We start from the raw sequence: 70,059 nt of genomic DNA, 5'->3' as shown, positions 1-70,059 counted from the left end.
CAAGAGGATATTTTCCCCGGTGCCCAGCGGGAGAGGACACTGCTTGCGATGTTGATGAGGTCCTGTGGCCAGACCCCAACAGACGGCGGGATCCATGAGCCCACTTATGCACAATTGTCATGGTTTTTTGTGTTTACAGTATAGTGTTTTTTCTATTGCAGTATTATTGTGTTGTGGTTTTTTTTTTTTTTTGCTTTATCTGAATTCATGGTACTGCGATGTACACTATTGAGTAGGTCTATTTGCGTTTTTGGTTGTTTGGAAATGTGTCTCCTGTAAATGTGCCTTCTGAATACACAATGGAAATCAAGGACTGCAGTGTTTTATGTAAAGAAGACTAGTGTGCTCCCCCTGATCTGTAAGTGTTTGCATATGATGCAAGTATGTGTCATTTTGTCAACAGAGTTACATTTTGACAGAGGAATGTTAGGTTTTGACAGCAGAGTTTAGGTTTTGGGAGTGGAGTTTCATTTTGGCACAGATGTGTATGGTATATTTCCCAGTGTTGTGTCGTGTTTACTTGTGTTTAGAGTTTTGGCACAATGAGCGACGTTTTGCCAAATGTGTTCAAGCAACGGGCAAAAACTGTAATGTTTCTTCTAAGCTTTCAGACTTAACTAAATTAAACCACATCCCACTTCTAAAGAAAGTAGAAGGCGATCTGACTAGATGGAAATCTTTACCCATATCACTCATGGGAAGGGTCGCCACTATAAAAATGATGATCTTGCCAAAAATAAATTACTTATTTTTGATGATCCCTAACAAACCATCACAAGATTGGTTCAGATCTCTGGATTCATATATTTCCAAATTCCTTTGGAAAGATAAACCCCTGCGTATCAGCTTAAAAACGCTACAAAGAACCAAGGATAGAGGAGGATTAGATCTGCCTAATTTTCATCAATACTTCTTAGCCAACAGGCTTCAGTTCATCTCAGAATGGTTAAAACATACCTTCTTAGTTGAGCCTTGGCTAGATGTTGAACAGGCACTATGCAAGGATCTAGAGATTTCAGACCTACCATTTATTAGCTCAAACATCAAAAGACATGAATGCTTTAAAAGTATCAACATCAGCTTTTCTCTGACAGCATGGTGGGAGTTTCTAAAAATAACGGAGTCTTCATTAATCCCATGCAAACGTACACCTATCTGGAATAACCCTGACATATTACAAAACAATAATATGATTAATTTCCCAGAATGGAGTTGTAAAGGAATTAAATACTTAGAACATATATTAGAGGGAACAGAATTTATTCCATTTGACAGACTAGTTGAACAATATGGGATCAACAAGACAAGATTTTTAGAATATCAACAAATTAAATCCATAGTAAAAAAAAAATTTAACCTCAGTCAAGTTGAATTACAAACACCACTAAGTGCGGCACATTTTCTTACTCTTAAATCCCCCAAATTATTATCTAAAATATACAGAACACTTTCTAAATTAGATGAATCAATATCCCTTCCTATTGCAAAGTGGGAAGCAGATTTATCAGTCAGCTTAGACCAAAACTTCTGGTCTCAGATTTGCTCAAAAACCTTTAAATTAATTAAAAATCCCAGTCTGCAATTAATACAATACAAAATACTACATAGAGTGCACTATACAGGTCATCGGATGTTCAAGATGGGCTTTACATCTTCCAACAACTGCTCACACTGTCAAGGCAATACACCAGACAATTACATCCACGCTCTTTGGTTCTGTCCACCAGTGCAAAAGTTTTGGCGCGAGATATGTGAAGACTTATCAAAGTGTCTGAAATGTAACATTCCAACTTCCCCCTTAGTGTGTTTACTGGGCAGCTTAGATAATGTCACTTCAGAAAAGAATATAGCCCATATGATTTTCACTGCCCTATGCATAGCCAAGAAAACAGTCCTCATGAACTGGAAAAATAAAAATAATCTTAATTCTAACCAATATAGAAATTATCTATTAGATTACATTAGTCTTGATACAGCCTCTGCCACCACATCAGATCAATTGCTCTGGGCTCCTTTTATCAGCTCCATCACCTAGTGGGGGTGGGGGGTCATAGTTTGGTCCCGCCTTCACTGTTGTGATCGGTGTGGGGGTAGGGACAGGCTTGGGGCGTCGGGGGGTTCCCCGGAGGCAACTTCCTTGGGGGGCTCAACCCGGGGTAGCGGTCATGTCCGGTTGGGGGCTCTGTTGGCTCTCAGGTGACTGTTTCCTTGCGGCTGCGTGCAGCGGGGCTAGGGGAGGGTCTGTGCTGATGGACGTGGGTTACTGACCTGGTAGCCTGGCTGGCCCTGGGTGGGTCCGGGATGGGCGTGAGGTTCTAGGGGTGCTCTGTCTCTGGGCTGGGGCCCGGGCCGGGCCTTGGGGGCTTGGGTCCTGGTTGGTGTGTTGCCGGGGTTGTGGGCGGGTGGGTGCATGGGGGCCCGGCCCTGGAGCAGGGTGCCGCCGGTGCGTCGAGCCACCTGGGGGGCTCTTCAACTGGTGGGGGAGATGGTCACATCTTGCAGGAGCTCTCCTCTCTTCAGGAACTCTCTCTGCAGGAGGGGGAGATACAGGAGAGGTGGAGGAAGATCTCAGCCTGGGTGTTTATTGTCTTATGTAGTCTGGAAGATGAGTGGATGGTGGGGTGGGTGCAGTTTTCTCTGTGGTGGGGTTGGGTGGACTGTCCCGGGCTCTGTGGGGCCGGGGGGCGCTGCTGCACTGGGCCCCGGTCTGGTTGGGCCTGGGCCCCCTTTCCCTGGCGGGTCGCGGAGTATGGGAGTGCCTACTGGGGTCAGCGGGGGAGCTGGCCCCAGGGAGGGGTTACCTGCCCCTCCCTTCCTTCCCTCCCCATCTCCAGCTGCCTCCCTCTTCCCGCTCCACCACAACCACCCACACATGCAGGCCTTGGAGTAGGGGTATGTCACCAGGGTGCGGAGGAGGCTACCCCCCCCCCCCCCCCCCCCGTCCCCTTCTGGCTGCCTCTGCCTCAATTTTATCCCACAACTTAGACATTCACATTATTCACACTCTCATTACACATACATTTAGGATCTTGGGGGTGGGCACAATCACGGAGTCCAAATTACCATCAGGGTGTACACCTCACCCCTGGCGTCGTTGCCCACCTCTCAATTTTAAATACACTTAGACATTGAGGGCTAGCAGGAGGGACCATGCGCTTACCTGCTGCTCCTTGGCAGGTAGCTCCATGCCCTCCTGGGTTTTAATTGCACCTTAGAACACATGCATCAACACTACAATGAGCGGGTGGAGGGAGGTTTGGAATCTTCTCCCACCCCCGTTCTCTGCGGCCTGCTGGAGCGGGAGGGCTAGGAGGAGTTGGCCGTCCGACTGCGGTCTGGGGTGTGGGGCCTCCCTGCTGCTACGGAGTCGGGGTGGTCTGCCTCTCCCCACCGCAGGGAAAAGGGTAACACCACCTGGGTCTGGGTGCAGTTCCCCCCTCCAGGGGCAAGGGTACCTAGACCCGGTTTGTAGAGTACGCTTGGGGAGTGTGATCGTGTGTACAGCGTCTCTTTATGTCTGTCTCCACGTTGGTTGAGTGTGGAGTAAGTGCACATGAGAGCATGAGGGTGGGAATGGATGTTTGTGTCTGTGTGTGCCTGTATGTCTGGGTCTATATGTCAGGTTGGGTATCAGACGCCACCTCTCTGGGGACACCTCAGGCCCTCCAAGGTTTGGAGGCCTATCTCCCCCCACCACTTCCCCTGCCGGTGGCGGACTCCCTCAGGTGTCGGTGCGTTGGTGGTTCTTTGTGTCTGGGGGTGGGCGTCCAGGTACACACCGGCTCACTCCTTGGTGGCTGCTTATCGGGGCCTGGAGCCTGGGGCTCGCTCGGGCCCCTTCGGAGGTGGGGTGCCCCCGGCCTCTCGGCCTGGGGCTCGGTCACTCAGGCGCAGCTGGGGGCCGGCGGAGCTCATGGGCGCGTCACTGCAACTCCCCCTGGCTTCTGCTCCGCGGCTGCCCCTCTGTTGGTCTTCCATGGTCTCTTGTGTTCTGGGGGCCTCTGGATGTCGAGAGTTTGACCTCCTCCATACCCGCTTCACACCCTGGAGGACGGGGCTGTGGCCCCCCCACACTCCCTAGCAGATCGTTACATGGAGAAACCTTTGGAATACAAGCATGCTGATCCACACAGGTGTACACACGGGTGTTCACTGCTCGTAGACCCAAATTACACCTTTCTTGGCCGCTACTTCGAAGCACATCTGTCCTGCGTGCTGCACAACAACATTGAATATTTAGTATTTACTGCTGTTTACACTTAGCTAGATTAATGCGATGGTGTTGTGTTTAGTATGTTGCTTTGTTTTTTTTGCTTGTTTTCTATTTTTCTCTCAACAGGTGATCCAGGAGATTTTTATTTTTTTTCTCCCCCCCTTTCTCACTGTCCCTCTCCCCTTCTGTTTTTCCTTTCCTTCCTCTTTCTTTCTTCCTTTCCTATCCCTCACTCATGTCTGTCCCGTCTGTAACATCTGAAAATAAAATATAATAAATAATAAAAACAAAGATCGACCAAATGGACCAATACGGCAATGCCACGATGATCCATTTGGCAAAGTAAATCCATTGGGTATCCTTGTTGGTCTTCAGACAACAATTCTGATGGCTAAAGAACCAAATGGGACAGGCAGAAAAAAAAACAAAAAAAAAAACATCTGCAGGAAGCTCCTGAGGATGTTTTACCAGTCGGTGGTTGCTGGAGTACTTTTCTATGCTGTGGTGTGCTGGGGGAGCAGCACAGCAAAGAAGGACTCATCCAGGCTGGAGAAACTGATCAGGAGGGCTGGCTCTGTGGTCGGCATGAAGCTGGACACTCTGGTGACAGTGGCAGAGAAAAGGACATTAAAGAAACTGCTGGACATTATGAACAATGCTGGGCATCCTCTGCACACGGCCATAAACAATCAGAAGAGTCTGTTCAGTGACAGGTTGCTTCTCCCCAAGACAAGAACTAACAGACTTAAAAACTCCTTTGTCCCACACGCCATCAGACTGTTTAACTCCTCTCTGGAGGGGAGAGGGAGGGGAAACAGGAGGACAAAGGAGGGGGGAACAACTAAGCTGTAGTGCCTCTTCACCTCACTGTGCAATACCTTTTGTGCAATACTTTTGTAAATAGTCAACGGTGCAATAGACTCAATACTTGAAATGTGCAATTCACTTGTATTTTTATGACCACAACCATACCCAAGTATATTACTTTAACCAGGACTAATGAACTTTCCCTGAACCTGCAAACGTTTTTGGACCTTAGGTGTTTTTTTAACCACAAGGGTGTATAGACAAAATACAACAATAGGAAACCCAAAAACAGTGTTTTCAGTTTGGAATTATATTGGATATTATATTATTTAGATTTATATATTATATTTTCTATTATATTTTCTGTTCTGTCTTTTTTGGATTGTTCTCTTTTATTTACAGTTTTATTTTTGTTGCCTGCACTTTCTAATAAATTTCACTTCCTTTGTATTTGCCTCCTTGATTAGTCGCAGCAGTGTTTGTTTTCCCATCTAGTTTACCTTCCTTCATTACCTGTTGTGTATTTAAACACACGTTGCTGCTGGAGTGTATACTTGCTTAATCGATTAGTTGCGGCAGTGTTTGTTTCCCTTTCATTTCCTGTGGGTGTAACCACTCATTCTGTTTGATGCTTACTGTCTGTCTGCTTATGAGATTTCCTGTTGTATATTCAGCTTTGTTTGATGGATATTGTTATCTGGTCCCTGTTGGTTTTTTCCTTGCCCCAATAAAAGTTTGGCTTTTGTTTTGGATACACACTTTTCAATCAACATCACTGTTTTGTTATTAGTTTTATGTCTACTGGAGTGTATAATGGAAGATGTTAGGCTGAAGTTCCCCATGTAACAACCAGCTTCATTTATTTTTGTAACAATTACTGTTGTCCAGAAGGGGGTGCTGTATAATAATTGCAAGAAACTAAGCTACCAAATAGACACATACACTAACTGGTTTAAAAAAACAATACAATAGAAAATGAAGAACTTTTTTTTCATATTTTATTTTTTCATAAATGAGTGTTCTTTATGTAAATAAGATGCCAGTGATGTTTCTTTAAGCAAAGCAAATTAAAATAGTTGCAGTCCAAAAGATGAAAAAATAAACATCCAAATTCAAACTCTCTCTGCTTAAGTATGTCATTAATCTGCACTCTGAAAAGTAATGGTGACATTTCTACTTCTCTGGCATATTCTTAGTAGATCTTTCTCTTTCCTTTACTGTCAGAGACGGAGATAAGGTCACTTTGGAGTAAAGGAAAACAAAGGAACAAAGGAAGCAAAACCCAAGACAATGCACACATGGAACATGTTGTGGAGGTTTTCCATTTAAATAAAGCCTGCAGACGAGCGGTGAGCGGTAGCTAACATTCTTTAATCCAAACACACAAAGAACAGAAAACCAAGCTTGTGGAGAGCCTACATGACCGCGGGGCAGGTCAGCAGAGTCTCACTGAGCCTAGCATGGCTCTCAGTTAAATACCTTCTTCAGGAACAAAAGGCAGTACACAGCTGTTTCACACATTAAGGTTCACACTCCCTTCGAGGTTCAAGGTTCAAGGTTCTTTATTTGTCACATGCATAGTTATACAAGTATAACACACAGTGAAATGTAGCCTGACACGCTCCTCGACATGTGCAAAAATTGGGGGGGGGGTGTAGAGGAAGAACATTATATATATATATATACATTGGGTGAATGTGCAGTAGTAGCAGCAAGCAGGTGAATTCTGTACATTAATATGAATAGACATCTGACTATTTTACAGGATAGACAATATAAACATATTTAAAATTAAAGGAATTGAAATGTACATTGTGCCTTGGTTTAGTGTCTGGAAGAGTCCTGTCTCAGTCAATTATAGATGATGTGAGAGGGCGGGTGTGTGTGTTTAGGGCACGGATGGCTTGGGGATAGAAGCTCCTCTTGAGTCTCTCTGTCCTTGCCCGGAAGATGCGGAACCTTCTACCAGATTGCAGAAGTTGGAACAGTTTGTTGCCAGGATGGGATGGGTCCTTCAGTATCTGCGCTGCTCTAGTCCGGCATCTCCTGGTGTAGGTGTCCTGAAGCGGGGGGAGAGCAATCCTGCAGCAGCGTTCTGCTGTACGGATCACTCTCTGGAGAGCTTTTTGGTCCTTCACACAGCTGTTCCCAAACCACGATGTCATGTTCTGTGTGAGGATGCTCTCCACAGCGCCTGTATAGAAAATCCTGAGGATCTTTGGAGAGACCCTGAACTTCCACAGTTGTCGTAGGTGATACAGGCGCTGCCTAGCCTTTTTGGTCTGGACCTGAATGTGGGCAGCCCATGTCAGGTCTGAGGAGATGTGGACACCAAGATACTTCACACTTCCTTACAACACCTCCACCATTTGTCTTACAGTATGGGTGTCAGACATGTTAAAATCCAGTGGCACCAAGGCATTATACAATAAAATAATGTGATTAATACACAAGTAAAAGAAATTCCTATACAAACACATGCTCAACAAAATAAGACAGGAAATGAGAAAGCTAAACAGGGGTGCTAGTTTCAGTCATTATGCAAATCCAGTGTTATAAGGATGGGGAAAGGATGAGACTAAAGCAGTCACTTGAATGAGTGGCACTGAAAATGTGAAAACCTGCCACTGCATCCACATGAACAGAACTAGCTTTTACACTAAGGGAGGAATAAAGCCAAAGCAACTAGGACCTGAGAACTAAATACATTTTTTTAGGTTGCAAGAAAGTAAAGCAATCTAAAATACAAAATATTCCCACTTATGTTTATTCTGGTCATTTGTGGATAACACCTCCCCCGCTCTGCTGCTGCTCATTAAAAATGAATTAAACAAGCTAAATCATTAAGAGCAAAGTCTTGCTTACCATCACCAACATGGATTCTGTTAAACACTGAACAAGCAATATGAGTTTGCACAAGACAATTGGTACAAATACATACTTTGATATATGGCAGTGGACAGGAAGTGTGCTGTGGCTTTAGTGGAGATAAAACTCTACAACACATTATTTAATATCCTATAAAATTACTCTTATTTACCTCCACCAAAATTAGTAAGACTGCAGTGTCAGTTTGGTTGAGAAGGGGTCTACACATTTGAAAAACTGAGGGAATTCATATGATCTACATTAAAAAATAAATACAAGAAATAACCATAACATTGAAAATGACCACAGCCTGAATGAGGAGGAGACAGGAAGTAAACTAGATAGGCATGTGTCTTTGACAAGTACAACAGAGTTTGTCAGTTATAGATGTGACAAAATGAGAAGGAAAACCAGAACAAAACGTGATGATTGAACACAAATTCTTCAACATTTCTCTGTTTCTGTTGCTTCTTTTTTCAGGTAAGGAAACCTTTATTTACAACTAAAACCTTTTTGCTATTTTACTTAATCTCAACAACAAATTTCAAACACACATTTTCAGATATAAAAATTAATTAGCTTTGAAAACCTCTTCCTACTGTAACACTTTATCAGCATCTAACTTACTGAATAGATTATTGTTAAGATTAACAGATGCATGAAGTAGTTTTGAATAATTCACTGTCTTAATGATAGACGTCTGATATTGATAAGTATGTTCAGTTACAATAGTCACCAAACTCTTGTTTTGTCTCAATTATTAGGTGTAATTTCTACATCAATTTTCTTTTACCTACTTTAGCTTTTATGCTGTGATACTTTCTGTTTGCTTTCTGCATTTATTTTTATATTCCTCCTTTGGAGTCTTTGTGGAGCAAATCAGCTGAACTTGTTTTGAACTGGTTGTTAAGAGTAAGCTGAAAGTCTTTATGAGGACATCATGATTCACTAATTAAAGGAAGCTCTCCGTGTATCTAGATGTATTACAAGGTCTGTGTTTTTTTTATATTTGTGCTTCAGTTTGAAGGTAAGGATACATGTAACACGTAAGAGATTTTTTTTCTTCTTTTGAGTTTTACTTTATTTTGAAATCCAAGAGAGCTGTGCTTTTGCTTGACAATCCAAATCAAGTTTTTTGTTAGTTCTTTTGTAATAAGAATGTAAATCGTCTCCGTTCAGACAACTATTGGTTTTTTTTTCTGTTATATTCTCAGGAGATCTAAGTGGAGATCTTTCACTCTCCTTCACTGTCAGAGATGGAGATAAAGTCACTTTGCCTTGTGAAAACATGATCAAAAACCATCACAGCTGTGACACTACCACCTGGCTCTTCACTGATTCAAGAGGAAAAGCAGCAGTAGAGCTGGTTAATCTTGGACAAATCAAAGAAACAGTCAAATCAGACAGACTGAGTGTTACAGCAGAATGTTCACTGGTTATAAAGAAGGTCACAGCTGAGGATGTTGGTCGTTACACCTGCAGACAGTTTAGAGGCAATCCAGGGAAACAGCAAGGTCCAGATGCTGTGGTTTATCTGTCTGATGTCATCAGTGAGTATTTACACCACAATATGTTGAAGTTCAAACTGTGTTGTTAGAGCAACATCATAAAACATTACATTTAGTGAAAAGAAATGTATTCATACTTTTTAATTCTTGTTGCGTTTATCTTCACCAGTGACTGAACAGAAGAGCAGGGATCAGGTGACTTTAAACTGCTCTGTGCAGGTACATGGACATTGTGAACACAAACTGAAGTGGATTCATTACAGTGAAGGTCTGAATAGAGATTACTCAAACATAAAAACATTACAGTCGTCCTGCTCTGCTACTGTGACTTTTGTAAATTCTTTATACAGTCACATATCTAACTCTGACTTTAAGTGTAACGTAACAACAGAAGATGGCAAAGAGCAGCTTTTTACCTTCAGCCCTCATTCATCAGGTAAGAAAGGAGGAGAGATTTTAATGATTATGATAAAATTTTGAAAGTAACTTCACATTATTTGCTTATTTTAACAACTTAAAGTTTTAACTGACAGACAATTTATACAGACAATTTATTAGTGAAAGGGCCACTGAATCTTCTTTTTTCATTTAGGTGAACAAACAAACAAACATAATCACAAGGTCTAAAATCACCTTAAAAGTTGTAAATGCCAGCATTGAATGTAGATGTATGTATTGATGTGTTTCTTTGGCATCAACAGCAATAAAGCAGAGGTACGAGATGCTTTACAAAATGTACAAAATAGTTTAAATAGCAACATTCAAATAACTTGTGTAACACTTTCTATCCTAACTCTTTCATACAACTTTATCACAAACAAATTACAAAAAAAAAAATGATAACAATAATGAAACTTTATCGCAGGAACCAGCTGCTCATCATCTGTTCCACATCCACGTTTTTCATGACCTTAATAAACTCATTGAAGGAAATGTAGCCATCTCCGTTTGTGTCAGCCTCCTGGATGGTACTATCAGCAATGCTGCCGAGTTCTTCATCTGAAACGTTGACTCCAACAATCATCCGCAAGACCTGCAGGAGCTCATCTCGGGAGATCTTGCCATCTCTGTCCAGGTCATATAGACGGAAAGCAAAAAGCAGCTTGTTTGTTCTGCTGTTCAGGGGCTCTGTAGCTGAGGGGTTCTTGTTCTTCTCGTTGTCTTGGTCGATTGGTCTGAAGTGAGCCAGGGTCCGCACGAAGCCCCGGAAATTTACCTGGTCCTCTCCCTCAGGAAAGAATCCGTTGGTGATTATATCTCCCAGAGGGTTGATGGCCAACTCGGGGATTCTATGGAAATCATCTCGACTGAGGGTGCCGTTTCCCCCTTTATCCAGGCTGGTGAAACGTCTGTACAGGTGAGTGATCTTCCTGTGGGAAAAGCCAGTTTCCTTCTTAATTTCTTCAATGTCCTCAATTTCCTCTTCTCTGAGTAATCTGCTGAGTAATCTGGACACTATGGATCCCATGGTGAGATGTTAACGGAACTTTACAATTGAGATGATTCGCTAAGGCGTCTTGCGCAAGCTCTCCAAGTGTCTCTATTAAAGTTAGCAAAAAAGCTAACTAACTGAAGGAAACGGTTTCCAGGGCCTAATCCGTGGATCGACTTCCTTCGAGGCGTGGACGTCTATCAGCAGAGAATGTACCTTCACCTATCAGCAGAGAATGTCCCTTAGTCTGTAACACAGTCAAATATATTCTCAAGTAATATTCAAGCATGCCATTCAGCGTGTTAGTACGAGCTCGGGAGCAGCTTGGGAGAACAAGAAAACAGAGACTGCTTCAGGTTGTCTTCCCAAAGTGACTCAACTTTATTCACAAGTACAACAGTTTATATAGAGGGTAAAATTCATGAGACAGCAGATTATCAGTTTAAACCAGTACAGACCAAGATAAGGGAGCGTCTTCCTGCCCTTGGGTGAAGAAGCATCCTTTGTGTAGTTTATTAGTTCAGCTACAATTGTGATTATCTCAGCGACATATTTTCAAGGCACAAAACAAAGAGTTCTTTCATTAGTGAAAACTGAAACAAACCATTTGGCCTTCAACAGGCGTCTAAAAGATTAAGAAACTAATGTAGCTGAGGGAGTGATCTCTGTGGTATTTCAACCTTGTACCAGCCTGTGATTCTCACACATCAATTCTTGGGTCAAAGAGAAAAATAACTAAAACAAAGGGGCCTTATTGAATGACAGAGTTTTCCTGCATAATGTCACTATAAAACAATATCCAGTAAATGCTACCATGGTACTAAAATACCTAACAGTTCCCCTCTTTTATTGTTTTTAAAAATAATAACTCAAATAGAAAGGAAAAATCACAAATGTAATAACATAATATAAAAAGCAAATCATAAAATGTAATAGTTCACAACCTAATGTTCAATATACACATCAGGAACATCATTGGTAACATCTGGCACATCCTCAGGATCAATTTGTGCTAATTGCAAATACATTGAAGTAGCTGTACTAGTAGCTATATGGGTTATCATTGAGAATGTGGCTTGCAGAAATGTGAACAGGGTTGCACTTTACAATACGAAATAGTAAATAAAAATCCTAAGGTTAATGCAGTAGATATGATTAATAACCTAAATATATAAAAAAGACAGTTCTTTAGTCGTCTCCTGGCCTGGTCCCAGGTTCGAGAGACACCGTATAAGCGTCGTGTGATGACAATGGGCATTTCATTTTCTCCATTATCAGGATGAAACGAGTCTATCTTTATCAGGTTAGACATTGTGTGGTACTCTAGGCTTTCTGTTCCTGCTGGATGTTCGAGTACCTTGTTGTTGTTCTTTCAGGCGTTGTGTGTTAATCAGTGATTGTGTGTGTGTAGGTGGATTGGATCCGGGCGTTGGCTCGCCTGAGTCGTCATCTACTTGATCCGACGCCTTAGGTGGTTTGGTGGGGCTGGTCTTAACCCTGCTGGCATGAATCCACTGAGGTTGTCCGTCTGTTAGGATGCTGGTTCTCGTCACTGCAAGTACAGTCTGGGGGCTGGAACACGCGGCCTCCCCGAGTGCCCTTGGTTTTAGCGACTTTACCAACACCGCATCTCCTGGTTTCCACGGATGGGTTGGATCTATGGAAGGGAGAGGCTGAGAGAGACAAACTTTCTGATAGTTATTATTCAGTGTTTCTACCAGGTTATGAACATAGTCAGACAATGCAGTGTCTATGTCCCCTTCCAATAGCAGTGCCCCTCTGGAGGCTGACCATGGTGTTGGAAACGGTCTTCCCATGATTATTTCAAATGGAGATAATTTGGTTGCTGCGGATGGAGTCATTCTAATCTCGCAGAGGATTTGAGGAAGTAGTTTGATCCAGGTCATTCCTGTTTCTATCATTGCTTTAGTCAGGCGATTTTTTATGGTCCTATTCATTCTTTCTACAACTCCTGAACTCTGAGGATGGTATGGTACATGATATTTCCAGTCTATTGCTAGAGTTTTAGCACACTTTTGAATTACTTCTGATGTAAATGAAGGTCCTCTATCACTGTTAATTTGGTGAGGTATTCCAAATCTGGGTATTATTTCATTGCACAACTTTTGACAGACTACTTCTGCAGTTTCTTTTGATGTTGGATAAGCTTCTACCCATTTACTAAATTGGTCCACTATTACCAGTAAGTACTTGATGCTTCCTTGTGCTGGCATGTGTGTAAAATCAATTTGTAATGTATGAAATGGGAAATCTGGTTGTGGTAAATGCTGATGTTTTGCTTTTGGTTTTCCTACATTAGTTCGTGCACATGTTAGACAGGTTGCTAATATGCGTTTTACTGCGTGTGATGTTTTCTCGATTACAAATCTTGATTTTATTGCTCCTATTACCCCTCTTTGTCCGACATGACTCACACCGTGAAAATGGCGGACAAGGATTGGCAGTAGTGAAGATGGGAGGGCAATCAAACCCTCAAGGTTTTTGTATAAGCCGTCTCTGTTATCTAAGGTACAATCATTACTTTCCCAGTAAGTGTAATCTAAGGCAGAGGCCTGCTCTTGTATGAATTTTAGGTCAACATTTGTTTCTAAATAGTCTGGGAGCGTGACAAGTGGCAGCTGTAAAGGCAAAGATAATACTTCCTTTCTGGGTGGTTGCTGTGAGGCAGCAGCTGCTTTCGCGGTTACGTCTGCAAGAGCATTTCCCACTGCTTCGTCTGTGTCAGCCGTGCTGTGCCCCTTCGTTTTAACAACTGCAATTGCCGATGGCAGCTGTATAGCCTGCAAAAGTCTTTGAACAAGGTCAGAATTAGCGATCGATTTTCCATCAGCAGATCTAAATCCTCTTTGTCTCCACAATGTGCCAAAGTCATGCACCACACCGAATGCATAACGGCTATCAGTGTAAATTGTTACCCGCTTATCCACATGGAGCTCACAGGCGCGTATTAAAGCCATGAGCTCTGCTTTTTGTGCTGAGTGAAATGGTAATGAGTGAGCCTCTAGTATGATGTCAGGCAATGTCACCACCGAATAGCCACAAAGAAATGAGTTGTCATTTGGTTTTGAACAGGACCCGTCCACATAAACAATGACTGAGTCTGGGATTGGTGTCTGCTCTAAGTCTGGGCGTGGTGCTGTGGATTCCTGTATACGTGTCATACAATCATGATCGTCAGGGTCGTCTGAACCATCCTGTCGGTCAGAGGAACACAGCATACGAATGAGTAAGTGTGCTGGCGAATTGGGTGTGCTGTTTGCTTTTATAGTGAGATTTGCTGTTGAAGTCAGTGTAGCTTCATAACCTGAGCGACGTTGTGCGGTCATGTGTTGTGTAGTTATGTTTGCTAGAATGGTCGTGACCTGGTGATTGGTGTGTAGAATAGTGTCATGTGAGAGTGTGAGCTTCTCGCAGTCCCTTATCATGATAGAGCAAGCTGCTACTGCTCTCAGGCAGGCCGGCATCCCCTGAACTACTGCTGGCAGCACCTTTGAGTAGAAGGCTACTGGACGGTAGCCACAGCCATGCTCTTGGGCCAATACACCTGCACAGGTTGTGCCGTTCTCTGTGACGTACAGGTGGAACGGTAAGTGGTAGTCAGGCAGACCCAAACAAGGGGCGGAGGTCAGCGCTCCCTGTAATGCATTGAAAGAGGCAGTCATTTCTGTGGACCACAGTATTCGAGGAGGCTTGTCTTTTTTGCAGCATTCACGCAGAATGTGGTCATGAAAAGAACAGTCTGGTATCCACTGTCTGCAATAGTTCACCATGCCTAGGAAAGACAGCATTTCCTTCTGTGTAGTGGGCTTAGGGACAGAGGTCACAGCTTTGACCCTGTCTGTAGTCATGGAACGTTGTCCGTGAGACAGTGTAAATCCCAAATATTGAACAGAAGTCTGACAGTACTGCATTTTCTTTGCTGATGCTTTGTGGCCAGTCTGTTGGAGGTGCTAGAGTAGCATGTGTGTGGCAGTTTGACATAGTTTTTCACTTTCAGCACAGAGGAGGAGATCATCTACATACTGGATCAGAGTACAGCCCTCTGGAGGAATGAAGCCGTCCAGGGTAGCACGTACCACCATTGAGAAAGCCGCAGGGCTGTCTACCATGCCTTGGGGTAAGCGAGTCCATGTGTACTGCTTATCTCTATGTGTAAAAGCAAATATCGGCTGTGTGTCCTCATGCACAGGTACTGAGAAAAAGGCGGAGCACAAATCCACCACAGTAAAATGTGTGGCTGTTGCTGGAATAGATGTCAGTATGCTGGGAACATCTGGGACAAGAGGAGGTAGAGGCATAATGACTGCATTAATTTGCCTTAAGTCTTGTGTGAAACGCCATACGCCAGGTTTGTTAGGCTTTGGCACAGGATTGACAGGAGTGTTATATGGAGATACTGTGGGCTTTATTACTCCAGCTGTCAATAAATCTCCTATGATGATGTCTAAGGCTGCGGCTTTTTCAGTGGAAATGGGATATTGCTTGACATATACCGGCTTGTTGTTTTTCAGCTGAGCATGATAAGGTGTACAGTCAATAAATCCTACATCATTCTCACCTCTTGACCATAATGTCATGTTTTGATATTCAGCTGGCAATGTGACAGCAGAGATAGTACAGTGTATGGGGTAGGTTAGATCTGTGTGTCGACATGGTGCAGTAATGTCATAGCCTATGTCTGAGTTATGTGACAAAACCACTGTTCGGCCTTCACTGGTGTGTGCAGTTATCATGTTGTTGAACAGTGTGAGAGAAACAAATATGTGGCTTCCAGGCATGGGGCTACCTGGTAACGGTGTTTGCACATGTTTTTGACACAGAGTGTGACGTGGGATACCAGTCAGATGGATATTGAGTTCATTCTCCGCTGAGGCGTCCAGCTGACACAGAGGCTGTTCCTTCTCCATGGTGTCGGTGCATAGGGCAGAGAAAACATAGCTGTTATCAGTATCTGCAAACATTTCACCCTTTGTGTTAAATGAAATACACAAGTTCATTTTTGCCATTAAATCTCTGCCTAATAGATTCACAGGCGAGTTTGGAATAATTATGAATGGATGATATGTAATTTCGTCTGGTTTTGGGCCCCAGCGTGTCTTTAGAGAATGAGTTTTGGGGCATTGCACTAGAGTTCCGTTTATTCCCATGGTGTTGATGCACACAGAGGAAACAGGCCCACTATAGAATTTTCCAGACAGTGAACTTTTAGTGGCTCCACTGTCAACTAAAAAGGAATAAATCTTTTCACCTATTTCTATATCTAACATGGGCAAGCTTTCTGTGTTACGGGACAATTGCAAATGCAGCATCGTGTGTAGTGCTTCACACTGTCCCTCATCTTCACCTGGGCCTCCCTATGGTTGGTCCAGTCTTTCGTTATCATATGGATGGGGATTAAAATGTGGATTATAAGGTTGCTCCCTAAGTGCAAAGGGGCCATTATTTTGATGTGATTCCTGTCTGCGTTGCCAGTTACCTTGTCTGTAAGAGCTCTGCTGACGCCTAGTGGCAGGAGCTGGTCCTGTGTTTTGTGGTTGAGACCTATGTGCTGCTGATTTGCATTCCCTCCTCCAGTGTCCTATTTTTCCACAGTAAAAACATACGTCTCCACTCCTATCTCTCCTTCTGAAATCTCCCTGCTGCGCTTGTTGAGGGGGCGGGGCCCCTGCATACATCATTTTCTCACTTTCCTCTGAGCCTTCAACATCAAAATTCAACATAATCTTAACACTTTTAGCCTTCGTGCTGTTGGGGAAAAGATCTGCACCAGCTTTTGTTTTGACAAGTGTGATAAAGTTCTTTATTTTCATGTCATAGAGATTATCAGTGGCAGTCAGCTTCAATAGTTGTGAACATTCTGGATGAATATTGTTTAAGAATGTTGTTATGAAAATCTGATCATTTCCTCCTTCAGGCATGCATGCCTCATTAGTCCAGCAGTGTGTGAAACGTTTCATAAAAACTAGAATGGATTCATCTGGCTTTTGCTTACACATGGTTACTGCATTTAAATCAATTTTATCTCTAGACATTGTGAGCAGAAATTTCTTTAGATTTTGAAAAAAGGCTGTGATTTTGTCATCGTTTATCCACAAAAACGAGGTGGTGTTGGCTGCTTGGTCATTTTTAGGGTCTAGTTCCTCTACTTCTTCAATAAGCTGAGATTCAGTCACACCTGGAATTCGTTGACATAATATATATCTATAATCAGGCCCACCCAAGTGGTGGTATCTGGTACTTCTCTGTAATGCAGAAACAAAGGCTGTAGGATTTTGTAGAGGATCGGGAAGTTCTTTAATGGTTGCTGCTAACTCTGAAATTTTAGGGGGTTGAATGCAACACATGTCCCCTATTATCATGAACGGAAGGGAGGGGCTGACGTCATTAAATTGTGATCCCTGCTTTTCTTTATAACGGGTGTTTTTGTGGGGGCCCTCTTGAGTTTTTTCCTCTTTTTTCTGCTTTAAGTAGTTCCTTATTAAATTTCTGGTGTTAGTTATTGCTTTTGGCACAGTTAAACCATTTGCTACTCTAGTGTGGCGCTGAACATGATTATCTATGACGGAAACTGCTTGCTGCAGTTCAGCTTCCGTACACTGTAAAAACTGTGATTGGGGTTAATTAGAATCTAATAGGAGAGTAATAGTAATTATTACTCAGTAAAAACGTGTATGAGTAGTTTTAATCAAATCTAAGCAAAATTCAACAATTTTGAGATGTTCAGTTATTTAAATTTACACAGTTTTGTTTGGGGTAAATTCAGCAATGGTTTGTTGAGTAGATTTAAAAAAAAATGTTTGAGTACTAAAAAAATTTAAGAAATCTAATAGATTTAACTGATGAAAGCATTTTCATTTTAATCATTGTACACTTCCGCCCATAATCCTTTGTGCCACGTGCAGGACACACGCGCTTCATGAGTGGACGTCTCCATTTTGTCAGAGGTAAGACTTCTTAATTTGTTCAAATATAAGACACGGTTTAAACAATAACGTATATCGGTTTTGAGTAAAGGTTTTAAACAGTATGATACGTCGAAATTTTATTAATAATCATCACTGTAATGATAGTATCGTATTTTTACACAAATGGCAGTTAGTGGACTGCTAGCACAAGGTCACTTTCCAAGCCTTCACGACTGTGTTACTGAACAGCTTTAACTAACCACATGTTTTACCGTATTAAAAAATATCAACGGTATATTCCGATGAGTTTTAACGTCTTTCATCCACGTTTAAAAGTTCATGAAAAGGTTTTGCGGTCAGTTGTGAGTGATTTTGTCAGCCACAGTCAGTTTTTCGAACTCCAGTTTCCAATAATGGCGGCCGCTACTAAGTTTTAAAATTACTCTTAGTAATCTTTCTGGGTCACAAAATAAACTTTTAACATATTTTCAGGCGCGAAAGTAGCTGTGTAAACATCAAATATCTGCTCGGTTTATCAAGATATCGCATGTTTGCAAAAGTGCTTCGACGTTTTCGGAGCATCTGCTACCCACCAGCTCGATAGCAAGCCGGGAGCTCGAGGGTCACTGAAGCCGCTGAGAACGGCACAACTCCCGGCACATCATTTTCAGATCACCGCGGGGTTTCGCTACTCAGTTTAAACGTAATGTATAAGTCACTTAGACAACCTAAAAATGTTATTGTTTGGTTTTTTTCAGTGTTTTATTTGTTCGTGAGTAAATCGGTTTGGCTGAGATTAAAGTTATTAGATTAGATTAGATAAAATAAAACTTTATTAATCCCCCGGGTGGGTTCCTCCTTGGTTTTTACACAGCTGACTAAACGTCAAAAATGATAATGTTGCTTTCCTTTCAGGTAATGGAAGATCCCTCAACTTAAATTCACCTGATCAGCATGGGATTGAAGTTGCAGGCTATCATAGCCAAGGTATTTTCCACAGACATTTCAGCTTGGAATTTTATTTAAAGAATTTTTTTGTCAAATTTCATTTGCATGGTGCACAGCTCCACTAATTTGTTTGCATGTTTTTGTCAGTGCAAGAGGACGCCAGGACGTCACTGATATAATTAACAACACAATTATGGGTTTCATGTTTTAATTGTATTTTAAATACATGTCTATTCTTAGTAAAAAAAACAAACAAAAAACAAACAAAAAAACACAAGTACAGGTATTGCTGGGTTTTTGTTTTGTCCCAAGAAGGAAAAACCCTTTCTGACGAACATAAACTAAATTAGATAAAAAAAAACTAAATGACTAAATTAATGTAATTTACTAAAACGACACATTTAAAGATTGAACCTGTCAAGCATGTTGACAATACCTTTGTGTTGACTGTCAGCACCCAGGCATGTGCATTAACATCAGCTAATTATCGCACATAATGCTCCATGTGATGATAATTTGATATTTAACAGTTTTTTTTAATACTGCCAATTCTCACAGTTTTGTCTTAATAAATGGTCACTTATCTGATGGTAATTTTTGGAATTCTTGCTCATTTTCAGTCACCAAGCAATCCTAGCAATAACATAACCAGAAATCTGGTTATTCAGTGCTTGATGGTGTACCTTGGGGAGTCCATTGATCAACTGATCAAAGAGTACAGTGTAAGTGTTGAAGTAGAAACATTATTCTGTTTTTGTTATTCATATGTGTTTGTCAAGTTTCAAATAATTTGAGGCATTATCATGTTTTATTTGTCATTCAGCTACAGGATGTGTCCAGGAAATATTTCATGTGTGCAACTACAGTCAGAAAACCCATGTGTTTGTTGTTTCAGGATGCTGATGAGGATGGTGTGTCACAAGATCTTTCTGAACAGAGGATGAAAATCTACAAAATCAAGGCTGTTGGATCTGAGGAGGATGACATTGGCATTGTGCTGGAGGGTGTGAGAGTTATGCCTGCTCTGGGCAATTTTCCAAGAGCATGCGCAATGCTGGTTGGATTGACATATGCAGTCGATCTTGCCTATCCCAAAGAGCTAAAATACACCTTGGAAGTATTCCAGAAACTTTTCCTTGAACTGGATTGTGCTAAGCTCTCACCAAAAGTGAACAGCCTCAAGAACAAGTTATTGGCTTAAACGAGGACTCTGAAAGAATGAAAGGGAAGTAAGCTCACTGAAAACCTTTGGTTTGTCTTTGTTAGATGCAGCTATCTTTTCAGTTTTTAAGTTAATTTCATCTTATTCATATCTTACCCAAATGACCTGCAATGTGTCAGGCTGTATTTGTGCTCTTCATTTTAATTTTGTTTTTTATTACCTACAAGTTTCTTAGGAATATTCTGTTTGAAAGGCAGCAAATTGGAGGAATCACTAGTGAAGCTTTTCTTTGTTTATAGTGTATGTTACTATAAAACATTGGTTTAAAACAACTTTAAAATTTAACAGAAGTGCAGTCCTGTAGCTGTAGAAATGTTACTTCCTCTTACATGTGTCTTAGATTTTCTCAGGTTAAACATCCAAATTGGGATAAAAGGTTGATTTACATTATTGATATTCCATGTACATGAGTGAAAAACCTTTGTTCTACAGTTATATTGAGTGATTCAATTTAACAAAAGATTGACAAACTAAAGTTTTTGTTTGTCAATCATAAATAAGTAACAGAGATAAAGGAAACGGTAAAGGATATTCAAATTTCAGGTTCATGTTGATATTACAGTCTAAAGATTAATTTCTTTTTTACAAAACTGGTTTACATTCATGCAGTTTATGTTGCTGTTGCTCTGTACACAAAGCTGTGTGATAAACTGTTTATGACACTAAAACAAATTTACAGCAGAGGAATGTATTTAGGAGATCAGGAGATTGTTGATGAGAATTCAGTGTATACGAGCAGAAAAATGTTATATTATAAATTACTGTGTTTTATTTTCCACAATAAAACAAATTACTGTTTTGATGTTTTCTTTGTGAAATTGATTCATTTTACTCAGAAAATAAGTAAAATTCATTTCATTTTCTCTTATTATTCAGTCATTATTTTTAAGGTTTATTTGGAAAATTATTGAATCCAATTTGAGTTTTACTGAAAAAACAAGAAGATTTCATTTCTTTGTAATGGATATTTTAGGAAGTTTTTACTAAACCTTTGCCAGATAGTTAGTAAATTCAAAGTAATTTTTCTCAGAGACTTATTTCATATCAATTATTTTTTTTGGTAAAGTTGGGCAATTTCAACCTTCAGTTTGAGATTTTGACCCTAAATCCAACACATATTTACAGTTTAATTCTATTAATATCTACTTTTGTTTTCTATTTGAATTTAATTAACATTTTCTCTACATTTTACATAAATCTTTTGAAATTAAAATCTACTTAATTATTTCAAGTGTCACTTTGTTGCCATAACTTTTTTAAGTAACCTCTAGTCACAGTTTTTACAGTGTACGTTCAGTTAAAGGATCTTTCATGATTTCCTCACACTCTGTCATTAACTGTTTTGTTTGCTTTTTATGTTCCTGTAACTCTCTTTCTCGTTCAGTGTATTCTCGTTCCTGTCTTTGATCTAGGTTAAACCAGTCATCTTCTTCTGATTTAGGTGTCATTTCAGTGCCTTCCTCACTCTTTTGGGATTCTGCTGTTATATCAGGATATACGCGCTGATGACGTGCAGCCGCCGCAGCAGCTATTAATTCTGTCTTTTCATCATAAGGCGGCGGAGCCGTAGGTTGAACGGATGGGCATATAAGGCTAGTTTTTTCTGCAGTGGATTTACTAGAGCCTACACTGGCTTGATTTAAAGCATTTACGTCTGGCTCGGGTCCTTTTTTCCATAGTGGTAGCATGCGATTGGTCACATCACGACATTCTATCATATATTTTTTACAGGACTTTTTAATCAGCCTACTTTCCTTATCACAAATAGTATTTAACATTTCTACTGACCTGTTTTCTGGCGGTAATCGTTCGGGATAGGGCTCCGGAAATACATTAGGATGCATTAAACTTACAGTTCTTAAGTTCGAGACGAAATCAGTCACGTAAGCACTTCCGCATGTTCTGGATACGTAATCATGGAAGTCTTCATTGATTCGCGAGCGTGGGTTAAACGTAACCGGAAGTGGGAGTCGTACTGAGCTGCTATTTGTGATTTTATATTTTATTTTTTTTCGGTTTTACAGTTAATTTTGAGTTTTTATCGGACCCGTCTAAGGTCTTTGAATTATTCTGACCCATGGTCAGTGATTTCCAGAGGGGTTTAGACGCTTTGAAGGATTTAAGTTAGTTTTTATTTTTGCTGTGGCACACCTGAGGTTACTTGATTTTTTTGCTAGCAATTTTATCTTTTTAGTGAGCAACTTCTCACTTTTTAACGAGCAACTTCTCGTTTTATGACCCCAGGCAACTTCCTGTGTCCTTTCTGCTGGTGAGCAACTTCTTAGTTTATGACAGCAGGCAACTTCCTGTGTCCTTTCTGCTTTTATTTACAAAACAACAGGCAACTTCCTGTGTTTCTATGTGGGCCACTAACGAAGGCTCCTCAGCGTATCCCACTTGTTACTATGTGGGCCACTGAAGAAGGCCTCGTCAGCGTATCCCGTTTCTATGTGGATCACTGAGAAAGGCATAACACAGTCTTATAAAATAAAAGACGAGTGCCTACCTTCGTCAGGATCCCACTTCTGACACCAAAATTGAAGGAAACGGTTTCCAGGGCCTAATCCGTGGATCGACTTCCTTCGAGGCGTGGACGTCTATCAGCAGAGAATGTACCTTCACCTATCAGCAGAGAATGTCCCTTCACCTATCAGCAGAGAATGTCCCTTAGTCTGTAACACAGTCAAATATCAAATCAAATCAAATCACTTTTTATTGTCACATCACATGTGCAGGCACACTGGCACAGCACATGCGAGTGAAATTCTTGTGTGCGAGCCCCACAAGCAACAGAGATGTGCAAACACAACAACACAAACGAGCAAAATACAAGAATGGCCAACCTGAAACTAATAAATATATGTACAATATATAATAGTGTATGCATTTCTGGATGTGTATACTAAATATTTTCCTACGTGTGTGTGTGTGTGTGTGTGTGTGTGTGTGTATACACATTTTTACAAATTAAATAGTAAAAAAATAAAATAAAATAATAATAATAATAATAAAATATATAAAATATACAGAGTTGAATATGTGCAAAACAAGTGGCATTTATATACAGTGTGGAGTGCATAATGTTGAAATATATTCTCAAGTAATATTCAAGCATGCCATTCAGCGTGTTAGTACGAGCTCGGGAGCAGCTTGGGAGAACAAGAAAACAGAGACTGCTTTAGATTGTCTTCCCAAAGTGACTCAACTTTATTCACAAGTACAACAGTTTATATAGAGGGTAAAATTCATGAGACAGCAGATTATCAGTTTAAACCAGTACAGACCAAGATAAGGGAGCGTCTTCCTGCCCTTGGGTGAAGAAGCATCCTTTGTGTAGTTTATTAGTTCAGCTACAATTGTGATTATCTCAGCGACATATTTTCAAGGCACAAAACAAAGAGTTCTTTCATTAGTGAAATCTGAAACAAACCATTTGGCCTTCAACAGGCGTCTAAAAGATTAAGAAACTAATGTAGCTGAGGGAGTGATCTCTGTGGTATTTCAACCTTGTACCAGCCTGTGATTCTCACACATCAATTCTTGGGTCAAAGAGAAAAATAACTAAAACAAAGGGGCCTTATTGAATGACAGAGTTTTCCTGCATAATGTCACTATAAAACAATATCCAGTAAATGCTACCATGGTACTAAAATACCTAACACTAACCGAGCTAAAACGGCTGCTATGTTCGGTTAAAAGTAGTGATGTGTCCTGTGTGTCGAAGCTTCGAATCGCGCGTCGGGTAATCGCGGGGGCGTTTTTCTGGAGCGCGAATCGAGGCTTGCGTTGATTACGTATGCAGTGACGTTCGAGGCCTCGCGGGCAGTCCGTACCACGTGACTGATTCGGGAACTGGTTCACCGGTTCGCGCCAGATTCGAAATAAAATGGGCAGCAAAACACAGCTGATTCCCCCATCACATCGTGTTGTGGAATTGGATTACGTACGTGTTACATATGGAACTCCAAAGTGTTCAAAATTAAATAAATAAATAAGTCATGATGAAATAAATAACTATGTGAATAAATAAGACACAGATATGTAATGTGAGAATGATATTGTGAAATAATTGAACACATTTTGAAAAAAAGGTCATTATTGTGAAATATATTGCATTCTGCTATATAAATTTACTTATTATTGTGAAATATTATTTCATGATCATTATTTTTCACAATAACAGAGATTATTCCTGAGGCGTTTTATTTATTCCCAGCCGTTTTTAATCCAAAAAGTCCTTTTTTCAAAGTCAGTCTTTATTTCAAAATCCCGTTTTTCCCAATGGCCTATTTATTTCATAATGTGACTTTTCAGCAGAATGACTTTGTCTGTCAATCAGTGTGAGTGGGCTTGACCTTTGCGCCTATTGGCTGATCGTTTACTATCGACTAGTTTTCCTGGATACCTGCTCCGCGGACGGCTGCTACAGGTAGCAAAAACGTGCTAGGTCAAAAGTCACGGAGGATGGCGGACTGGTGTGAACTTCAGTCAATTCTGCTCATTTTAGCAGATCAGATAGAGAGGGATCATTTACCTGTAGATACTGTTTTGAGTCGTTTAGATGATGTTTCTGAAATGCTTGGGATGATAATTGCTCTTCAAGATGTTAGCATCGATGACAGCATTGTTTAAGAATCGAAAGTTTAAGATCGATTCAGCACCGTGTTCGTTTGGAATACGCCGAGGAAGAACAGTCTTCAAATGTTGGTCGTCCACGTCTTGAAATCCCGGCTGCAGCACTCGGGACTTTCGTGCTGTCCGGGATAACCATCGGGGTAATTGCCGATATGTTTTCTGTGTCTCCGAGCACAATTAGGAGGAGAATGACGGAGGAAGGTCTAAGGTAAGTTTATGCTGTAATTTAACACCTGTGTGAGTCTGTACACAGCATTATTTAGATGTTGACCTTAATTATGACGTTTGATATTGAAATATTATCGCTTCCTTTTTTATTGTGAATGTCTAAAATAAGCGGGGCAGCTACGGCTAAAGCTATCGGCGCCATCTCGTTGTTGAGACACGTTTAGCCGGCGCAGTGTTAGCTGTTAGAGTGTGTTAACTCGGAGACTGGGGGCAGTGGAGCCTGTAGGAACCTTTTACACAGAGTAGACCCACCAGCTTTCCACAGTCTACTTACTTATCACATCTTGGTAGACAGCAGGGTCATTAGTGCTTTAAATAGTACATAGTTGAATGTTTCATTGCTGTTTGCAGCTAATTGTTCTCTGATAACACATAACAAAGTTGATGTTAAATAGCAAGTTTATTGAAATGGTTTTGTCTATTTCAGCAGCGTTTTAAATATCATACTTTCTCTGGTGTCTTCGGTAAAGCAAAAACAAGAATACATTTACGTCCTTGGTTCTTTCAGGAAAACGTTTTGTTGAGACTTGCTGTTATACTAAAAAAAAAAAATTATGTGCAGAAAATCTGATAGGTATTCTTCTATTGGGAATGAGGACTTGGATGCAAAAGTGCTGGACATTCAGCGTCATCACCCAAATGCCGGCTGCAGAATGATGATGGGACATCTACGATCCAGAGGCATACACATTCAAAGTAAGCTGATATTGTTTGAATATACAAACACCAGTTTCTGGCCCAGAAAGCATGTGTCAGTGTAGCCATGATGTGATATTATAATGTAGGCATCAAAAATGACTAGGCATGTTCGCATCACTGTTATGCAGTTATGTTCCTGTTTGAACCAGTTTGTACATGATTCTCTCTCCCTAGTAAATCTGTACAGCACCTGGATACTTACCTGAAGCAATGAAGATCTGTCTCATAAGCATTACAGTGTTTACAATACAGTCTTTTTGTAGTTGGTAGTACTAAGACATGATCTGTTTGTTAATCAGGATTTCGACTGATTAACGAGTCAATGAGACGAGTCAATCCAGAAGGGGTCATGATGCGACGGTTATCTATTCAGACTGCAAGGCGTCGTCAGTACAGTGTACCAGCACCAAATCACCTTTGGCATATCGATGGAAATCATAAACTAATTCGGTCAGTACTTGCATCACCTTTTCCCTATTCCATTGAAGTAACAGAATGTATGTATAAAATTGTAAAATGAAGCCTTGAGTTTGTAAATGTCATCTTAAATGCTGTCATATAAGGCCATTTACAGGATTTGCTATAGTCATGTCTGAGGCTTTACATTATGCATGTGATTCCTTGCACTACAGATCTTTCTGTAAAGTGTTTAAGTTTCCCTTCTATTATTTCTTTTACATTCCTGTTATAACATGTTGTCACTTTATATGGAACTGAAATATTGGTCTTGCTTGTATGTAACTGGGGACATGACAATGTTTTTTCTTGTTTTGTTTTTTTTTTAATTCTGCCTTGTCAGATGGAGATTTGTTGTCCATGGTGGGATAGATGGTTTTTCTAGGTTAATTGTCTACCTTAAAGCTGCCACCAACAACAAAGCTACAACAGTTTTTGATGGTTTCTTGTCAGCAATCAGACAATATGGCATACCATCAAGAGTCCGGTAAGAGGTGTTTAACAAATACAGTATGTCAAAAAACTCTGTATTGGACAGTAGTTATATTCAGATTGTTACTCTCACTGACTCGGATCAAAACTTCTCTACTTTTTTTCCAGGTCAGACAAAGGAGGGGAAAATGTGAAGGTTGCACATTTCATGGTGCAGACAATGGGGGAGAACAGGAACTCTCACATTACAGGCAGAAGTGTTCACAACCAGCGGTATGGACAAGTAAATTGATTGTCTGTCTTACTTTTTTTTTTTTTTTACACATGCAATTGTAATAAAACAAATGGTTTCTGAGCATAATTGACTGGTTTTCACTGTGTCTTATAGCATTGAGCGCCTGTGGAGCGCCTTTTTAATATAAACTGACAAAAAGCAATAAATGCTCACCTGTACTGTGTATTTTACACTGTCAAGTGTATTAAAGGAACTAGAACTCACTAGATTGTCCGTTTCTTTGAACACTGAATACAGTAAAGTGATGCAAGAAAGAAAAATGGTCTAATCTTACCATGTGGTTATGGAATCAATCCTAAATCAGACCAAAACCTGAGTCAGTAGAGTTGAGACACACCTGAATGTCCATTAGAAATGACTCATAGGTACAGTAGTGTGCAGGAAGACGTAGTACTTCAAAACAGGTGGAAGACTGCTGTTGACCACTTCCACAGTCATTTCTCTCGGCAAGACTTCCCATCCTGTCAAACTTGATGAGGGCTTTTCGTTGTGCACAAGACGCTGCAATGGAACATTGTTTTGAGCTATAATGACATCCTATATTCATTATTTTGAGTCTTTTATGGAGAAATACCTTAAAAGATGAACAATTACATAAAGAGCACAAGACATTTTTGCCCCACTCAAATTGCTGTTGTAGCTGTCATAGATATTTTTATGGTAACAAAGCTAAAAGTAGTTGCATACAATTATAATGCAACTGATAATGCCACCACTCTGTTTTTTATGTATTGCATGGAGGCAGTATGGAGCAAATAAGAAAACAAAATTATACTATAGTGTACTTTGTTAATGACCCGAGATCACTGGACTGTATGTAATTTACCAAAGTATAATCAGAGAAAACCAATAGCAAAATACCTATCGCAGCAGACTTACCATTTTCAATGAAGGACCGAAGGTAGCCTGCCACTCTGCATTTATCCTCAAGAGAGCATTCCTCTTCCTCCTCATCTTCATCTTCTGTGGCATGTCTGATCTTGCTGTCAGAAGCGGCCATACCATGGTCTCCTTAAGCCCTTTCCTCAGCTGCTTGACTTGACGGCTTGTTCGTGTTATGACCTACAACAGTGAGACCAAACCAAAACTGAAGTGTGAGTCCGTAAAGTAAAACACACTTTAAATGTTAAATACTTAAAGAACATCCACTGTACTGATAAAGCATTTCAAATGGCCTCCAAAGAGATTTTTTTAATGTATATGAAAAATGTACTTATTCACATCCAAAGGTTTGATTTGCTTTTCTATTTAAAATTTACATTTATTGGGGAGAGTAAGTCCGTACTCACAGCGTGGAATAGCAGACGTTCATACAGCCACTTTCTATTGGTTTGTGTGACACCTGGCAGGTCCCAAGCCAGGGCTAGCTCGAGAACATTTCTTCGTTCCAGTTCTGTTAATTCAGCAGTGCCATCAAGCTAGGACAGAGGGGGAAAAAAATTAGTCAGTAGTAGGTACTGATGGCTATTCAATCTTGTCTCTAAATTTAATATTTAGTGAAATAGTAATTCTTTAAAATAATGGTACAAAAATGCAAACCAGCTGAATAGTGCTGCGGATATCAATATCAGGGCAATCCTCAATCTGAACTGTAGCTGTTTCAGGTGAGCCACCAAAAAGGACATGGATGATTGCAGGACTTATACCAGACACACACGGTCCACCATGAATGAATGAATGTCCCATTATTCTTCCTAATAATAAATAATAAAAATAAAACATAATAAATTCACTTAGCCTAACATTGCATGGGGGTAAAGACAAACAGTTTTGTAACTGTATTCAATCTAGTTTTCATCTTTACGGTTACAGTTAGGATAATGTAACACAAGTAATGCTTTTTCCTTTAGTGCTGCACATGTATTATTTTAAATTACTATTCCTCTTATTTCTGTACATAACTTTCTTACCTGCCACCAAAAACATGTCACTCTCAAGCAAGGTCTGAGAAGTGGACGGAGTCAAGTGTTTTGGCTCACCGTCAAACAGTCTTGTAAGATCTGTGTTCCCTGAAAAGAGTACAGCTAGGTTATGGTGAGTATGAGAAATCCAGGCAGTAATTTTAACACAATTAACTCATTTACATAACAAATACATTTTCTTTACATGATGAAATATTCTCTTATTTAATCCACTATACATGTGCCCAGTCTAGTTTCATACATACCAAAATTCAAATGCAAACCAGACTGTACTAGAGAAACTGCCTTTGAGAAGAAGAATCTCTTCACCCCTTCTCCAACAGCAACATCCCCTAAAAGGAAGAAGAAGAAAAGAACTTGTGAAGTTTCGGATTAGTCAGTCACTGGATTTCTAATGTTTTCACAATACAGAAAAAATACCTTCCAGTTTGCAGCTGACAGGGCCCGCCCACTCTACCTTTGGAGCTTTGTAGAGGGAGATAAGTGATCTCTGTTGATCCACAATACTTTCCCGCAAGTCCATTTGCAGGACTACTGCCTTTCTGGTCTCATACTTTGAAAGTAACTCGGACTTGTAGAGCCAGGCTGCTCTGGTTGCATCTTGTTCACATTTCCACTCTGAAAGGTACACATTTGTATGGATCACATGAATCAAAAGAAATAAAATATATGTATTTTTTGCCATTTGTCTGGTATCTTCCTAACTTAATTCCTGTCACTACCTGGTTTTTCCCCTAGAAGTGACTTTTCCTCATCTTGATGAGATGCATCTTCCTGCACTACCACCATATCACTTGATGATTGCTCTGCTCTTGCTGAGGTTATGGTGGATTCCAAGATGATACTATCTGGTTCCTCTACCCCGCAGGACAGATTCCAGGCATCACTGTTGCTACAGGATGGGACCTCTGACCTTGCTGTTGTACTACGAGTCTGCCTAGCCTGACTTTCAGTAACAGACTGAGGTTCAGCACCACTCAATGAACTGTGAGAGGGATTGGCAGAGATTTCAGCATCCATCACCAATATATATAAAGTGGACTTACTTAGTTTCCACACTATATACTAAAATATATAGAAAATCAAAGATGTTCTTTACCTTGTGCATTTAGTGATGTGGTTTTTCATTTTATTTAAAGGAATGTTAATGTCACAATTCAGGCATTTTGTGGGGGGTCCTTGTTGCTGGAGGGTTGTCAGGCTCTACAGAGAATATGGAGATAAAAAATATATTTAATATACATTTGGTGCATACTGTGATAAAAAATATTTTGACAGTTCTGCAATCGCATTTGCCAACATGAGAAGCAGAAACAAATTGTAAACACAAAATGACATATCTCCTTCTAAACCTTTTCTAACAATTGCTTACATACACATTCAGAACCATTATTACTCATATGCAGTCATGTTTCTAACCAGCTGACAGCTAAAGTGATTTGACACATAGTTGAGCTTAGCTAGCCATTTGAACTAGTTTATTAATACATGCAAATAACATATTGTGACCCTAGTCATTACTCATGTCTTCCAAATCAATACTTTTCTGCAGTGGCCTTATATAGATCAAAGCTTGTCCAATTCCACTCAACGGACTGCGGAGATATCGCACTGTATATCCAGTGTCTGGGCTTGGGATTGTGCACAGGTTACGGCTTCGTGTTGTACCCGAGATTCTCAGCAGTTCAAACCCTCCTGTGTCTTTCAGCTGAGGGAAGGTATCCTCAATCATTGCCTTGACCACTTCTGGGTCATCATCCCTTCCTGTAAAACACATTACTTGCTGTACATTACTACAAAAATGGTACATATAAGAGTAAAAATGTAGTTAAACTGAATCTTGAAATATTAACAAATGACATGTAGCATCACCTTGGAATGAAATCCGTTTCTCTCCAAGTCCAGCTGCTGCTAGGTCAAATTTGACTGCTTTAGCTGGCACTGTGTCTGACATATGATCATGTAAACAGAAGAGAGCGCACAGGATAAATACAAGGCTACCCTACCGCCTACTGGTGTTGGCCAGAGGGGCCGATGGCGCGATATGGCAGCCTGGCTTCTGTCAGTCTGCCCCAGGGCAGCTGTGGCTACAACCGTAGCTGCCTCCACCAGTGTGTGAATGTGAGAGTGACTGAATAGTGGCATTGTCATGCGCTTTGGGTGCCTTGGAAAGCGCTATATAAATCCACTCCATTATTATTGTTATTATTAAATTACTTACGTGTTTAATTTGTCAGCAACTTTCTGCCAGCCCTCTCTCCTTGCTTTTGCAGCCTTTGCAGTGTTCCCTTGCGTTTTAAATAAACTCTGAAACTCCTGAAATCCCTCACTCAAGAGTTCTTGCTCTGCTGCCGAAAAATACCGAGCGCTCTCCTTCGACATTTTCGCCGACCTATCAGAGGGTTGCCGATCAATGTTTCTACTATCGATGTGTAGCCCCTTTTACGACACCCAGTGATGGAGAGACCCCCAAGATGGCGCTCTGAGCAGTCACGTATCGCTGAGCTCTGCGAACCTGGCCTTTTTAAAATATATATTACACACAGTGAACAGAGACTTTATTTACGCCTACGCAATAGTCATCCTTTACTTCTCATTTTGGTATCTATTTGTGAACCAAAATGAGCAAACCGAGAAAGACCGATTCTAAGAAGTTGCATGCTAACAGCGGCTCCGTTAGCAAGCTTGCTAATGTTAGCCAAGCTGCTCAGTCTTCTCTCGCCACTGAGATGCCCGCCGACACTAAAAATACTCTCATCGACTCCATGCACGACTATTTGGAGGCAGTTTCCGAACCGCTTCAGTATTCACGGATGGAAGAAGAGTTTCCCCCTCTCCCTATCACTCCATGCGCCTCTCCCGCTGGTAAGCTAAGAAAAATTGCGGATACGGAGACATCTACGGTTCTCTCCCAGCTCTCATCACTTACCATGTTGATTAACTCGAGGTCGGATACTCTTGAAAAAATGGTGAGTGACAACTCCATAGCCATCTCCGAGATGAAAAAAGCTGTCCAAGAGAACACTGAACATATCACAGCTGTTAAGGAGTCATTTGATGCTGTCTGTGCTGAGTTAAATGATATGAAGAGCAGAGTTGTCAGTGTTGAGGCACAGCTCGAAAAATATAAAGCAATCGCTGAAGCACAGGAAAAGCGCATCTCTCACCTGGAGAGCTATTCACGCCGTTGGAATCTGAAGCTCTACGGTCTGACCGAGAGGGACAAGCAGGACGTGCGGCAGGAGGTACTCAAAGTCTGTAGATCAGTCCTGCCGGAGATGCAAGATAAATTCCCCGACGTCGTTGACACCGTCCACCGCATCGGTCCCAAGAAGTCCAACAACGACCAACCCAGGGGAATCATCATTCAGTTTACATCCAGGATCTACCGCGATGCTGTCTGGCGCGCTGCTAAGAAGTCCACCTACCTGAAAGGTAACAACCTAAAGCTGGCTGAGGATCTGTCTCCTGACGACCGCGCCCGAAGAAACAGACTCTGGCCGTCTGTGGAAGCTGCGCGCAAAGAAAACAAGCTGGCGTTCTTCGTAGGAGGTCGTGCATTCGTGGAGGGAAAAGAGATTTTTCCACCCCTATAACTTGATCCAAGGTATTTTGAGGTGAAAACTGAAGTATCTTAAGATTAACTTGGTTTCACTGCCGTTCTTTTTTTGTTTGTTTTTGTTGTTGGACTGATAAATCGATCAGAGTTAAACTGATGCAGTTTATTTGTTATAAGTTTATTGGTCTTCAGTTTGGCTGCAATATTTTTGCTGAAAATGTTATGAGCAAGCTGGATAAGCTTCTTTTTATTTTATTTTGTTTGTTTGTTTGTTTTTTATTCTTTTTTTGAATAATTAGTTATTTAAATGGAGCAAGAAAATTTCTATTAAGCTCCCTTTCAATGCTCATATGTGAAGCATTTATTTATTTTATTTATTTATTTTTTACCACATTGGTTTTATTGTTTTAGGCTATTGTATTCCTATTATTATTCAAGTTCACAATTTCCTTACTCAGGGGTTGCAGTTCTCATCTTATATAGGACTCTCTTAAGTGACCAGGTTCCCAATTCAACTGTTCTTCATTTACTTGGTCTAAGCTTTTTCTTATTTGTCACTTTTAATTTTTGTTACTATCATTATGTCTTTGTCTGTTATTTCTTTAAATGCAAGAGGTTTAAGAAACAATGTTAAACGTAAGGCTATTTTTTTGTTTTGCAAGCAGTTCAATTCAGATTTCTGTTTTATACAAGAGTCTCACTCAACAGAACAAGAAAAAACATTTTGGAGATCGCAATGGGGAGATGATCTGTGGATGTCCCATGGTACAGAGCATGCTGCTGGTGTCTGCATACTTAAAGGAAGATTTAATGGTAAAATCTTGAATTCTGACATAGATAAAGATGGTCATTACATTTTTCTAATAGTTGAGGCTGCACACTCTATCTATGTTTTAGTCAATGTGTATGGTTTTAACTGTCAGAGGGAGAATAAACTATATTTTGATAGGTTGGAGGAGCGCCTACTGCGCTGGTTATCTAAATATCCATCCATCCATCCATTCGCTTCCGCTTATCCTTTTCAGGGTCGCGGGGGGCGCTGGAGCCTATCCCAGCTGTCATAGGGCGAGAGGCGGGGTACACCCTGGACAGGTCGCCAGTCTGTCGCAGGGCCAACACACAGGGACAGACAACCATTCGCACTCACATTCACTCGCACATTCACACCTAGTGGCAATTTGGATTTTCCAATTAACCTATCCCCACAAGCTGGATGTCTTTGGACGGTGGGAGGAAGCCGGAGTACCCGGAGGGAACCCACGCAAACACGGGGAGAACATGCAAACTCCACACAGAAAGACCCCGGCCTGATCGTGGAATTGAACTCAGGACCTTCTTGCTGTGCGGCAACAGTGCTAACCACCGTGCCATCGTGCTGCCTATCTAAATATCCCAATTCTTTTATTATTTTTGGTGGAGACTTTAATACAGTGTTTAACAGCTATTTAGACAGATGGCCTTCTAGAAGTTCAGACTCTAACTCATTCATAAGACTGTTTGCACAAAGATTCAACTTAGTCGATTCTTGGAGGGATTCTCATTCGTCTCAGATAGCTTATACATGGTGCAATAAGTCTCAAACCAGACACTCGTGTATCATGCTTACCTCTGAATAAAAGAGGTAAGCGTGATAAAAAGCAAAAAACAAAACAGTAGCCTTACAAAAAGAACAGAGTAGCAGAACATTTAATCTTGATCATTTAATGCATTATAATAATTTACAAATCAGTGTTCATCGATATAATTTACAAACAGACAATATACATGTCTGATAAGTAAGCTAGAAGTTTAGACAAAAACATGCCAGTCCTTTTTCTTGCTGGCAGTCAAAACAACAAAACAAAATAGGTCCCAAAGTGGAATCCTGCAGGATGCCACATTTCCCTATCGAATCTGAAAAATCATTATTTAAAATTTCAGAAATCTAAAATACTGCTGGAACAAGTGAAACTACTGTGGGTGATGTTCAGGTTGCTTGTGTTTTTTACAGGACCTTCTCCAGTCTGGGTCAAAGTTGTCCCAGCTGTCCTGATTCCCCTGGTTCTCTTGGCTGCTGCTGTTGCTGTCTTCATGAGCCTTGTATATAAAAGGATGAAGAAAACTGCAGGTAGTGTGTGTGTTTGTGTGTTGCAGACCTGGCCAGCTCCTGTGGGGATGTTGAGAGTTTCAGTTTAAAATCTGATGACACGTACTGGTACTGACTTTCAGGAACAATGGAAATGTGCAGAGCTTCAGTAACTACAGAGCGATACTATGAAGATATGGGAAATAGTTGTTGATGCTAGGCTAAGAAGAAGAGTGTTGATCAGTGAGCAGCAGTAGGACTTCATGCCAAGAGAGAGTGCTATAGATGTGGTGTTTGCTGTAAGAGGCAGATGATCCATTTTGAGACCCCTAAAGGAAGAAGACTAATTTATACCCAAAAGCTCAGCCTTCAGTTCCTCACTGATGTTGTTTCTCAAGTTATGAATGTTGTCCGTGCAGTTGCCTTCAAAAGAACAAAAGCTGCCCTTGATAAGAAGCAAACATATTCATGGAGGAATGCTATACTGATAAAAATCTCCTACAAGAGGTCAAAGACATGTAGAATGAAGTGGGAAAAAAAATAAATTTCAAACTAAAAAAAAAAAAGACATCTTTAAGCTTGAATGGAGAAGACAGACATTTTCTGTCAGATATCAATAAATCCAGCACCAGTCAGGCATTATATGTATCCTATACTTTTATCTTCACACATAAAACCTGAATATATGATAGGATGAATTAACACATTGGTTATGGTTCTTTCGTTTTTTTTTTTTTTTACATATCTGATTAACAGATTTTTGGCACGCCTTTCCTGAAACAGTCTTCCCACAGATCTCTATCCCCTCCCAGTCTTCCGTGCAATAGGTGATTATGTGAGCTCCACTAAGCCACACAGCCTGCTGTTATCCACATTATAGAAAGACGTTTTTTTTTTTTTTAAAAAAAGTGATTTACTGCTGCTGTTTGCTACAGTTGATGTTCTTCTCTGCTCTCTCAGTTTGCCAGCTCAAAGCAGTGGACGTGACAGAGGGTGCAGAAAGTGTCCTGCTGCCCTTTGAATCCAAAAAATGTAAGAGAGAGGACATCATAGTGGAGTGGAAACGTATCCAAGATAAAGAAGTCAAGGCAATCGTATATGAGCAGGGTCGGACACAGCATCATAAAAACAACAAATTGTTCCGACGCCACACAGAGATGAAGAAAGACCCACGGACTTCAGGAAATGCCAGTCTGACTCTGAGAAATATTAGCTGTGAAGATGGAGGTGTTTACATCTGCACCGTCTGCGACAATGAGGGAAAGACCCTGGAGCAGCAAGTGGTGGTGCTCTTGGTTCATGGTCAGTATAAGAGAATATGACCTAAAAGCTCCTGCTGAACACATTCATGTCCATTAGTAATATTGACAGTTATATTTCTGTGAAGGTTAGTGACCTCACATGAAAATGCTGTTAGTGTGATAAAAACACAAGAACTGATGTATACTTTGACAGAAAATAAACAGAGCAGTCACCTTAATCGGAGTCATGTGACTTCATGCATTTACCAGGACTCTGTGATCTGACTCACTGTTGTGTTTCTCCTCTGCAGAGGGATGGCTGAAAACCATCAGAGCTTTGTTCCACATTGGCACAGAAAACAATGAAGACTCCGCCACTCCACTTTCTCTTCTTCCAAACTAACTCTGTTTACTGCAGTCAGTATGAGTTATCTGAAGCTTTTGGTTGATTGTTGCTTTGATTATCAGAGAAACTACTGTTTGATTTCTTCATTCAACCATTTCTATTTACACTCTGTAGACAGAAAGTGTTACAGGAAAAAATGATTCTATGTTTCTTTACCTTCTTTTAAATGTACAAAGATGCCTTTTGTCTGCCCTTTGCCTATGGTTAGATTAGTTTAGAATTATCTTTTTAGACTTTCCCAGCAAAGACATCTTGTTTCTGGGACACATTGTTTTAGATTGTTTTATCTTCCCTAGCTCTCTGCTGACGAGACTAGCACCATATATGGAGTTGTTTTATTTTATCTGTTTATTATTTGTTATCCTGTTCTCACTGTCTCTGTGCTCTGTGCCTATAAAAATTACCAAGCCACTGTGCATGGTGTGAGTTGTTCTTAGCAGCTCACCCGTGTACACGTTTGATAAAGAAAGTAACTTTGTCTCATTGTGTCTTTATTTCTCCTGGGTTTTTTACAGAGTTTTCCCCCAACAGAAATTGTCTTCTGTGGTCTGTGCACTACATTTTGGACTGGCTGTATTCTCTTGACAAGAACAACTTGTTACTTTAACTTATCCAAAACATTAATTTGCCTTTATAGGCTATAGTGTGAGTGTGTGTGTGAACAGATAAAAATGCTCAGATTAGAGCACTGCAGAAATGTGTGTGACTGGTAGAATAATGACTTGTAGTAGAAAGCTATTTAATGCTCAACTTGAATATAGGAAGGTTCTGTATAAGTACCAGTTCACTATGCATAAATGCACAGGAAAGCTCAGATGTCCAAGTTTTCCAACAGCACTTGAACAAAGCTTGCACAGTCAGAGTCTTAAAAGAGGATTTTTAAAAGAAAGAAAAGTCAGTAGATAATAATTGATACTAAAAAGACCAACAGCGCCTCCTTCAACTGACACATCACCACAGACAGGCACACAGCCCCGCCCCTCACTAGCAGCTAAACAGTGAGGTTTCAGCAGTGAGTAAAGCTCCTGTTTTAATAGTGTTGAAATATTGAAGAGTTAACATAAATGTTAACCTGGCTGCTCATTAGCAATTACCTGATAGCCACTTTACCTGTCTGTTTTGTTAAGGTAGTGGCTATGGCTACTAAATTAGATAATTTTTAATAACAATATACTATATAATGTTAAAACTGCACACAAATATAATGTAACCTGTGTGTGTCTGGTAACCCGTGCACACATTTTTTACCAATCTGTAAGTGAAAGAAAAGAATGTCACAAATATTTGTAGACATTTGTATCCACAGAAAACCTTTTAGCAGTTAGTCATCACATCTGTGTAAAATCTGTTTGAGTCATTCATGTTTAATTAGTTGGTGATGTGTCAATTTTTAATAATAGTTACACAAAAATCACTGCACATGAGTTGTATGGGTCATTTTTGCACATTTGTTACTAGCCTAATTCCTCTCTGTATGGCTCTTCATCCCCAAAGCAGCCTAAAGTTTTGTGTTTAAATGTAAGAAATATTCTATAAGATTGAGAAAACAAAAACTGATTGAAAGACTAAAGTGCTTCATGTTAGGGTTAAAAGACAAACGGGATAATTAACAAAGACACTAACAACACAAACTGTGCACATTAATTTATAAAATTTATATAAAAAACTGCGAATGGGGAAAAAATGGCAATGAATTGAACCATTAAATGTTGGACAAGGGGCATATAATTGGCTATTCATTCGAGGCTATGCTCCTTTTTAATCAGTGGAGTAGATATGGACATTGTTTAAAAAAAAAAAAAAAAGGTCAATGACTCTAACTGAAGTACTATGTAGCTGTCACGGTTCTGGGTCCGTTGGACCCAGTATTTTGAGTTTATTATGTTTTGGATTAATTTTGCATCATGGATTGTTTTCTTGTTTTCTTGTTCTCTTGTTGTGCTTGTGATGATTATTATTTGAGTTTCATGTTTCTGTTATCCATGTTTTAGGAATTGTGGTTTCATGCATAGTTCAGTTCATTTTTCAGTTAGAAAAAGCATGAAACTTGTTATCAGAGGTAGAGATTCCTAACAAAGAGTTTTGCACTTTCATTTGATAACACATACTGTTTATGTATATTTAACATCACATGCTGACACAAAGGATTATGGTATAACTATAATTAACACAGCTTGTGTAGTCTTTAAATAGATGAGTGTTTTTAAGAGCACATTATTTTTTCTAATTCAGCAGTTAATATAAGCACTGTATGTTTATTTCAAAGATAATAATTAAAAACACTCCTTGTAATTCATTAAAATCAGATCAACTTTTATTTTCAAAGGTAAATAAAGTATATCAGCCAACATACTGGACAATGTTCTGCTGAACAACACACATATTACCAATATTGTAGCTGGTGTTATCTGGTAAGAATGTGTTGAGTTTTTTGGTCTAAATAACCCAAAATGTGATGTCCACATATGTGGACGTCAGGTCCAAGGAGGTTAAGGATGGTTTGTTTGTCCGTCTAGGCATTACTGCTTGAATTACTGTCATGAATTTAGGTCAGGGGTCCCCAACTCCAGGCCTCGAGGGCCAGTGTCCTGCAGGTTTTAGATCTCACTCTGGGTCTACACACCTGAATCAAATGATTAGTTCATTACCAGGCCTCTGGAGAACTGCAAAACATGTTGAGGAGGTAATTTAGCCATTCGAATTAGCTGTGTTCAATCAAGGACACATTTAAAAACTGCAGGACACTGGCCCTCGAGGCTTGGAGTTGGGGACCCCTGATTTAGGTGATCCAAATACAATTGCCTGAAGAAAGTGTTTAACATTGTCCAAACTTCCCTCAAGTACAGTGGCTATCGATGTGGGTTGGAGATGCAATGACCTTGAACCTGCAGGTGACCACACCATCTGTGACGAAGGGCTCATCTCTTCTTTTTGCTATAGATTTCCTGCATGGAAACAATTGCATGCTTTACAAACTAAACTTGCTCTACCCATTTCATTTATCTGCGACCGGGTCGCGGGGACAGCAGTCTAAGCAGAAAACTTCAGACCTCCCTCTCCAGCTTATCCATGGTAACTCCTTCAGGTCCTGGGTCTGATCGAGGGCCTCCTCCCGGTGGTACACGGCCAGTACACCTCACCAGGGAGACGCCCAGAAGGAATCCTTGTCAGATGCCAGAACCACCTTAGCCAGGTCAGGAATCAGGATGAGGAGGAAATTAGGTCAGATCAGTGCAGGTTTTCGCACTGCTCAATATTTCCAAAATACATTTGTAACCAAATAACTTTGAAAACATATGTTTTTTTTGTTTGATTTTTTTTAAGAAAAGAAAAATCAGAGAGTGGGGCTGGAAAGACAGCTTTGCTCAACAGGTTACAGTAGATCAGATGCCACCTACTTTTCATGACAATCTTTTTTTTATGGCATTGTAACAGGGCGGCCATTTGCCATTCTTTACAGGCATAAATCTTTCCTTTGGTAATTGATCAGTAAATCTCACTGCATATAAATTCAGCTTACTGTTATAATTTCATGAGTAAAGCTGCTCAGGTGATTTAATTGCGTAAATGAAGTAAATGTTGAACTTTGTTGCAATTTCTGTTTTAAATCAATAGTCCATGTTTTGATTTAGTTTTGCAAGTTGCTGATTCAACACAGATCCTCTGCTATGGGTGAAACCTGCCTCTGAGTTTTTCATCACTTCACCAGAACAGTGTCAGGCAATCATTGAGAAACTGGGATTAGCGTATGTGACGGTACAGAAATGCAAGCGCCAGGCACAGAATGAATAAGAGGCTTTGATGTATCTAAATCCAGACTTTAGTCTGAATTTTTGCTAACTATAATCAAAATATCTACTCTCTTATTAACCGCTGGATGTAAAATAATATATACAAAAGAAAAAATTCTGAATCACATTTAGTGATTTGATTACCACAATGAGTGATCCACAATTTAGGATTCAGGCATTTGTTTTAGTTCAATATCGCAATCATTCTATGATTAGTTTACAGAACCAGCAGTTAGCAGCAATAACTTCAGCTGCTTAAATTAATTGACATTTGCAAGCATTCCTTTAAACACAGCATTTCAGTCAGGTTAAGGACTGGACTACCATGCTATAGATTTGCTGCGGTGCTTGGGGTCATTATCATGTTGCATGGTGTAATTTAGGAGAAGCTTTAGCTGTCAGAAAGACAGCCTCACTTTGGACTCTAGAAAACTTTGGCATACAGAGGAGTTCATCGACTGCAAGGTGCCCATCTCTTGTGGCTGCAGGACGAGCTCACATCACCATCCTTGAACCAGCATGCTTGACAGTTGGTTTGAGGTGTTTGTCCTGTGTTTGGGTCCTCTTGGAGGAGCTCCTTACACTCCATCTTATGTCATGCAGAGACACATCTTCTATAATTATAACTGAGAAGATGGAAGACGATGTCATTAACTAAGAATTGATTTCTAAAATGTCATCAACTAGCTTGCTGACTGTTGCATAAGTAGCAAATAATCCTGCTCATCTTTATTACTATTAGTGCTATGAGTCGGTTTTCTTAAAAGCTTAGTTTTCTTTCACATAGCATGTGAAACCAATTTCTTGCCATTTTATGCAGGTAAACTGCACGTTACAGGTTAAAGCTGCATGATGAGTTTGGTGTCACTGCAACATTGCCCCTGTTTAACATATTTTATTGGGTGTGAGAGATTATAAACAGGTGGAGTAACACCCGACTCACTTTTGGTGTCAATGGACCACAGCTTATTTTAAGTTTCGACCACAGTACGGTGTTTTCTTGCTCACATTAGTTCCTTGATTCTGATGCTTTTCCACAGAGTCACAATACGTACTTTCAAATAATATAGGATCTCTAAAACATTTTTACATTAACAGAGCTGTCCAAAACAAAATATGTTGTGTTTTATAGGAACAATATTTATGTGCAATGTACTGTGGTATGTTGTATAATTTATGTACACCTTCTCCATCCCATTTCATCTGTCTGTTTTCTGTGCCAAGTTTTTTTCTGTTTAAATGGAAACACAAAGACGTACTTTTGTTTATATTTAGTGTATAAAGTGTATATCTATTTTCTTACTTTTCTTATATCTATTTGTTTTTTTTGCACTGATGTAATTGGAGCCTCGTAGTCTCATCTCTCTATATACTATACTGTATATAGCGGAAATGACAGATGTTTACTTTGACTTTTTTTTTTAATCTTTTGTACAGAGCAGCATCCCTTTTGTCACAGATATGTTTATTAATATACATTGGATGTCCCTGGGCACACAAATTAGGCTTAACTAGGAAAAACAGCAGCTTAAAAAGGATTTTTGACTGAGGATAATGGTGTCAGACTTTCCCATTTTAATGCAGACATTTAAAGCTATTGCAAAGCTTGTTGACTTTGGGAATGATGCTGTTCAGCGGTGGCTGCAGTTCTCTGGGAGAGAGGGCTCTGTTCCTGATGGAGGAGATGAAGGAACAAGCTGTTAGTCCATCAAATGTGTGTACACTCAGAGAGTGACGTCAGAACACGTCATACTATAACCTCCCGGGAGCGGACGGAGGGGGTCAGTCGTTGGGATGCGCATGCGCACACAGAGTGCGCGAGCGGCGGGCCTTGACCTTTCGGGGGGGAAAAACTCACGGACGGTGACAGCGAGGCGGATAACAGTCTTCAGTACCTGCTGGACTTTGAAGCTGTGGATTCTGGGACTGTTAGAAAAGGTAAAACATTTTCATTAAAACCTTATTACTGTTTTGTTTTTGTTACTCGTCATTGTAGCTTGCTGTTAATGTTATGCTAACAGTAGCGATTAGCTAGATACGTTAGCCGTTGAGGTCAGCGCAATTTAGTATCCAACTGTTTTCCTAACAAAACCACTGTTATAATTAAGTGAAGGTGCTCCCAGCTAATTTGAACCTTTGGCTTCTAAAATATGTGGTTCAATTGCGTGCTGCGTACATAACCTAATGTCAGCTAGACCGAAATTAAAATGTAATATATTGTTAAAGTCACTAAAATGGCGCCTGAAGCCTGTTGTGACGTGAGCTCTGTGTCTGCCCTAGAAACTCTTGAAATTCTGTAGATCTGAGCCGTACATTAAATACTCACATGAACCTGTACTTTGAATTCTGTATGAGCTGTATAAAATACAGCTATGCATAAGTGTTTTGAATGAATAATTAGATTAGATAACTCTTTATTGTCTAATCGAATTATATAGAAATGAATAGAAATGTGACATGAGGAGGTGTGTCTTTGACTGTTCCTGCATAACTTAGTTTCGGACTAGTTGACAAGTTATGCTCCGGTCAGTTGATGTTTCCAAGATAGATGTTCTTTTGTAATATAGTTAATTTTTTTGTATATTTCATTTATCCACCATCATACATACAAGCTAAGAAGAGGTCGTTATACTAACAAGAGGTATCAACGCCGGGCCAAAGTTCAGCACATGGTTAAAGTTTGTAATCCAGCCAGGGTGTAAATGTCACTCAGCAGCCAGAGCTGAAGCAGGTAGCATCAACACATAAATCTACTCTACCCGGCTTAAATCACAAGAGCACCTCTGACCAAAAAGCTGTAGATTTTTCTTGTTTGCACAAATTAATCCAGATTCACATTAATTGTGTTCACAGCTCCAACAAAATGAGGAAGAGGAGGGGGAGAAACACAATTAGGTTGAATTACAATTGGATGGAAGGCGAGGACAAGGAGAAGGAAGCTTAGGATGAGGAGGAAGAGAAGCAGCAGGAGCATCTTTAGGGATCCCTATGATGTCATTGAGGTTTGTTTCATTAATATGGTCCTCTCACAAAGAAAGATGACTTGTTTTAGTTCACCTACTTCCTGTATTTAATAGTGGTGTGCAAAATGTTGTGAAAAACCATGGAGCAGGTACGTATAGTGCATCTGCAGGTAAATGAACATCAAATCTCTAAGACAGACTGAAATCTGTATATTTATCACCCTTATGATAAAACCCATGTCAGCCATTGGTTTATGGACTTTGTATTTTGAAGCCTCAACATTTGCTTTCTTGCTGTTGCTATGTTGGGACCATATTAGGATGAGAGATCAGAATCTGGAGTCATGCACACTATTGTTTCATTTAGTGTGTATCCATAAGATTCGTACAGCAGATCCAAGTTGTGCCTTGAAAACAGGAAAGTCGTCTGCATAGAGGAGAACTGTAATAGCAGGCTTGTACAAAGTGAGGCTTTGTGCTCTCGTTTTACTTCTGTCACCCTGTTTTGATGCAGATTTCACTTGAAATCAGGCAAGAACTGGACTTATTTTTTTATGTGTTCTTGTGAATTGATTGTGTATCGCATATGTTTGATTTGACTTTCTGCAAGACAACAGTTGTCCGCTGGCCAAAAAAGTTTTCCAAATACCTCCACGTGATCTAGCCTGGATTTAGAAAAGAATAGCAAAAAATCTGCACCTCCTGCTTCAGATGCAATTTGTGTTTCTGTGTTCAGAGGCAGCGGCGAGAGGGGAGACCTCGGCTCATCCAGCTGGAGAGCCTGACCAGGAGGAGTCGAACATTAACTCAGCTCTTCCAGGGCACCCTGCAGACTCGGCTGCTGGCATCGGCGAGGGATGACGTGAACGCCAAACTGGAGTCCATCACAGGTCAACTGCAGGTATGCGAGTCAGACCTTCTGAGGAGGGTTTCACTTTTCTCTCTTCTTTATAATTGACTCTTTTCTCTCTCTTTCAGCTCCTTGTCTCAGAGTGGGAGGGATTTGAAGCACAAAGGGAGGAGCTTGTCGTTTGGTTGGCTGATATGGATGTCTGCCTGAGTGAGGTTGACCAGCTGACAGGAAACACCAGTGAAAAACTGAAACAACTGCAGGTGTGGGCTTGTTTTGATATGACATATGTTTGATATGAAACATACGTCAGAGACATTGTCCTAAACTGGACTAACAAAGGACCATGAGTACAACATGAAACGTAAATTACATGGTGTAATGCTAAAGTTCATTGATCATTTTAATCATAAACTTGTTGAAATATTTTTACTGAACATGCAAACATCTGCTGATGAAAATGTGTTGATTTATTGGTCTGTTATGAAGCTATTGCTATTTCTAATGTGTTTTATCACTTTCTGATGTTTTATTAATTAAACAATACATGTATTATTTGTTGTGTTATCTGTAGCTATAGTATTTATATATATTTATTTATAGTATAGCAAATATATTTAATTATTACTGTTTAAAACACTAATATGTGACATGTATTAGTATTGATGTTGTGCTGAGGGCTAAAATGCCTTTTTGTCTTTTGGTAACTACAAAATGACAATAAACCATTAATATATGTCTATGCTGTGCTCGTATTTATTTTACCCTACTCAAATTCAATTTATGATGCATTTTATTTTGAAAGATTTAAAATGGTTTTTTAAAGAACCACTCAAAAAAGGTTCTTTAAAATGGTTCTTTTAAAGAACCATTTGAAGGACCTTTTTAAAAATGGTTCTTTAAAGAACCATTTTTAAAAAGGTTCTTTGAAAAACCATTAAAGGTGCCCCAAAGAACCATCAAGAAATGGTTCTTTGGGGCACCTTTAAAGGTTCTTCAATGAACCACTGAAAGAAATGGTTCTTCAAAGAACCATTGTTTGAAAGGTTCTTTGTGGCACCAAAAAAGGTTCTTCTATGGCATCAGTCTAAAGAACCACTTTTGGTTCCAGTTGGCACCTTTATTTTTCTGAGTGTGGTATAGATTGTAAGGTAGAAAGTCTACAATTAAAAAGAAAAAACCTCAATACAGTGGGAAGGAACAACTCACTTTTAACAGGAAGCACCCTCTGGCAGAACCACGGTCAGGGAGGGGCAGCCCGCTGCGACCCTTTGGGGATGAGGAGACGAAAAAGGGGACAAAAGACACACTGTGGACGAGAGCCAGAGATGAACAAGAACTAATTATTGAATGCAGAGAGGTGTATAAACACATGGTGGGAATCCCCCAGCAGGGTAGTCCCAGGGTAACTAAGGGAGGATTCATGGTCACCTGATTCAGCCCTTACTTGTATTTTTATTAATTGACTGACTGATTTGTATTTAAAAACCGTAATGAAGAAAAACACACACTGGTTGATTGTGATTCTTTATTAGGCTTTTTGGGTTGTTATTTAAGTGACTCGTTAAAGGTGAAGAGACAGGGGGACTGGCCATCCTACCTGTGTCAGGAAAAGAACCTGTGTTAGAGCTGTTCACATTTAATCATTTGTCTGTAACCTAAATTAGTTGTATATGTAAAAAGAGAAGTGTTAACAGTACTCACTTTGTAAAGAGTAAAAGCAGCTCAATCACCTGCTTATGAGCTCCTGGAGAAAACCAATGTGCCAGGCTAGGGGAGTGTGTTGGAGTGATTTTGTTAAAAGTTGTCATTATTGTGCTTGGACCTTGTCTTGAACTGTATGTTCAGATATTTTCTGTTCCTCCCCCACATGTAGGATGTTGGGGATGTTACTAGCTATAGTTTTCAACTGCAGGCACAATCTATGTAAGATTCTGGTTTCCTTATTTGGTAAGGAATGTTCACTTCCTGCCCTTTATGGGCTCACCATGTAAATGGTGGACTGTTAGAGAGGTTAAGCCATATACGAGGTTGAGGGGAGATGACCCTTTTATGACTAGAGATGCGGTTAAAACGTTTGTAAGCAGGAAGTCACGTATACAGACACCCCACAACATATGGGGTTTACAATGGGCGGTTGTGTAACTGTTTTCATTCAATAAAAGGCTGCGAGTGGAGGCTGGAGTTGGAGTTGTCTGAGTTTGGGTGTAGAGCTTGCAACTCTGAGAATCCGACCAGGCTTCCCCTGCACAAGTAAAAACCAATCGAACTCTGATTGTCTTACTTTGTTCTGAGTCAGCGAGGGCTGAAACCTAACTGTGGTTAAGGTGTTTTAATGCAGCGGTCCCCAACCGCTGGGCCACGGACCGTCGTTTGGTCGAGAGATGAGGCTCGGGTGTGAAATGTATGGTTTTCAGAGTTTTTATCGTTATTTTGTTATCGTTTTTATCGTTAACTCTGTTTTCCTGGGTCTTTCACGTGTGTTATGAATAAATCTTCTTTTTTTCCGGTATCGGTACTAGTTTTATTTTGTTGTATTTATCTGTGACACCTTAAAGGCCGGTCCGTGAAAATATTGTCGGGCATAAACCGGTCCGTGGCGCAAAAAAGGTTGGGGACCGCTGTTTTAATGTATATAGAAGAGACTGAAGTTTATATGTTATGGAGTTATTTATAGGACTTGTTACAAATCTTCATATGTCTATGATGTGTTATATCGTGTTGGTTATATTGTAGTGGTTTCCTTATGGGGAGGGTTTTGTTTCCCTTTGGTTTGCTGACCCCCAGACTTGGTCTATTCCAGATGCTCACCTGAATCAGGTAGAGTATAACAGGAAGCCATTTGCTTTTCAGAAGGGTTGGATTCTTTGCTGTATCACCATGTGTTCTCATTAATAAAGTACATTTTACTCCAGTCTCGTGCTATTTTAGTGGAAGTGACCCATGACCGTCGGCCAAAACTGACAATATGACTATTAAAAGTCTGAGTAATACTGTAATTTTCTGCTGCTCATTCCTGTGCAATATCCCATCTGACCTCCCGTCATATTTCTTTTCAAGATTTTCTTATTTAATCACTAGTGTACATATATTTATAGATACATATATATATATATTTAGTCATCTTTTCTCTTTTACCACGTCTCTCTAATATTTTGCTCTTTACTATTTTTCTATTTTTTATTTTATTTTATTATATTTTATTATATTTTCTTCTACTGTACCATGCTGCTGAGTGACTGCTGCTCGTCAAACACATTTCATTGCAATGTTGACCCTGTGCTAACTTGCATATGACAAATAAAACTGAAAACTGATAAAACTGAAAACAGTAAAGGCAAAGGGAACACATCAAGTAAGGATTTCACACTCCCACTCACAACGGCACTTTCAAAGCATAAAGCCAAATGCTTCAAAATTTCATTTTGAAGCATTTTAAAAATGAATGTGTTTGAGTTTCATTGCTCCAAAGTAATGTTTTCATATAAGCAAGATAACCAGTTTGCAACCATGTAAGTACAGTCCTCTATTGTGAACAGACGTGTTGGCAATCTGTCTGCGTTTATAAATTAGACAACAGTTATTTGCAGATCTTCATCAATCTGCCTGAGAGTGATTGCAGTCGGTCTGAGTTGGACTGCAACTGTTTTGAGTCAGGTTGCCTCCAAGGAGGCAGTTTATTATTTTCCTTTCCTAGTTGGACAGATGGCTGTTGTTTTGTTTTTACTGTAGTGTGCTGGGCCATTAATGGCTCAGGGGCTGCAGCGTATCTGCGCCAACACCTAAGGCCAACGTGGAATCACCGGTCAGACTAACATAAAGAAAGAATCTGTTAAATTACACATTTGTATTCATTAAGTCACAGACAATGAAAACAAGCAGAAATCAAGATGTAATATTTTTATAATTTTATTGATGTTAAATTAAAGTCCCAGCTTAGTTATGTTATCAGTGCAAGTCACTTCAATCTGTATAGCACCAAAGGAAACAATGGTGTTTTCAAGGTGCTTCACACTGTAAGGTAACAACTTACAGTATTAAAAAGAAAACCCCAAAAGAACAAACCCCTCTGAGCAAGCACGAGGCGACAGTGGGAAGGAAAAACTCCCTTTTAAGAGGAAGAAACCTTCGACAGAACCAGGCTCAGGGCGGGGTGGCCATCTGCCGCGACCATTCCTGGGGATTTCAAAAATGACTTGATCTGATCTAAATGTAAAACTAGCTCATTTAAAGTGTCCAGTGAGTTTTAGAAAATATTTTGCTGTTGATATCACGATGTCACTATAAAGTGGAAACTTTGTTTCTTCCCTTACACCTCCCAAAAAATGCCCGCACCGATGAGAAGCACTTAGATATGCAACTTGGTTCTGTGAATATCTTTCTTTTGAAAGTTTTAACAATATCTTCATCAAGATTTTGGAAGTTTAATTGCCAGAATGTCACCAAAGATGCATGCTTCCATCTTTTACAGAGGGATTTGAAAACCCTCTCGCTGAGTTTCTTGAACTTCTCTGGTGGGATTTTGTCGTATCTGGCCCTGATTTCAGTCCAGATTTTCATGGTAAGCCGGTTGGAGATAGCTTCAGCACTTTCAATGCTGAAGACTGTGCCTGATTTTTTTGCAACCTGGGAAATCAGTCCTTCCACAAAGATTTCCACTGAAAATCTGCATCTTTCTTTCTTTTCATATGATTCCAGTCTATCAGTAACTGTTACTGCCAACAGGTGTTCTTGGAATACTGAAGTAGTTATGATATTAAATATTGGTTGTTCCATTAAATTCATTGAATCCTCCTCCCCACTCCTCCCCATTTCCAATGATATTAGTGACAATTTATGTAATTTGTCACAAATATCAGTGAAAATCGCATTAGCAATGCAGTCAAAATAATTCTGCACTTTTCGGTCTAAATGCAAATCCATCCCCTTGAATTTGTCCAAGAGTAGATCCAACAAACGTTTTTGGTGAGAATGAGGGCACTTTAAAAGTTTACCAAGCTTTGAAAGCACAGCCTGAATTAATGTCTCTAACCATCTTTCAAAGTCTAAGGTTTTTTCAGGTGGCTCACAGTCTACAGAAGATCTGTGATGCTGTATCTTTTTATATGACTCCGTTTGACTTACGTTTGTTAACGGTGGGATGCTGGCTTCATGTTCAACACAGGATTTCTGCTGCTGGGGATCTGGAATTGGATTGTTTTCTGCTTTTGCAGCACTGTGTTGGTCAGCATTTTGACAGCTTTCTTCTGTGTTAGCTGTTTCTTGGCTGTTAGCATCTATATTCTGTGCTGTATCAAACTCCTGCTCAGCAGAATCGTCCAAAAATTTCACACGTGACAAAACCGTTTTGCCAGTAGTGGTGTGGACAGAACAGTTTTCATGTACAGGGGAGTTCTGGGAAGACCTCAGTGGTGATACTGCTAGTGACTGTTCACACAGGTCCATTACGTCCTCTACAAAACCTACAAGCCGCTTAGCGGTGAAGCAATCCGGATAGCCTGAGATAAGCTCTCCCCACTGCTTGATCGAAAAACTACTGAACAAGTTATTCAAGAGGGATACCAAAGCATATACTGTAGAATTATCCCCATTGGTCTGAACTGTTTCATCATTTGTCATTGTGTTACAGTTCGAGCTTGCCATTTCACTTTTTTGTTTTTTATGTCTAAAATGTTGTTTTGTGTTAAACTCCGTGTTTGAACGTTTAAAGCGCTGCTGTCCCGCTGTGTGAATGCGTTTCAACTGAACAGCCAGGTCTATATATAAGGTCGGTTTAAGGTTTCTTTGTAACGTCACCTGACGTTTCTTTGTAACGTCAGGTGACGTTACAAAGAAACGTCACCAGTCAAAGGACTGGCCCGCCCCGTCATAACGAAAGGGGCGGGACAAATCTGTTGCTTAGCAACTGAAAAAAAGGCACACCGCGCTGAATGCTACATCCGGCCTGCGACGGTACACCGCCTCCGCACCACCGTTTAAACATGAAGTGTGGATGTTAGAAGATCCCAAATATGGTGAGCTACTGGGAAATTACTCACGTTTTTGTTCTTGAGAGTGAGCGATAATAAGCGACATTTTATTGAGAAATTACAGTAGTCTGTCTACAAAAACTACAAAAATGACCTAAATAAGACAGAAGTACACATTCATTTTTATCGTTTTGTCAACAACAGGGCGCATGAGGTTTGTTCAGTATTTGTTGTGTCTACAAGGCTCAGGCGCCCCCATGAAGTGTCTTATTTGTATAGTTGAAAGCATTATAAAGGAACGCAAAACTAAATTACATATAATTATAATTCTTGGCACTTTCTGGTGTGTGTGAGTTAGTGTTTCTCTTTATGATTTGTGGGTCCAGCATCAAATTCAGAATCCTTCCCATCACACATGAGGTCTTGAATAATCATCTTATTTTAAAGACCTCGTAGTTTGATAGTTTGCTCTCAGACTGTGGGCTTCCTTGTGGTTTTTAGGATATTTAGAAGTAGAAGGGGATCATCCTTCTGTGGAACCAGCTCCCAGTTTGAATGCAGGAGACGGACACTATCTCTACTTTTAAGATTAAGTTTCAAAGTTACCTTTTTGCCAACGCATATAGCTAGGGCTGAATCAGGTGACCATGAATCCTCCCTTAGTTACCCTGGGACTACCCTGCTGGGGGATTCCCACCATGTGTTTATACACCTCTCTGCATTCAATAATTAGTTCTTGTTCATCTCTGGCTCTCGTCCACAGTGTGTCTTTTGTCCCCTTTTTCGTCTCCTCATCCCCAAAGGGTCGCAGCGGGCCGCCCCTCCCTGACCGTGGTTCTGCCAGAGGGTGCTTCCTGTTAAAAGTGAGTTGTTCCTTCCCACTGTATTGAGGTTTTTTCTTTTTAATTGTAGACTTTCTACCTTACAATCTATACCACCTCGAGGAGACTGTTGTTGTGATTCAGCTCTGCATAAATACAATTAAATCGAATTAAGTGGGTTCAGCTGTTTTGTGAAATAAATGTGAGTGACATGGTAAGTAATAGCCTGCATGTAACTCATGGTAAGAAGAGCAATATCGCCCCCTCCTGGTTCAACCTTTTTTTCTTTGCAGTAATCTTTCCAATAATAATACATATGCACTAACCTCATGCTTGCTGTTAACAATAGCCTAAAGACACAAAATCAAGTTTAGTTTTTTCCTTAAGTTTATGTTTTTTTTTATATGGTTGGCATTTATTTTGTTTCTTTTTAATAATTAAATTGATTCTATTGATTGTTTGCCAAGCACTGAGGTCTCTGCTTAGACTGTGCTACTGGGATCACTGATTTAAAAATGAGGCAAAAGCACCAAAGTTGTGCTCAAAAATAGTACAGTGAGCTACAAGCTGTTGCTGTAGTAATTCTAACACACTTATTGTTTTTAAATACATACATGTTTAGTTCTTTTAAACCTAATTATATATATTTTTTTGCAAAAGTGTCACCTAAACACCCAAATATACGTAATTCAAAACTTACTTTAATTATTACCCATTTGGCTGGTAACATGGACCCAGTCTGATGGATAGTTACTGAACAGATAGTCTTTTCTTTAAAGGCTGCATTCAGAGCAAATCATTGTAAAAACAAGACAAGTCAATAAAAAACAAGTAATAACTATAATACTAAACTACAATAGAGAGAAAATCCAGTAAATATAATTATATTATGTAAAAAATATACAAATATTTACCTCTAATTTAAAAAGACATTACAAGGGTACTAGTTTCATTTTAATCTAAACATAATCTAAATTGACACTAAATCAGTTTAAATATTACAGCTGAAGGTGATTTTAATAAATGTACTGCTGCTTGACTTTGTTTTACTACTGCAGTATAATTTATCATGTACAAAAGCTCCAAATGTTGTTTCTCTGACTTAATGTTCTGATGACGTTTGTGTTACTTTGCAGGAAATAGTCAGGACCCAGATGAACCTGTGCTGGAATTCAGTGTGGGTGAGTAATATGAGCATTTATGAAGGCTGTCCATGACCTGTAATTAAATTTAGCGTCATTAGTGCCACTCATTGCAAGTGACAGTGCACATGCTTTCAGCATGGAGTCTGCTCTTATGGTAGCAAAATAAATTCAGAAAATCTCCATCAAAAAGCAGCTCAGCAGCAGAAATATATATGGTCAGCTGGTTGTGAGTTAATGAGCATGTGAAATCAGTGTGAACATTTTGAAACAACAACTCTCCAACCTCGTAATTGTAAGACTGCCTGTGCAGCCACAGGAGCCTTCAGAGAGTCTTCCTGCTTGTCTCTTGGGTTGATTTGCTCGTGTTTTCTCACCCAGTCAATGACTGTAAAAGGGCTGGACTAATTGGAGGCAGGTGTAATTGATTGCACTGATATGCTAGTCTACTTATAGCCCACATTACAAACACTGCTGTGTTATTTTGTCTCTCAGTGCAGGTATGTAATGTGACAAAACCTCTAATGATCTGATATGTTTGGGATGGATGGGCTGTGAATTATATAGTGAATTGTCTTATTTTGTCGCTCTGTGCAGGCTTTCTACTTACAGGGTGGTGGGTCTCAGAGGACAATTGCTACCCCTGTTGAAGTGAACAACGTGTGGAGTGCAACTGGCTTTGTGGCATAGCTGGCTCTGGCCTTGGACTGTGTGTTTTTACTTTGTACCTAAATGGGACACTGGACTTTTAACTACTATTCATTGTGTTTATAAATAAAATTTTAGAATTTTATTGACTGTCATCTTTTTGCCCACGGTGGAGACGGTTGGTCAGACCTAGAATCTGTGTGTGTGTGTAACATCAACAGGGTTTTGCATAAAAGAGTGTGAGCAGGTCAAAAGGTCAATTCATTTATTGTAGTTTTATGGCAGCACCCTCTAGTGGCCTTGAAGCAAACAGTCTCCTAACTAAGCCATGGCATCTCTGGTCTCTCCTACTTTTGTGTGCTCTGCTGGAGGAGCAGCATTGGATCTAGTGATACTGAGTAAGCTGATTAGGACAGGCCTGGAGAAATGTGGTTTGCATGAAGTATCAGGAAAAAACAACCTTGTATTGTAAAATAATAATACACGAATAATAAATACTTTTCATGACATTCAGATTTCTGGACTCACGAGTTCATAGAACATTAATGTTACGAAACATTGAGAAGTCTTAAAACTACATTGTATACTTATTATTTATTTACTTTAATCAGATTTGACTGGTATTTTTAAACATTACGTTTTTGTTCCTTCAACTATTGTATTTAAGCTTATGACTCACTCACAGTATGTTTATATAACTGCCTAAAAAACGGTGAGGATGTGGCCGCAGTGGCTGAGAAGCAAGAACTTTGCTTTTTCTTCTTTTTTTTTTCTTTTTTTTTTTTTTTTAATTGGGAAGCATAAATGAACATACCAGAAAACCCTGCACGAAGGAGCCATATTTGTTTTTTGTGTGTGCATAAGATGAAGCTTTAGTATTATTATTACACATATGATAAGGATGTTAGCATGCAACACACAAACTCAAGTGGTGTTGCCAAGATAGTTGCTGACTGGCAAGAAACTTCTAGAAGAAATCTGGTGACAGTCCAAAGCACAAATGAACATGTTTAATACTCGTGCAAGACTCTGTGGGAAGGTGCCAGATTGCTGTATTTTGTGTGAATCAGGAAAAGTGCACGGTGATGACTAAAGCTTATAAAACATCTCTCTCCTTATGTGTGCATATATGAGAAAGAAAATTCTGCCAAAGCAACTTTAGCTTCTTGCAAGCATCAGTACACAAAGGATGCTAACACAAAGCTAGCCAAGAACCAAGAGTGATTTTAAAGTTGAACGTATGCCGACCCCAGCAGCCAAAGGGAGCTCCGGGGAGAGCTTCTTGGGGTCCAGTGATGTGTCCTGAAGAGACGACATGAGCTCTCCCTCCTGTAGGCCCACCCCAGCAGTAGGTGCTGTCTGTCTCATTCCGAGTTAACTGCTGCTACTCTACATCTAAACGAGCCAGTTGAGGAGGTTCAGGCATCTGACAAGGGTGCCTCTTGAACGCCTCCTGGGTGAGATGTTCCAGGCATGTCCCACCAGGACAGACAGGACACACCCAGGACATGTTGGGGAGATCACAGCACTCAGCAGAGAATGCCTCAGTGTCCCCCAAATAATGGAGGAGCTGGCTCGGGAGAGTAAGGTCTGGGTCTTCTCTGCTTATGCTACTGCCACCGAAACTGGACACCAGATAAGCTCAGAAAAATGAACAACCTGTTTAAATAAAGGTTAATTTAAAAAAAATGTTTGTCATTAGCTAGTCTGTGTACATGTACTTCTTCTCCAGTGTTGAAAATGTTAAACTCACAACCTGCACATTTTCTGGTTGCATCATCAAATAAATACCCCCAAAAGTAGTACTTTTACACTGGTTTTATGCTGCGATATTTTCAAAGTCTTTCACTGAACACATTCAGTCACACATTGTTCATCATTTATTGGAAGTTTATTGTTTAATGTCCTGTCTAAATAACTTCAGTCACCATTTGTATTCATTAATGAATAACTGACTTCTAATATTAAAAGAAATAGAAACTGTTGTGCTGTTGTTCACGTAGAAGGGCCTGCTGCTGGATGTCCAGACTTTGTGCGTCAGCAGGAGGGTCAGGGTACAGGGTTCGAACCTCCTCATGAGATGTCGTATCTGCTGGATAAAAGCAAGCTACATCACATCTGGGATTGTCCTAGAGCTGCCCTACAGTAACAATCAACTGACTAATATATGAAATACTTGCAGTAGCACAATAATAAACACAAAGCAAAAAAGTGTTTAGTGAAGATAAAAAACCCCATCAAAGTTTTAGTTTGGATAAAGGGAGACAGAGCACCAATCTAAACAAGTCTAAACCATCTGGCACCTCCACACTTGTAAGAACAGCATGACCAAAGTGATTGTAGGAGGAAACAACCTTGACTTCCTTTACATAGCTTAGTACTGAGAATAAAAGAAAAGCATGATTAGAATTATTTGTGCTTCTTCTTCTTTCGGCTGCTCCCTTTAGAGGTCGCTACAGTGGATCATCCGCCTCCATCTCTCTATTTCTAGCATCCTCCTCAGTCACACCAACCCCCTGCATGTCCACCTTCACTACATCCACAAATCCTTTCTGTGGTTGTCTGAAAACATCATCCACGGAGACTCTTGCCTGATCTCATATGTCAGCCTCTCCATCACCAGTGCAAACAAGAAGGGGCTCAGAGCCTCTCTCTGATGTAATCTCAACCCATCACATACTTCTCTGCCCCTCAGGACTTTCTTATGCAGCACCACAGTTACTCTCTTCGCACCTTATCATAGCCTTCACTCCTACCCTCTCTATGCCTCCCGTCTCCATCCTCTTCAGAGTTGCCTCACTTCCTTCTCTAATTCAATTTTCGTCCAAAGTACTCCTTCTCCCTTCTCAACACACTTTCTTCACATTAGCACATTTCCATCTCTATACTTGGTTACTCTCTTCCAGCACAATTTATGTGCCTTGCCATTCATTAAAAATCATTTTCTCCTTAGTGTCCAGCCTCACATACAACTCACTACAAGCCTTTTCCTGTGCCAGTGACACCTCTCTCTTTGCTGTGCACCTAGCCTTTTAGTACTCCTTCCTTCAGCTCCCTGACTATCCCACTCTTTCTTTGCCAGTCTCTTCCTTGAATACATTCCTGAATCTGTTATTATTTGTGCAATGAAACTTAAATCAAGAAAGATTTTGCTTTTACAGTCTCACTGCAGGTTGATACATTATAAGCACGCCTGTGGTTCACATAAGCATTAAAAGCTTGTATTACTCCCTGATGTTTTGCCTGTTAGCATGTGCAGCAGCTGGAGAAGGACTCCTAGCTGAAGACAGGACAGCTTCTCGATGTGCAGATTGGTCGTCTTCTACGAAGAAGCAAAGGAGAAAAACCCCAAATTAAACAGAACAACTACTTCTAATAACAAACAGACGTCTCTCTAAAACCGTGGCAGCAGTTCACCATGTCAAATGCTTTCTTGTCGTGCACAGTGACTATAACAATCAGCCCCACTGGCTGCACTGTCCTGCAGTGACATAAGTTAATTCAGCATTGCTATAAAACAATGAGGCTATTACGTTTGACCTGTACTTGCAGAATACATTCCAAAGCTTTTGTTCCCTAAAGCATTCGTCCTTCTTTGTGAGCAGTTTGTGACAAAAGAAAAGCCCAGAAACAGGCACCAGTTCAAAGGCATTTCTCAGATGATTTGCTGTAAACTTGAATACAAGCACAGATGAATAAATGTCTTGGAAAACATTGTACTGAATACATTCTTCACTACGAATATCAAATTAAGATCACACGTTAACAGCCCAGAGTTAGTATCGTGTCTTTGCCTCACCACATCTGGGGGTTAACTGGGTTAAATTCAACATAGCAGCGTCTCTAAATGACTGATTCTAAGCCTGGCACAAAAGATAGAAATCCCTGTTGTTCTGGCATCTTATGCCTGCACACATTACCCTGCTGTTCAGTGGTGCCTGACTGCAATACCTGTTTACCAGATTGTAGTGGGTCTCGTGTGAATCTGTGCAACCCATCTGAACCTCCAGTTGTCACCGCTCTTTCCTCAGACACCAACGTAAGGCTGACAGCAAACTGAACACTTCCTGTTGATCATCTGAAGCACGACAGGGGACTGAAGGCAGGGCAGGGATCAGGAAAATAAAGGTTTATAATTTGCACAAATCTTACCCTGCTGGCTGGGAATTTCATTGGGTGGTGGGTGGTTTGGTGCTGACACTGAGCAATTCTGTGAATGCATTTTTATTTATTTATAGAGTTGTCATACAGGGCAAAATGTGAAAAAATTTGCAGTCTTTGCAATGAGTTACTCAGAGTTCTAGACGAGCGCTGGCTAAAAACAGAGGAGGGCCTAGATGGCGCAAGATTTGCCAGCTTTTTCTGCAAGGTTGGGATGGGCGGAGAGGGCTGCCTCTGCAGGACGACAACTAGATTCTTTCTTTGTCATTCTTTGACAACGACACAGCGAGCTGAAGCGCTCCTGTCTTTTCAGGCTTACTGTACCTCATAATTCGACCGTGAGTCTCTCTCCACCCTGGTGGCCTGAGGTACCTTCTTAGTCTCTTTTTCCTGCCTCACCACCTTTTCCTCCTTCTGCTGACGTGTTTCAGCTTCATGGATCCTGCCTTGGTTTTTCAGCTTATGCTGCAGAGTAGATAAAACTATCTCTCAAAGTCCACTCCATTGTGATACACATATATTTAACATTACTGTTTCTCATTTTCTAAAGCTTAAAACAACACTAATTTGCTTTAAGACCAAGAGTGCAGCAGGTCAACTATCACAGTAAATATAAGGACTTTTTGTTAATAGGTTGTTGCATTTGCTTTGTAATGCTGACTTCACACAAACTGGACGGCAACACGTTTTTCAACTCGAGCAATCTAAACATCACCACAGTTAAATCAAACCAGTCGTCGTCTGATTTTTGTTATGTTTAAAAACTATAGTGTCACCGTCTGCCTGAGAAATATTCTGCTACAAGTGGGCTTTGGTATTGTTTTTCTCTCCTTTTCTCTCCCTCTATTGCCTGGGCGGAGGCCATTGTGGGCTCCCGCCTTTGGCCTACATACCTGGGAGATGGTGAACACCTGCGTCTCATTAACCAGCCTCTACTTACGGGAAGAAGTTAGACTGCTCTTTGCTGGATTGTTGCTTGACTCATGTTAGTGAAGTCCTGGCTAGGACACTAGTAATCTAGTTCTCTTGGATTTTGAATCTTGTGCTAACACGTCGTTTCCCTGTGTACAGACACCCTGGACCTGCCCTTGTTCCTTACAGAAATTCTGGTACGAGAGAGGAGTGAGAGACTGGTGAGACGCCAAGAGAGACAGAAGGAGAGTGAGTGTGTTCCCCCTGCTTTTCCCTGCAGATTCCCTGGAGACCTGATCCCTGCACCCTTGTCTATAGCACTTTGACACTGTCGCACATTTAACTTGGTCTAACACAGGGCCATATAGGTTTTTCCCCTCTTAATAATAAACAACTTCATTTAGGAATTGCATTTTGTGTTTATTTGTGTCATCTTTGTTTAATATTTAAATGTATTCATCAATTTCAGAGAAAGCTCACATACTCAATACCAACAAGAAGAAAGAACTACAAATGACTAAAGTTGCAGTGAGGAAGTGAGATCTGACTAATGACAGGAAGTAAAAAGAGTCATCAGTTCAGAGACTGTGACGGTTGAGATCGACAACAAGAAAGACGTGAGGCAGAGAAGCACGATGGATGAATTCAGATGGATTCAAATGTTTTTATCTCTGATGCTGATGATTCTGATTCCAGGTAAGGATACAGGAAACATTTTATTAGCAACAAAACTAAATATTATCAGTATTACTATGGTCAATAAACTTTACAGTAAATAAGAAAGCTGAGCATGTACTGTTGTTTTAGGGAAATATGGGACATGTTTACAGACCCGAGTCTAAAATCTTCGCTCTGATTGTAAAACTGCTGCATTCTAATTTATCTTTCATATTTCTCATCAATCTTCTCAACAGTATCTGAAACTGAAATATCCATTTTTATGAAAGTTGGAGATGACGTCACTCTGCCTTGTCTAAATGTGATAGATGAGCAGAATAACTGTGACAGTACTGAGTGGACATTTGTTTCAAGACACAAAACAACAGTAGAGCTGATCACACTTGGACAGACAAAGTCAAATCAGACAGACTGAGTGTTACAGCGAACTGTTCTCTGGTTATTAAGAAGCTCACATTTGAGGAAGTTGGTCTTTATTCATGCCTACAGTACAAATTAGGAGAAATACAAACTCTAAACGCTCTGGTTCATCTGTCTCAGGTTAATCTTTTTATTATTAGTCATTGGGAAGCACCTACAAAGAAATTCGTCACAATGAGAACCTGTTCAAACCATTTGATTTTGTGACCAAAGGTGCTGGTGTAATGACTTGTAATTGTGACAGCCCTGACACTTTGATATAAGTACTTGCTTTTGATGAATATATTATCTGTTTTGATTAAGGGACTTGCTTTTGAAGCATTGACTACTTATTTTGAGCAACTGACTTTTCTTTTTGATGAGGTGACTCACTTTTGCGAGTTATCCACCATGTTTTGCAGTTTGCACCAATTGTTTTGAGAAGAGCCTTAGTAGTGGTGCAGAGATCAATTCTGTTGTGAGAAATGCACCAAAGCAACTGAGAAAAACTGTAAGCTGCTCTGTGGTGACATATGGACAGTGTCATCACACCGTGAATTGGCTGATTAAACGTCAAGATATGAACAAAGATGACAAAGAAATACTGACCTCACAGACTGACTGCTCCACTACTGTGACCCGTTGGAAGTCTCGCTATATCTATCCATCAAGATATGAGAAAATGAAGTGTGACGTGACTGATGCTAACACAGGAAGTGTGCAGCTGTTTACCTTTAGCTGTCAGACCTCAGATGAGGAAACAGGTGAGCTCACGATCAGCTGTTTAAAACAACTAAAAATAGCTAAAATATTAATTAGATGTATTTCAGGTGTTTGGGCAAAATAGCTTTTGTTGTGTTTATAATTTTGGGGCGATCGTGGCTCAAGAGTTGGCAGTTTGTCTTGTAATCGGAAGGTTGCCGGTTTGAGCCCCGGCTCCGACAGTCTCGGTCGTTGTGTCCTTGGGCAAGACACTTCACCTGTTGCCTACTGGTGGTGGTCAGAGGGCCCGGTGGCGCCAGTGTCCGGCAGCCTCGCCTCTGTCAGCTTGTGGGGATAGGTTAATTGATTAATCCAAAGTGCCCATAGGTGTGAATGCGGGAGTGAATGTGAGCGCGAATGATGTCTTTGTGTGTTGGCCCTGCGACAGACTGGCGACCTGTCCAGGGTGTACCCCGCCTCTCGCCCTATGACAGCTGGGAGAGGCTCCAGCACCCCCCGCGACCCTAAGAAGGATAAGTGGAAGCGAACGGATGGATGGATGGAAGGGGAGACCTTGGCAGTACAATAATGGTAACATTTAACAATTTCAACCTAACACTCAAAAACACAAAAGAAAAGAAAACTAAGAACTAATGGAAAGAATATAACTGAAACCACAGGTAATAATAAACACAATGCCAATTTATTTGTCTCACAATCTGATACATTTGGTTTTGGGTTTTTTGCTTGTTTTTCACAGGTACATTATGATAAAGATGATGTTTCAATAAAGTATGAAAGCACTGGAGGCTCTGGTGTTTCTGTCAGATACCACTGATCCACAACATCAGCTCAGCAGAAAAAAACTGCTGTTGTATTATCAGTATAATCTTATCTAGTTTAATAGATTTAATCCTATTGTTACGGCTCTGGCCATCTTTTGAATCACAGTGGCTGGATTTTGCTGGCAGCTGCTGATTGGTTCCATCATCAAGTGGCTGTTTTAAAAATCCTCTCCAGCAGTCTCCCCGGCAGTAGCTGACAGCAGCAGCAGGCCCGTCCTTGGCCTCCAAACCATCTATGACGGATCTGGGTGTGTGATTTCAGAGAACTGCCAAGTTTTGTATTTAGTGTGTTGATACTTTGACTTTTAACTAAGCACTGAAGCAGAAAGAGAGAACTGCCTTATTATTTTCTATCATTTTTTTTCTTGTTTATTCAATTAGCGAGTTGGGGGTAGCGCTCGGCTTTTGTTTGTTTTAGATTTCTAAATGACCGTTATGGGTTTTGTAGCATGAGTTTATTGACCGTTAAATACCATTAAATCTGTATCAGTTTCTTCCTTCTTATTGCTTACAATAATGTCATCTGGAGATAAAATGTTTTTCTATTCATTTGTTATCTGCCCACAACTAGTTTTGCTCTAAATGAATGCCTGGCTCATTAGGTGTTTGTCTGGTCTCTAGATTTATTTGTCTTTTTTCATTTCCTATTTTATTTTGGTTAGTTTTCTTTCATTTCTTGGTAGCTTTACTAACACCTTTGCCAACTCTGCCGTGATTGCCTTGAGCTGGGTGTATTTACCTTCACCGGTTTCTGCCTCCCAATTTGTGTCTTGTCTTCCCTTTGCCCTTTTTAGTTTACTGCCTTTGCTGTGATAGTTTCCCTAACTAATCTTATCTTCCTTGCGTCAAGCTGGATTTTGATTTTGGGTGTCCTGTTTTTACTGTTCTTATTTTGTATTTAGCCAAAAGAAAAAAATCCACTGTGTAACTTGAATAATACCGACAGGCCTGTGACTGAAACACTGGTTATCACAAATAAGGTGTTCGTGATATATTTGTTGAATTTAATTTGCTGAACTCTAGGGTTTTAAACACTAGAGCATATTGATGAGCATATTAATATATTATATATAACATATTAATGAGCATACTTATTTACCAATTTCACAGATTATTGTTAAATGCTACTGCTGATAACCCCTGAACCACAGCCTCTATTCTCACCACTTACCGTTTTCTGTCAGAAACCAAGAGTGTCGCTACGAACCCAAAACATTTGGGGGCCTTACCTTCCCTTAATTTTTTTAGATTTTCACTTGTAACAGCAGATTCTTAAAAAAACAGTAAAATGAGCACACCACATTGTAACGAACACACTTCCTCTCCACCTCATCAGGGGGAAATTACTTAAGATTAACGGTGAGGAACTGTTGGGTTTCACTCCAATAGCATTATCTGCTATATTTCCTGTACCTGCAGTTGTAAAATCAATTCATCTCACTTATGTTGGTTAAGGAGTTGAGTCTGACACATTAACTGTCATGCACCTTCTGATTTAAAATATTTAAAAAAGGGGAGCTGCATTATTCCAAAAAATATCTCACATTCGACTTCTTTATTCATTATTTTCTTTTCAATGTCAAACACATCAATGTCACAAATCAACTGTGAGAATGACAAAAATATGAACCTGCCAAGTCTTCATATAAATTTCCTTTAGAAAAAATGTTTCAGAAAAGCTGATTTACTCCAGCTGTGTAACATTATCATCAACATAAATGAGAGACGACTAAAAATTGCTAAATTTGTGGTGAAACATGACAAATGACAGGAAGTACAAACCGTCCTGAAGGGTCATCAGTTCAGAGACTGTGACAGTTGAGACTGAGAACAAGAACGAAGTGAGACAGAGAAGCAGAATGGATGAATTCAGATGGATTCAAATGTTTTTATGTCTGATGCTGATGATTCAGATTGTAGGTAAGGATAGAGGAAACATTTTTATAGCAGTGAAATAATAATCGTATCAATATTATTACAATCACTTACCAATAACATGAATAAGACGGCTGAGCATGATCTGCTGTTTCAGGGAAGCATGTTTATAAAGTTGTTTCTAAATTGATTTTCACTCTTATTGTAAAAAGTGCTGTATTCTAATGTTTTTTTATTGGTTTTCTTCAATGAAGATTGTTGATGACGTCATTCAGCCTCGTCTAAATGTGATGACCAGAATAACTGTGATGGTACTAAATGTTTTTTTATTTCAAGAAACTAACAGCACAGCTGATCAACCTTCGACAGATCGGTGAAAAGGCCACAACTAAACCAGACAGATTGATTATTGAGGTGAAATGTTCTCTCTCTGTTATAAAGTATTACCCTATTTACTCAGCAGGATACAACACAGTGAAGTGTGAGGTGACTGATACAGACACAGGAAGAGTGCAGCCATTTACCTTCAGCCCTCAGGTGAGGAAACAGGTGAGCTCACGATCAACTGTTTAAGATGACCTCAAATATTAGTTTGATAGATTTTACATTTTTAAGATCTTTTTTTCATTAACAACTTGTGAAATAATGACACACTTTTTGGTTTGCTTTTGTCATTTATTCAGCTGAAGCAAACACAACAAAGGAACCAGCGAGAAAAACTGAAAGCAGCACAAAATCAGAACCAAACACAATCAGCAATCCTTCAAAATCACGTAAGATTATGATGATTAAGCAGGAAAAACACGTTTTCTTTTAGAGTTTTAAGGAGAGTTCATACTTTAGTTTACATCTTTTTTCCTAATGAATATTATTTACATTTTGATGACAGAAAATCACTTACCTATCCTATAGGAAACATAAGATGTAACATTTGATATGATGGTGTGGTTTTGGCAGGAAACATTGTTCACTTGAGTATCATGGCTGTTAAATGGTGTGAAACGTTTTTCAAACATTAACATGCAAAAATGTTTCAAATTTGTTTTGTCTGCTTTATCGCAGCTATTTCGTGGTACATCAATGGAGCTATTGGTTTGGTCGCACTGCTGATAACAGCTGTGTGTCTCATCATAAGGAAAAGAATGAAAGGTGAGAACATTTACAGATACAACATTTATAAGTTGTTCTATGAATGTTAGAGTTGACTGTTTTTGTCTTTCCAGGAAACAAAATGCAGAAGAATGAAAATCCTGTGAGTTTTGAAACATATAATTAAATATTCCTATATCTGCCACTAAAAAGACAATTAAATAAACCGCTCATCTTTGAGGGAGTGTTAACAAGAACTAAACTGCCTTCATAGAAATGCTTTTCCACCAGATGTAACCGCACTATTGTCTGTTTTTCAGGGACTGAGTTCAAACCCTGCAGAGACTCAAACCAATCAGAACTCGGTGAGATCACCCACTACACCTAGAGTTAAAAACACTTCTTCTTATTCTCTAAAAAATTGTAAATGCATGACACTAACTGAAAAAGCATCCAAAAGATAAGAAAGTTAGGCCAAAAATAAAATCAGTAGACCACACCATGAATCGTAAAACCTGAAGTAAGAGGTCAAAACACAAATGCAATATCTTGAGACACCATTTCTGAGAAATTAAAGTGATGAATGAAGAGTTGTTTATGTTGCATTACAGTGAGACATATTTTCAAGGATAGCTGTTGGCAAAGTAGGATCCAAGTGCAGAACTCAAATCCATGTTAAACTCAAAAAGCAGCTTTATTGCTGACCTTAGCAGGCCAAAATGCAAAACACAAAATAATTCAGGCAACACTAAAAATCTGGAAGTCACAAACTAGCCTCTAAGGAACATAGAACATAACAAAGAACAGAAGCAAACTGGGGCTTTAAATACACATGAGGAGATTAGGCCATAGTGGAGACTAGGAACTCAGTTGTACGGTGGCCCTGAGAGGCCACTGCAACTTAAGAAAACACCAGCAATAAGAAAAATGCTGCAAAAGCACACAAAACACAACGAAAAGAGGAAAAACGACAACGGATATAGGAAAAAACAGATTTCCAAAAGCACAACGTGTTTCTGGGGAGACAATAACCCGACGGACCAGTTGCAGGAACCAAAATATGCTAAGAATTGCGCTGGGAGACACTTAAAAGAAGTGGAGGATTTATCGGTTTTGTGAGGAAAGAAAAGATGAGTGGTATATGTGTTAGCCTAACTATTAGCCTAAAAATCCATCATCAGTATTATATGAATCATGATAAAACACACCTAGCATTTTTTGCGTCCCTGCAACTGGTCCGTCGGGTTATTGTCTCCCCAGAAACACTTCCCTTTGCTTTTGGAAATCTGTTTTTTCCTATTTCTGTTTTCGTTTTTCCTATTTACGTTTTTTTTCCTATGTCTGTTACCATTTTTCTTATTTCTATTTTGTTTTGTGTGTTTTGCAGTGTTTTTTTTTATTGGTAAATGGACTGATTCTTATATAGCAATTTTCTACTCTCCCAGTGCTTTGACTACTGTAGGGGCACTGTAGGGGTGGCTGTAGCTCAGGTGGCAGAGCAGGTCAGCCACTAATCAGAAGGACGGTGGTTCAATCCCAGGCTGCCTCCTGGCTGCATGCCAAATATCCTTGGGCAAGATACTAACCCCATGTTTGCCTACTGGTGGTGGTCAGAGGGCCCGGTGGCGCCAGTGTCCGGCAGCCTCGCCTCTGTCAGTGCGCCCCAGGGCAGCTGTGGCTACAATGTAGCTTGCCATCGCCAGTGTGTGAATGTGTGTGTGAATGGGTGAATGACTGAATGTAGTGTGAAGCGCTTTGGGGTCCTTAGGGACTAGAAAAGCGCTATACAAATGCAGGCCATTTAAACAACATGCCTCATTCACCCATTCATACAAGCACTTCTAAAGGTATAGGTCAATTGAAAAATCTAAATTGCCCATAGGTGTGAATGCAGGAGTGAATGTGAGCGCGAATGGTTGTCTGTCTCTGTGTGTTGGCCCTGCGACAGACTGGCGACCTGTCCAGGGTGAACCCCACCTCTCGCCTTATGACAGCTGGGATAGGCTCCAGCAACCCCGCGACACTAAAAAGGATAAGTGGATGGATGGATATTACTGAGGAGTCAGCATGTTTTTCTCTTCATTGTTTAGGTGGATCCTGAAGTTTCCTATGTCACCATCAGCAACACCTAGAAAACCAAGATAAGGTGTTTTGTTTAGTGATATGTTTGTTTGTTTGTTATTATTTTATCTATATATCAGACAGCTTTTTTCAGGTTCGTGTTGATGATGAAATGATGCAGTGACTTCTGCTCTACTGTCAATTTTAAAATAACATAGTTCAAGCTGTTGAAAAAAAAAGAATTTGCATTTAATGGAAAGACAATTCTTGAATATTGTTTATGGGTCCAACAGATTTAAAGAAACACCAGTTTTTGGGACAGTGCCCAGCTACATTATAATACACTTATTTTTCCTTTTTTTAAATGAAAATATAATTGGTACCAGGAGTTCTTTGCTATGGATATGAGCAGTTGCTCTAAGAGAAGGCTGGATAGAAAACATACAACTAAAACTATTGCTATTGCTAGACTATTGAACAGCACACAGTGCCATGGTCCTAGAGTTTTGAGTTGTATTTGAGTTTCAAATTTGTGTTCTGAAGATCTTCCTTAGCTTCTATTTTTATTATTTATTACCTGTTTTTACTGTTCATCTTATTTTGAATTTTTCCTCTGTCAAAAGAAAAGAAATCCAAAGTATTGAAAGGAATCTATGCTCTTTATTTTGTTCTCATTTTTATGATGATGGGTAGGTTGACAGTTGAGGTCAGGCAGGAGTCTCTGGTCTATTATGTTTGTGGACAACATTAAGAAACAGGTGAAAGACGGCCTGTAGCGGTGGAGGAGTGTTCTGGAGAGAAGTTGTGTGAATGAGAGGGAGACAGGTTTAACAGAGATGCTGCAGGGAGTAGAGGTAATATAGGTGGAGAAATTCAAATACCTGAGGTCAATGAGCCAAAGCAACATTTATGATGTTATTATCATTGTGTAACCACATCATTTCTTTAGGGATTAATACATTTTTCTGATTCTGATTATGTTTTGTTTTTGTCGTCCAGCCACTGATCAGCAACATCAACTCAGTAGAGAAAACTGCTGTTATATTATCAATGTCATCTCATCTGGTTTTATAGGTAAATATAAACTAGATGAGAACTTTAAAGCAATGTTAATAGTTTTTGTGTTTCACGCTGTTGTTATTTTAATCTGATAGAAGATGTGTATTCAAGTCTTAATCCTCTCTTATAATATGACTGTTGTTAAATGCCTTTAATGCCTTTATAGTTTGTGTAAGTGAAATATGTGCAGTGTCAAAAGTCCAGTATGAGTTTTATAACATGTCTTTCATGATGATTAAATAGAATCTGAATCAATATCTTGAATATTCTTTTTTATAATAATGTAATCTGGAAAATATGCATTTCTATTAATTTGGTGAAATTCTATTTTTGCAGAACAAATTTTAAACTCTCACAGTTTATGTCTGAGCACTTTTTTGTGTATTATTCCTTTTGTCCGCCAGAGGTCCTCAGTTTTCCAGTATTTGCACAGTCACCTGTTAGAGACTTAGAAACTTAGACTTAGAGCTTTTTATTGTCATTGTGCAGTTTCTTGCACAGCGAAATTGGGTAGCTGAACCACAAAGGTGCTAAAGTAAGAAGAGAAACCAATATACAACGAAGGCGGAAAATAAATAAATAATTAAATAAATAGAATAAAATAAAAAACAGTGTATATGTATACATATGTGAGTGGAACTATATACATGGTGTATGTGTAGGAAACATTGAAACAGACTGGGACCAAAATAATTGCACATAAGCCAAAAATATTGCACAGAACATGGAAAGACTGAGATATTGCACATAGATGATCAACAGCAGTGTCAGGGTGGATGTGTTGGGGAAGTCTTTACACACTCTTAGTTTGCATTAAGAGTTCTGACAGCCCACGAGAAGAAGTTGTTCTTTAGTCTGTTGGTTTTGCACCTGATGGATCTGAGCCTTTTTCCAGAGGGCAGGATGTTGAAGAGGTGGTGGTTAGGATGGAGGTGGTCCTTTATAATTGCCCTGGCTCTGGAGAGACATCTTGAGCTGGCAATTAAGTCCAGGGAGGGGAGTGGACAGCCGATCACCTTCTCTGCAGTTCTGATGACCCTCTGTAGTCTCTTCTTGTCAGCTGTTGTGCAACCAGCGTACCACACAGGGATGGCGTGCACCAGCACACTCTCTATAGTGGCACGGTAGAAGGACACTAGGAGGTCAGTCTGCAGCCTGTTCCATCTCAGCACCCTCAAGAAATGGAGGCGCTGCTGGGCTTTCTTCACTAGAGCTGATGTGTTTGTGGACCAGGATAGGTCCTCGGATATGTGGGTGCCGAGGAACTTAAAGGAGGACACCCTCTCCACATAGTCACCTTTTATGGAGAGGGGAGGAGGGTCAGTTCTTGTTTTGCAGAAGTCCATGACCACTTCCTTGGTTTTCTTGGTGTTTAGCGTGAGGTTATTGTAGTTACACCATTCTGACAGTCGCTGGACCTCATCCCTGTAGGCGGTGTCATCATCGTTGGTGATGAGCCCCATCAGAGTGGTGTCGTCTGCAAATTTGATGATGATGTTGCAGGGGTGCGTAGGGGTGCAGTCGCTGGTGTAGATGGGGTATAATAATGGACTCAGCACACATCCCTGTGGTGAGCCAGTGCTGAGTGACAGGGTGGATGATTGCTGGGTGCCAACCTTGACTGACTGTGAACGGTCTGTGAGGAAGTTTTTGATCCATGCACATGTGGAGGGGGGGAGTCCAAGTTTACCAGCTTGTCTATAAGAATGTCTTGGATGATAGTATTGAGCTGAAATCAATGAAGAGCATCCTTACTGATGTCCCAGGATTCTCCAGGTGATGCAGAGCGGAGTGGAGAGCAGTGGAAATTGCATCCTCTGTGGACCTATTTGCCTTGTAGGCAAACTGGTGGGGGTCGAAGCTGGGTGGGAGGCAGTCCTTTATGTGTTTTAGGACCAGCTTCTCAAAGCACTTTGCAACCACTGGAGTCAGTGCGATGGGTCTGTAGTCACTGAGGCTACTGATGGTGGTGGACTTGGGGACTGGGACTATTGTTGACAATTTCAGGCAGTGAGGGACAGAGGCATGTGTCAGGGAGAGGTTGAATAGTCTGGTGAACACAGGAGCCAGCTGGTCGGCGCAGGCCTTGAGCACTCTACCAGCAGCTTTAATGACACCACTCCCAAGACTTGTCTCAATTTTCAGTTTTGTGCCTCCTCATCTCAGAATCAGAATCAGAATCAGAATGGGTTTTATTGCCAAATGTTGAGCAGGTTTACAACATTAGGAAATTGCTGCGGTGCTTCAGTGCAAACATGCTGTCATAAATTGCGCTTAAATAGACATGAAAAAAATAAAAGTAAGAATAAGAATTAAAAGTGCTACGTAGAAAGATATATGCATGAGATATACATGAGATATATACATGAGAATAAGAATTCAAAGTGCTACGTAGAAAGATATATACATGAGTGCAGGTGGTGATCAGTGCCAAAACATGGAATCATGCAGTGAACACAGCGTAGGGTCATGAGTTAGTGGTGGGGACAGTCGTACGTTTATTGTTCATGTGTCCAACAGCAGAGGGGAAGAAACTGTTCTTATGGCGAGAGGTTCTGGTGCGAATGGACCGGAGCCTCCTGCCTGAGGGGAGCAGGTCAAACAGACTGTATCCAGGGTGAGAAGGGTCAGCTGAGATCCGAGCTGCACTCCGCAGTGTCCTGGAGGTGTGCAGGTCTCCTGTGTCCTCCTGCTCGTGAGCTGCAAATCATTTTCAGTAAACCAAGTAAACCATGTTAAAGGATGTTTTAACTCAGAGGAAAGAGAGGAGAGGAGACTTGCTGCAGGAGTTACAATCAAGGATGCACAGATGTGTCCTTTGCAGAAACCTTTGCTTCACAACCCTGGTACACATCTTCTGCTTGCTTGGTCACAATTTCTGTTTTAAATATATCAATAAAACACCAACAGATAGTTTGAGTCTGTCCTGCCTCCTTCCTGCTCTCCTCACACAACTGTGAAAGACTGAACACAAACTCTCTAAACCCTTAAACCGATTTCATACTGTCAGCGTTCAACAATTGTGATAATAGTTTGTGTTTCTGATGTTTAACTGTCTGTTATTATAAAGTCAAACCTCATGAGCTCTGCTGCTGTTGTAGCCACACTCTCACCAAAACACTTTCAGTTCTCAGAAACGTCTTCAGTTCAACAATGAGGAAGAGGAGCGTCTCAGACCTGCTTTATGTTCTGTAGCTGCAGCTGTGTAATCAAATGATCTATTAGACATCAAAAGTCCAACTGTGGTGGCGGAGGTGTTTGACCCTTCAACAGAACCTTGTTATGTGCTTTCATTTTCTTACATTTTAAAGAAAGAGAAGCTGCATTAATAGAAACATTTATCTTAAACTTCACACATTCAACTTCCTCAGTCGTCTGTTTATTTTCAGGGAGTGAAACACATGAAGCTTAAGTTCAGCCTTCACGAGTACAATGAGGAAGACTTATAATCACACTTCTGTCTACTTCCTGGGTGTTTAGTGGCCAGAGCTTTTCATCACTTCCACTTTCGAACACTGTCCAGCTGATTGCTGACATCACTGGTCAAGTCCAATCGTCTTTCTCCCGGCCTTCTTCAAGACAATCAGCCTCCACTTCATGTACTTTAAATCTCCCTGCTCATCTTTCAATCTCCCTTCCAGACATGTTACTCAGCGCTCCATCCAATTCTCCATCTTAACCACCACCATGTCTGGACTGTGGGGGGTCCTGCCTAAATTCTTTCATCAGCTGGAATCCAATCAGCCGTGAAGGCCATCAGAGTCCAATCACCAAATAGCTTGACTGGATTCTGTTTATCAGTTAATCATCTTCAATTCATCCTAACAATCAGTATTTAAATCACTGTCAGTCTGTCACAAATGCTCTGTGGGAATAGACACAAAGTGCACCTGCTGAATGTGATTTCTCATTACAATAAATTATGTTTATAAAAATCATGAATTTCAGACACATGAAAAGCTGACATACTCAACCTATGAAACATTATCATCAGCAAAAATAACAACTGGATCCCTAAAGCTGTGATGAGGAAGTGACATCTCACTGATGACAGGAAGTACAAACAGTCTTACAGAGTCAACAGTTCAGAGGGTGTGACAGTCGAGATCAAGAACAAGAAAGAAGTGAGACAGAGAAGCACGATGGATGAATTCAGATGGATTCAAATGTTTTCATGTCTGATGCTCATGATTCAGATCGCAGGTAAGAAGACAGGAAACACTTAAATAGCA

The 70,059-nt window shown here is 40.1% G+C and overlaps 5 protein-coding genes and 3 long non-coding RNA genes across 12 annotated transcripts; 6 read left to right on the top strand and 2 right to left on the bottom strand.

The window, feature by feature from the left end:
• Nucleotides 1-9,997: 9,997 nt before the first annotated feature.
• On the bottom strand, nt 9,998-30,869 carry LOC308397395 (calcineurin B homologous protein 1-like). Of its 2 annotated transcripts, XM_080883284.1 has the most exons (3): nt 30,813-30,869; nt 22,431-22,546; nt 9,998-12,501 (listed from the first exon to the last, which is right to left on the bottom strand). In XM_080883284.1, exon 3 carries the CDS (start codon nt 10,862-10,864, stop codon nt 10,253-10,255), a length of 612 nt encoding a protein of 203 aa, XP_080739410.1. In that variant the 5' UTR covers nt 10,865-12,501; nt 22,431-22,546; nt 30,813-30,869; the 3' UTR covers nt 9,998-10,252. The 2 variants fall into 2 exon arrangements, with proteins under 2 accessions (XP_080739410.1, XP_080739411.1); XM_080883285.1 differs by lacking the exon at nt 30,813-30,869 and having other exon boundaries at nt 9,998-12,485.
• LOC308397397 lies at nt 12,581-20,722 on the top strand. Its single transcript, XR_013971742.1, has 4 exons — nt 12,581-17,793; nt 18,670-18,741; nt 19,323-19,424; nt 19,598-20,722. It is a non-coding gene; the product is annotated as an uncharacterized lncRNA (long non-coding RNA).
• LOC308397094 (uncharacterized protein) lies at nt 22,686-26,796 on the top strand (the record flags this gene model as incomplete). Its single annotated transcript, XM_080882814.1, has 6 exons — nt 22,686-24,767; nt 25,350-25,483; nt 25,786-25,936; nt 26,286-26,429; nt 26,543-26,647; nt 26,763-26,796. The coding sequence occupies exons 1-6, from the start codon at nt 24,712-24,714 to the stop codon at nt 26,794-26,796; spliced, it is 624 nt and encodes a 207-aa protein (XP_080738940.1). The 5' UTR covers nt 22,686-24,711.
• Nucleotides 26,816-30,588, bottom strand: LOC308397394 (uncharacterized protein). 2 transcript variants are annotated; one of them, XM_080883282.1, is made up of 11 exons: nt 30,464-30,588; nt 30,117-30,355; nt 29,691-29,794; nt 29,314-29,576; nt 29,012-29,209; nt 28,837-28,923; nt 28,580-28,678; nt 28,209-28,363; nt 27,959-28,087; nt 27,549-27,731; nt 26,816-27,170 (listed from the first exon to the last, which is right to left on the bottom strand). In XM_080883282.1, exons 1-11 carry the CDS (start codon nt 30,543-30,545, stop codon nt 27,018-27,020), a joined length of 1,692 nt encoding a protein of 563 aa, XP_080739408.1. In that variant the 5' UTR covers nt 30,546-30,588; the 3' UTR covers nt 26,816-27,017. The 2 variants fall into 2 exon arrangements, with proteins under 2 accessions (XP_080739408.1, XP_080739409.1); XM_080883283.1 differs by lacking the exon at nt 30,464-30,588 and having other exon boundaries at nt 30,260-30,394.
• Nucleotides 30,870-32,865: 1,996 nt separating the features above from the next.
• On the top strand, nt 32,866-36,384 carry LOC308397396 (uncharacterized protein). The gene is made up of 4 exons (XM_080883286.1): nt 32,866-32,963; nt 34,141-34,257; nt 35,176-35,517; nt 35,768-36,384. The coding sequence occupies exons 1-4, from the start codon at nt 32,906-32,908 to the stop codon at nt 35,857-35,859; spliced, it is 609 nt and encodes a 202-aa protein (XP_080739412.1). The 5' UTR covers nt 32,866-32,905; the 3' UTR covers nt 35,860-36,384.
• Nucleotides 36,385-41,432: 5,048 nt separating this feature from the next.
• LOC308397368 (nesprin-1-like) lies at nt 41,433-44,151 on the top strand. 2 transcript variants are annotated; one of them, XM_080883225.1, is made up of 4 exons: nt 41,484-41,591; nt 42,507-42,655; nt 43,353-43,517; nt 43,595-44,151. In XM_080883225.1, exons 2-4 carry the CDS (start codon nt 42,599-42,601, stop codon nt 43,760-43,762), a joined length of 390 nt encoding a protein of 129 aa, XP_080739351.1. In that variant the 5' UTR covers nt 41,484-41,591; nt 42,507-42,598; the 3' UTR covers nt 43,763-44,151. The 2 variants fall into 2 exon arrangements, with proteins under 2 accessions (XP_080739350.1, XP_080739351.1); XM_080883224.1 differs by lacking the exon at nt 42,507-42,655 and having other exon boundaries at nt 41,433-41,591.
• Nucleotides 44,152-49,053: 4,902 nt separating this feature from the next.
• On the top strand, nt 49,054-52,492 carry LOC308397370. The gene is made up of 3 exons (XR_013971734.1): nt 49,054-50,298; nt 51,393-51,437; nt 51,996-52,492. It is a non-coding gene; the product is annotated as an uncharacterized lncRNA (long non-coding RNA).
• A 4,843-nt stretch (nt 52,493-57,335) lies between these two features.
• On the top strand, nt 57,336-66,037 carry LOC308396756. 2 transcript variants are annotated; one of them, XR_013971612.1, is made up of 7 exons: nt 57,336-57,815; nt 62,079-62,167; nt 62,302-62,391; nt 62,681-62,767; nt 62,842-62,870; nt 63,028-63,072; nt 64,798-66,037. It is a non-coding gene; the product is annotated as an uncharacterized lncRNA (long non-coding RNA). The 2 variants fall into 2 exon arrangements; XR_013971613.1 differs by having other exon boundaries at nt 63,028-66,037.
• Nucleotides 66,038-70,059: the final 4,022 nt, after the last annotated feature.

The sequence above is a fragment of the Rhamphochromis sp. 'chilingali' genome (assembly GCF_963969265.1).
Source record: "Rhamphochromis sp. 'chilingali' genome assembly, chromosome: 5".
NCBI lineage: Eukaryota > Metazoa > Chordata > Actinopteri > Cichliformes > Cichlidae > Rhamphochromis > Rhamphochromis sp. 'chilingali'.
The sequence above is the reverse complement of the archived record's forward strand: the minus strand, read 5'-3'. Positions and strand labels throughout refer to the sequence as shown.

Excerpts from the sequence above, each read along its gene's own strand:
- LOC308397395 (XM_080883284.1), bottom strand. The coding sequence starts at position 10,864 with ATGGGATCCATAGTGTCCAGATTACTCAGCAGATTACTCAGAGAAGAG.
- LOC308397394 (XM_080883282.1), bottom strand. The coding sequence starts at position 30,545 with ATGTCAGACACAGTGCCAGCTAAAGCAGTCAAATTTGACCTAGCAGCA. Across the intron at positions 29,210-29,313 it reads ACTTCTAGGGGAAAAACCAG|AGTGGAAATGTGAACAAGAT; the intron begins GTAGTGACAGGA and ends TGTACCTTTCAG. Across the intron at positions 28,364-28,579 it reads TGACATGTTTTTGGTGGCAG|GAAGAATAATGGGACATTCA; the intron begins GTAAGAAAGTTA and ends ATTTATTATTAG.
- LOC308397396 (XM_080883286.1), top strand. The coding sequence starts at position 32,906 with ATGTCCCATGGTACAGAGCATGCTGCTGGTGTCTGCATACTTAAAGGA. Across the intron at positions 34,258-35,175 it reads AAGGATGAAGAAAACTGCAG|TTTGCCAGCTCAAAGCAGTG; the intron begins GTAGTGTGTGTG and ends CTGCTCTCTCAG. Across the intron at positions 35,518-35,767 it reads GGTGGTGCTCTTGGTTCATG|AGGGATGGCTGAAAACCATC; the intron begins GTCAGTATAAGA and ends TCTCCTCTGCAG.
- LOC308397368 (XM_080883224.1), top strand. The coding sequence starts at position 41,448 with ATGCGCATGCGCACACAGAGTGCGCGAGCGGCGGGCCTTGACCTTTCG. Across the intron at positions 41,592-43,352 it reads TTCTGGGACTGTTAGAAAAG|AGGCAGCGGCGAGAGGGGAG; the intron begins GTAAAACATTTT and ends TTCTGTGTTCAG. Across the intron at positions 43,518-43,594 it reads CCATCACAGGTCAACTGCAG|CTCCTTGTCTCAGAGTGGGA; the intron begins GTATGCGAGTCA and ends TCTCTCTTTCAG.